Source organism: Bos indicus x Bos taurus, chromosome 5 (genome assembly GCF_003369695.1).
Source record: "Bos indicus x Bos taurus breed Angus x Brahman F1 hybrid chromosome 5, Bos_hybrid_MaternalHap_v2.0, whole genome shotgun sequence".
NCBI classification, from domain to species: domain Eukaryota; kingdom Metazoa; phylum Chordata; class Mammalia; order Artiodactyla; family Bovidae; genus Bos; species Bos indicus x Bos taurus.
The window spans coordinates 45,859,905-45,930,116 of record NC_040080.1 but is presented as its reverse complement, the minus strand read 5'-3'; the positions used below and the strand labels follow the sequence as shown (position 1 = coordinate 45,930,116).

At 48.1% G+C, this 70,212-nt stretch overlaps 2 protein-coding genes across 4 annotated transcripts; both read left to right on the top strand.

Moving 5' to 3' along the window:
• Positions 1 to 12,767: 12,767 nt before the first annotated feature.
• On the top strand, positions 12,768 to 26,565 carry LOC113892666 (apolipoprotein L3-like). 3 transcript variants are annotated; one of them, XM_027541797.1, is made up of 5 exons: positions 12,768 to 12,880; positions 20,138 to 20,178; positions 20,352 to 20,460; positions 21,706 to 21,817; positions 24,317 to 26,565. In XM_027541797.1, exons 3-5 carry the CDS (start codon positions 20,385 to 20,387, stop codon positions 25,203 to 25,205), a joined length of 1,077 nt encoding a protein of 358 aa, XP_027397598.1. In that variant the 5' UTR covers positions 12,768 to 12,880; positions 20,138 to 20,178; positions 20,352 to 20,384; the 3' UTR covers positions 25,206 to 26,565. The 3 variants fall into 3 exon arrangements, with proteins under 3 accessions (XP_027397598.1, XP_027397599.1, XP_027397600.1); XM_027541798.1 differs by having other exon boundaries at positions 20,094 to 20,178; XM_027541799.1 differs by lacking the exon at positions 20,138 to 20,178.
• Positions 26,566 to 49,275: 22,710 nt separating this feature from the next.
• LOC113892667 (apolipoprotein L3-like) lies at positions 49,276 to 64,943 on the top strand. The gene is made up of 5 exons (XM_027541800.1): positions 49,276 to 49,384; positions 56,628 to 56,668; positions 56,851 to 56,956; positions 58,759 to 58,879; positions 61,825 to 64,943. The coding sequence occupies exons 3-5, from the start codon at positions 56,878 to 56,880 to the stop codon at positions 62,681 to 62,683; spliced, it is 1,059 nt and encodes a 352-aa protein (XP_027397601.1). The 5' UTR covers positions 49,276 to 49,384; positions 56,628 to 56,668; positions 56,851 to 56,877; the 3' UTR covers positions 62,684 to 64,943.
• The last annotated feature ends 5,269 nt before the right edge of the window (positions 64,944 to 70,212 follow it).

The following is a 70,212-nucleotide window of genomic DNA, read 5'->3' as shown; positions in this document are numbered from 1 at the left end:
TGGGCAGGGTTCCAAGCACTGGATACAAAACCATTCAGTGTCCATCCGCACGTCCCCCTGAACCCTTAGAGCTGGACCCTATTCAGCTCAATGTGCAGATGATGCAATTCCACAGTGACCCCTGTGTCAGCTGAGATCCCTGTGGTTCTGAGCAACAGAAACTGAGTTTGGTAAGTGAGCACAGAAGAGCGTGCACTGGAGGGATGCAGGCCAGGTCAGAGGATGGAAAGAAGCCCCCAAACCTGCACAGTTCAGGAAGGACGGAAAGTAGGGCAGGTCCCCCTGCAGGAGCTCACAGTCTGTCCCCAGAGGCCCCTTCCAGCAGGGAGCTTAGGGCCAAGGCCCTGGAATCTCAGTGTCAGGTTCCCAGGAGACAGAGGCGCTTGGGTCTGAGGACTATATTCTTGGACCAATAGGTCAGGCTGAAGGATGAGGAAGATGAATGGTTAACAGGGACCCGAACCCTGGGGGGAGAGGCTCAGGAAGAGAGACTCCAGATTGAGTGCTTCCTGGATGCACACGTGCCCTCTTCTCAGACCAATGGAAACGACTCTCCTCATGCTGTTCTGGGTCCAACATCCCACACACAACAGTAAGTGCACCGGCCACTTCCCCAGCTGGAGACAAACATGAACCTCCTCTCCCTGCTGCGTGTTGCAGGGATGTCAGGGGTGAAGGGCCCCAGCGCGACGCCAGTGCTTCTGCTCTGTGGGCTCCTTTCCCAGTACTCTTCATGTATGTTAAACATGTGCAGCAACAGGGAGGTGCAGTAACCCCAGGACCTCAGGAGCACTGCTCCCCTGATACCAATCTTCACTGGGATCCCACTTCCTGTTCCTCTTTCCTGCGGGGAAATCACCCCTGTGGAGCCTGGGCTGGACCATTGCTGTGTCAGCACTGTCACCTGGGTCCTTATCAAGACCTCACTGCCCCTCTGAGAGCACGTGCTTGTCACCCCAACAGAGAACAGGAGGAAGCTGGGCCCAGGGTCCAGGAATGTGGCCACAGCCCCCACCTGGGAAGCACCATCCTGGGTGGGGCCTCTGGGTGCCTGAAGCCTCTTCCCTGGATCCATGTTGAGCTGATTGGTCAGGAGGATACAGGGTGTCCTGTTTCAGGAGGAATTGAAGCAAGCATGTGGTGTTTCTGTAATAGCTCATCCTGGGCCCAGGGTGGTGGACCCACCTCCTTGGAGCCCAGACCACGGGGCTGTCTGTCATCACTTGCTGTGCTTCCCAATGTGGGGAGAGATGGGCACAGGTCTGTCCCGCCACCCAGGACCTGAGTCCCTTCTGGCAGGGCCTGTTTTGGAGGCTTCTAGCTCCTCGCTTGGCCCTGAGTTTGCTGGTTTTAAGCTGCTGCTCCTAGTTCTCACAAATGCCTTGAAGTTCACAGAGCTGCCTTCATAACAAGCGGCACAAGGCCTCCAGCTGCCTTGTTCCTGGGGCTTAGACCGAAGAGAACAGGGGTGTCTTGAGTCTGCAGGGTCCATACTTAGAATCCACCGGTTATCTCAGGAAGTTGTGCTGCTGACGCAGAATATCTAACAACTGGTTACATTCAGATGCCTGTGGAGCTGGTCTGGACCCAGCCTCTGTGACAAGGACAATTGGTGAGGAGCACCTTGTACTGTCCCAGTGAGGCTCTCAAGCCACCTGTGGTGTTGCCCGTCACCCGGCACATGGCCCCACACTGCTCAGCCACCCCTGCTTAGCTCCTGTGCTTCTGAAGGACGTTGAAGCCAGGCTTGACTTTACAGTACCTTTTTCAAAAGAAACCTTTTGGGACTTCCCTGGTACAGTGGTAAAGAAGCCGCCTGCCAATGCAGGGGACACGGGATTGTTCCCTGGTCCAGGAAGATCCAACATGCTGGGAGCAACTAAGCCTGTGCACCACAACCACTGAGCCTGCTCCCTAGAGCCCGTGCTCTGCAAAAAGAGAAGCCACTGCAATGAGAAGCCCATGTACTCAACGAAGAGTAGCGCACTCGCTGAAACTAGAGAAAGCAGCCCCTGTCCCCACAGCAACGAAGACCCAGGGACGTCAAATAAACAAACAAGGACACTGTTTCCATAGTTACCTAAGGTAATGCCTCCTAAGTCCTAGTATCTACTGCCACCTTTGTTAGAAATGCATGTGGGCACAGACTCCAGCATGTAGGTCCCTAAAGGGCCGAGGTTCTGTATTTCTCTGCGGCTTTTACTCATTACCTGTCCCCTGCTCACTCCCACATGCCCTCTCCTATGTCCCCACAGCCCCACTCTCCCTGCACCAGGAGGAGGCTGCCCACAGAGCAGCAGGGCCAACCCAGGCTCCAGGCCCCTTCCCTGGCCTTGGCCTTGCTCCACAGCTCTGTGGTGGATGGGGTGCCCCATGGTCAGCAGCCAGCTCTCCTCCTCTGGATCGAAGCCCTGAAGCTTGAGAGCAACCTGTACCGCATGGGCCAGAGCAAGGTCTTCTTCCGGGCTGGCGTGCTGGCCCACCTGGAGGAGGAGCAGGACCTGAAGATCACAGATGTCATCATCGGCTTCCAGGCCTGCTGCTGGGGCTACCTGGCCAGGAGGTGAGTCCCGGGACACCCAGCCCACCCACCCTGATCCTCACTCAGGGTCCCTAGCTATTATGTAGTGGAGGGCACTTTTTTCACACTATGAACTTTCTATTTGTATTGAGGATTAGTTGATTAACAGTGCTGTGATAGTTACAGGTGAACAGTGAAGGAACTCAGCCATACACATACATGTATCCATTCTCCCCCTAACTCCCTTCCCATCAGAAACCACTTCAGTCAGTTCAGTCGCTCAGTCACGTGTGACTCTTTATAACCCCATTGCAGCAAGCCAGGCTTCCGTGTCTATCACCAACTCCCAGAGTTCACCCAAACCCATGTCCATCGAGTCAGTGATGCCATCCAGCCATCTCATCCTCTGTCGTTCCCTTCTCCTCCTGCCCCCAATCCTCCCAGCATCAGAGTCTTTTCCAATGAGTCAACTCATTGCATGAGGTGGCCAAAGTACTGGAGTTTCAGCTTCAGCATCATTCCCTCCAAAGAAATCCCAGGGCTGATCTCCTTCAGAATGGACTGGTTGGATCTCCTTGCAGTCCAAGGGACTCTCAAGAGTGTTCTCCAACACCACAGTTCAAAAACATCAATTCTTTGGCGCTCAGCTGTCTTCACAGTCCAACTCACGCATCCATACATGACCACTAGAAAAACCGTAGCCTTGATTAGACGGACCTTTGTTGGCAAAGCAATGTCTCTGATTTTGAATATGCTATCTGGGTTGGTCATAACTTTCCTTCCAAGGAGTAAGCGTCTTTAATTTCATGGCTGCAATCACCATTTGCAGTGGTTTTGGAGCCCCCCAAAATAAAGTCTGACACTGTTTCCACTGTTTCCCCATCTACTTCCCATGAAGTGATGGGATCAGATGCCATGATCTTCATTTTCTGAATGTTGAGCTTTAAGCCAACTTTTTCACTCTCCTCTTTCACTTTCTTGAAGAGGCTTTTTAGTTCTTCTTCACTTTCTGCTATAAGGGTAGTGTCATCTGGGTATCTGAGGTTATTAATATTTCTCCCGGCAGTCTTGATTCCAGCTTATGCTTCTTCCAGCCCAGCATTTCTCATGGTGTACTCTGCGTATAAGTTAAATAAGCAGGGTGACAATATACAGACTTGACGTACTCCTTTTCCTATTTGGAACCAGTCTGTTGTCCAGTTTTAACTGTTGCTTCCTGACCAGCATATAGGTTTCTCAAGAGGCAGGTCAGGTGGTCTGGTATACCCATCTCTTTCAGAATTTTCCACAGTTTCTTGTGATCCACACAGTCAAAGGCTTTGGCATAGTCAATAAAGCAGAAATAGATGTTTTTCTGGAACTCTCTTCCTTTTTTGATGATCCAGCAGATATTGGCAATTTGATCTCTGGTTCCTCTGCCTTTTTAAAACCAGCTTTAACATCTGGAAGTTCATGGTTCACGTATTGCTGAAGCCTGGCTTGGAGAATTTTGAGCATTACTTTACTAGCATGTGAGATGAGTGCAATTGTGTGGGTAGTTTGAGCATTCTTTAGCATTGCCTTTCTTTGGGATTGGAACGAAAATCAACCTTTTGCAGTCCTGTGGCCACTGCTGAGTTTTCCAAATGTGCTGGCATATTGAGTGCAGCACTTTCACAGCATCATCTTCCAGGATTTGAAGTAGCTCAACTGGAATTCCATCACCTCCACTAGCTTTGTTCATAGTGATGCTTTCTAAGGCCCACTTGACTTCACATTCGAGGATGTCTGGCTCTAGGTGAGCGATCACACCATCGTGATTATCTGGGTCGTGAAGATCTTTCTTCTACAGTTCTTCTGTGTATTCTTGTCACCTCTTCTTACTATCTTCTGCTTCTGTTAGGTCCATACCATTTCTGTCCTTTATTGAGCCCATCTTTGCATGAAATGTTTCCTTGGTATCTCTAATTTTCTTGAAGAGATCTCTAGTCTATCCCATTCTGTTGTTTTCCTCTATTTCTTTGCATTGATCCCTGAGGAAGGCTTTCTTATCTCTCCTTGGCTGTCTGGGGACTTACAAATAGCTGTGAAAAGAAGAGAAGTGAAAAGCAAAGAAGAAAAGGAAAGATAGAAGCATCTGAATGCAGAGTTCCAAAGAACAGCAAGGAGGGATAAGAAAGCCTTGCTCAGAAACCACTTACTTTGAACTAATGACGACACTGGGTGCAGAATACAGGGAGAGGCAGAGGAACTAGCAACAAGACACAGAAAGACAAAAGGGCTGAAAATGGGGGATAGTCAGAGGCGCAGGATTGTTGGGATCCAGGGGAAGTAGCAGGGGCTGCTCTATTGCCCTTGCCGGGGTCTGATGTCCCAGCAAGAAGAGTCTCCCCCTGGTGGTGGCCTCTAGCCCGACTTCTCCAACAACTCGCCTTTGATCCCAGCATTTTATCTTAATTAGGCTGTGACTTCTTTTGTCTGCTTGTTTCTTTAATTGAAGTAGAGTTGATTCACAATATTCTGTTAGTTCAGGTGAACATCAAAGTGATTCAATTATACATAATCTATGTATATACCTATATTCTTTTTAATTTTTTTCATTATAGATTATTATAAAATACTATTATTCCCTGTGGTATACATAAAGTCCTTGTTTTTTAAATCTATTTTATGTATGGTAGTGTGCATTTGTTAATCCCATACTCCTAGTTTACCTCTCTCTCTCTTTAGTAACAACAAATTATATTTTCTATGACTATGAGTCTGTTTTGGTTTGTTTATAAGTTCATTTGGACTCTTTTTTTTGGCCATGCCAAGTAGTTTGTGGGATCTCAGATCTCTGATGTGGGATAAATGTGGCCATAGCAGCAAAACCACCAAATTTGAACCACTAGAGCACCAGGGAACCACCTAAACTATTTCTTAGTTCTCCGTATAATTGATATTATGTACCTGTCTTTTCTGCCAGACTTACTTCACTTAGTATGATCACCTCTAGATCCATACATGTTACTACAAAAGGCATTGTTTCATTTTTTTTATGGCTGAGTCATATTCCATTGTTTGTATGTGCCACATTGTCTTTATCCCTTCATCTGTTGACGGACGTTTAGGTTGCTTCCATGTCTTGTCTATTGTAAATAGTGCTGCTATGAACATGGGGTGCATGTATCTTTTCGAATTGGAACTTTTTCTTTTCCAAATATATGCCCTGAAGTGGGATAACTGGATCACATGATAGCTTGATTTTTAGTTTTTAAGGAACTTCTTTACTGTTTTCCATAACAGCCACACCAACTTATATTCCGAGCAAGAGTGTAGGAGGCTTGCCTTTTCTCCACATCATCTCCAATACTGATTGTCTGTAGACTTTGACTTGGTGGCCCTTCTGGTTGGTAAGGGGTGATCTCTTATTGTAGTTTAGATTAGCATCCACAGAGGATGAGATGGCTGGATGGCATCACTGACTCAATGGAGATGAGTTTGAGTGGACTCCGGGAGATGGTGATGGACAGGGAGGCCTGGCGTGCTGTGGTCCATGGGGTTGTGAACTGAGCGACTGAACTGAACTGAAATGAATAATTAGCAGTGTTCAGCCTCTTTGCATATGCTGGATAGCCATCTGTATATCTTCTTTGAAGGATGGTCTATGTAGAACTTCAGGCAGTGGCTCCTTGGTGACAGGGGTGGTGATGATGGTGGCGGCAGCAGTGGTGATGACAACTCAGTGGATGGAGCATCTGACAAGTATTCAGGTGCCCTTTGAGTTCAGGGTGCACCGAGAGACCAGTGAAGTTCCCATGAAATTCCCAGTGTTGTGTAGGAACAGAGATTGATTTGGGAAAAAGAGAAAGAAAGATGAAGCAGAAGGCATCAACAGGCCAAGGAACTATGCAGTGTGTCAAGGAGATCAACCAGCCTGGGGTCAACAGACAAGGCCTCTCTGACCCTCAATTTCCTCCTCAGTTGGGGATGAAGCAGAACAAGATATTCTAGGACCATCTGCCTCTCTCCACATTGTGTTCTACAGACTTTAATTCAATAAATATGAACTGATTGGCTGAGGCTTCCTTGCATTGATTGATGAGCTCAGTTGGGCTCCGGATGCCTGACCTCCTTCCCCATGAACCTGTCTCCCAGGGTCTCAGGAAGCATGTCCTCCATGGCTCCTCCTGCCTGCTCACTGGGCTCCCATAAAGTTGTTTCAGTTAGACCCTGGAGCCCCACAGGCCCCATGGGACACCCGGGGGAGCCCATGTCCTCTGACTTGGGCTGAGCATGGGGATGTTCCTCCTCCAGCCCCGGGGACAAGGATGGACATGGGGCACCCGAGGGTAATTGAGAGCAGAGGGCTTGTGTGCAGTTGTGAGGAGGGCGTTCAGCCGTAAACAGAGGGGCAGAGAGAGAGCACAAACCTCACCCAGGTGCCTTCATGTTTCACCAAGACTCCTGTAGGAACTTCCAGAATGGTCTTCCTGTGTTTACCTTGGGGCACTGCCCTGCCTCACCTGTCTATTCCCCACATGGGGCTAGAATGACTCTTAAGAATATTGATCTTAGCTCTACCTGCTTCCCCTCCTCCACAGCTGCCTATGACTTTGAGCACAGATGCTCAAAGCCTCGCTGCAGCCTAGCCTGCTGCAGCCTGTGGTCCTCCCTAGGGCAGAGCTGGATGCCAGGCTCACTCCATCCCCAGGATCAGGACTGAGGGGCTTGGGGAAATGGGCAGGAAGCAGGGAAAGTCCATCCAAGGCCATGTTCTGACCTTGCCACACAACTGGGATTGCACCTGCCTGGACTTTGTGAGGAGGCTTCATGGGATGCCTCATGCTCCTCCTCTCCAGGGAGGAAAGGGGAGCATCTGGGTGTGTCTCTCACCCCCATGGGCCTGCTCCACATGGGCACAACTCTCTGTGTTTCCACGTGTGGAGCATGTGAGCACCTAACAGTTTCACGCCTGGAGCCCAGGGCAGGAAGCCAGAGACCTGGGACCTGGAAATGATCCCAGGACATATTCTAAGTCCCTCCCCACGTGCTGCAGAGCCTTCTCCACACTTTTCTCCAAACCTCCCTCGGAAGACTTTCCTCACTGCCTCGGACTCCCTCTCACCCGTGTTTTCTTGAGGCTTCAACCAGTCCTCTCATTCCTTCTTGAAGATGTCAGCAGTCATGGCCATCGCCTGCCTGACCTTCAGAAATGTGAGTTCATTCCTTCATCGGTTCTTCATCAGTTCCTGGAGAATTCCCTTCCTGCACAGATTTCTCTGGGCAGCGTTTCAGGCACTGGGTAGAGACCAGTGTCCAACCCCATGTCCCCCTGAACCCTTAGAGCTGGACTGCATTGAGCTCAATGTGTAGCTGATGTAACTCCACGGTGACCCATATCAGGTAAGATCCTTGTAGTTCTGAGCAACAGAAACTGCATCTGGCTAAGGGAGCACAGAAGAGGGTGCACGGAGAGGGAATAAGTCCAGGTCAGAGGATAGAAAGAAGTCCCAAACGTGCACAGCTCAGGGAGGACAGGAAGCAGGACATGTCTCCCTCCAGGATCCCACAGTCTGTCCCCTGAGGTCCCGTCAGCAGGGGGCTTACGTCCAAACACCTGGAATCTCAGTGTCAAGTATCCAAGAGACAGAATAACTTGGGCCTGGGGACAGTCTCCTTGGACTAATAGTTCAGGCTGAAGGATGAGGAAGATGAATGAGTAACAGGGACCTGAACCCTGTGGGAAAGTCTCAGGTAGAGAGGCTCCAGATTGAGTGCTTCCTGGATGTACACGTGCCCTCTGCCCAGACCAACAGACATGACTCTCCTCATGCTGTTCTCACTCACACCACACACGACAGTAAGTGCACCGCCCACTTCCCCAGCTGCAGACAAACACAAATCACCTCCCCCTGCTGCATCTTGCAGTGATGTCAAGGGTGAAGGGCCCCAGCATGATGCTAGTGCATCTCCTGGTCCATCCGGCTCCTTTCTCAGTCTTCTGCATGTATATTATATATGTGCAGGCAACAGGGAGGTGCAGTGAGACCCCGACCCCAGGAACTATGCTCTCCTGATACCATTCTTCACTGGGATCCCACTCCCTGTTCTTCTTTCCTGCGGGGAAATTCACCCCTGTGGAGCCTGGGCTGGGCCATCGCTGTGTCAGCACTGTCACCTGGGTCCTAATCAGGACCTCACTGCACCTCTGGGAGCAGGTGCTTGTCACCCCAGTGAAGAGCAAGAGGAAGCAGGGCCCAGGGACCAGGAGAGTGGCTGAGGCCCCTGCCTGGGAAGGCCCATCCTGGGTGGGCCCTCTGGGTGCCTTGAGCCTCCTCCCTGATTCATGTAGAGCTGATTGGTCGGGAGAACGCAGGGTGTTCTGTTCCAGGAGGAAGTGAAACAAGCATGTGATGTTTCTGTAATACAGCTCATCCTGGGTCCAGTGCTGAGTACCCACCCCACTGGGAGCCCAGACCATGCAGCTGTCTGTTCCTACCTGCTGTCCTGTCCCCTGTGGGGAGAGGTGGGCAGGGATGTGTGCTGCACACATGTGTCCGCCACCCAGGGCCTGAGTGCCTCCGGGCAGAGCCTCTGTGGACAATTTCGTGTTTCTCTCATGCCTTGGTGCTGGATATCTCTAAGATCCTGCTCCCATCTCTCAAAAATGCCTGGAAGTTCACATTAAGTTGTTCTTTTTCAAAGGGTGCTGTCCTGGACTTCATACCAGTGATGACCACTGAGTCTGGGCAGAGCCCTCCCTCCAAAGATAGGGACATTGTTTTTGAAAGACAGCAGATGTGTTATGCCCAACCATTCTTTAACCTGATAATTAAAGAAGCTGTATATTTCATTATGAAAACACTACAACTAATGGTTCGGTTTCAGAAAATGGGGTAAAACTTAGAGAAGTGAAATAATTCCCCCAGTAAGATTATTGGCCATCTCCCTACAGTGCAGCTATGTTTTTAGAAGCAAACCTCAAAAATCTTATCATTTCTTCTGTACATACTTCACTTCACCCCTATATTTTTAAAAGGTTTTTTCCTGGTGGCAAGACCCAAAAGAATCTGCCCTCAGTGCGGTAGACTCGAGTTCATATCCCTCGGTCAGGAAGACTTCCTGGAGAAGGGAATGGCAACCCTCTCCAGGATTCTTGCCTGGAGAATTTTATGGACAGAGGAGTCTGCCGAGCTACAGTCCATGGCTTCACAAAGACTTGAACACAACTGAATGACTAACACATCGCAAACATCGAAGTTCACTCTGCCCATATTGTTGGGATTTAGGCTCTTGCAACTTCCTTCCTTTTAAATGACACTGCAGTGAACATATTTGTGTATAAAGTTTCCCGCTCATCTTTGAGGCTGTTTTTCTGGGGGTGGGCCCTGCAGATGACATTGCTGGGGTAAAGGGAATGAGCGCTTAAAGGCTCCCTGTGTCTGACCCATCCCCCACAGCCCTCACCCCGTCCCCCCCCCCGGGTGTCCCTGCAGGCTGACTTCGCCATCGAGGTGTGGCCAAGGCCACCTATGAGCACATGTTCACACCACCTGGCGCACAGCCCCCAGTGGATGGATCCCAGGGCGCAGACCTAATTGAACAGGGGTGTCCTCAGTCTGTGGGGGTCCGGCTTAGACGAAAGCTGGTTCTTCTCAGCAAATTGTGTTGCTTGCACAGAGTATCTAACAATTGGTTTCACTCGGATGCTGGATTACACCCAGTCTGGGCCCAGCCTCCTCGTCAATGACAGTTGTTGATGAGAGACTTGCCCTGTCACAGCGCTGCTCCCAAGCCACTTGTGGCCCTTGAGCGCCACCCTGCACCTGGCCCCACTTTCTCGGCTTCCCCTGCTTCGCTCCTTAGGTTCCTAAGTATGTCGAAGCCCCTCTAGACTTTAAACTACCTGTTTAAAGAAACACTCTTTCTCTAATTACCTAGGGTAATGTACCAGAGCCCCGATATCCACTGCCACCTTTGTTAGAAATGCACGGGGCAGAGACGGAAGCAGGTAAAATCCCTTCAGGGCCCAGGTTCTGTGTTTCTCTGCAAGTCTGACTCCTTACCTGTCCCGTGCTGGCCCCCACGTGCCCCCTTCTTGGGGTCCCTCCACCCCACTTTCCCTGCACCAGGAGAAGTCTGTGCACAGAGCAATAACATTGATCCAGGGCCTTGGTCTTTCTCTAGGACTCCGTGGTGGCTGGGGTGGCATGTGGTCAGCGGTCAGCTCTCCTCTTCTACATCAGGGTCCTGGAGATCGAGAGCAACCTGTACCGCATGGGCCAGAGCGGTACAGGTTTTCTTTGGGCTACTGTGCTGGCCCACCTGGAGGAGGAGTGGGACCTGAAGATCACCGACGTCATCATCGGCTTCCAGGCCTGATGCAGGGGCTACCTGGCTGGGAAGTGAGTCCCGGGACGCCCACCAGCAGCTCAGGCCCCCAGCTGTCCTGTGTGGACGCACTGAGGAAGCAGGGCCTGGCCGCCCTCACCCAAGCAGGTGTCCCCGGGGAGGCCCACATGGCGTTCCCGCCCCCCTGCTTCCTGGATTTCTGCCTGAGGTTTAAAGTGAGCAGGTGGGAGTGGTGACTGTGCTCCGATTTTCCCTGCAGAAAAACCCCTGCCTCCCTCTCTTCCTCCCTGTGTCCCTTCTGTAGGTGTGACACCCAGATCTGGCTGTCCCCAGAGGACACCGAGCTCTGGGGAAGAGGCATTCTTGAGCTCTAGCAGCTCCCGTGGGGTCAGAGGCAGACTTGTGCAGGTCAGTGGGCCGGGCAGCTGCCCGTTTGCCCCTTGACTCCTCTGTGTCTGGGCTCTGGGGCTTGTGTCCTGGCCTGAGCCTGGAGCTCTGGGAACAGGGTGTCAAATGAATGTTTGCAGGATGTGAGCTGCTGACATTCTCCCACCAAACACAAGTCCCTGAGTTGCTGGAACAAAGTGCCCACCTCTCCCTTCCTCTCAGCTCCCTTATATGCAAAACACGTCAGATACATAACAGTTGGCTTTAAGAACAAACTATGGTTGGCTATCCTCATGGAATAATCTCCTGTCCCTCCCTCAAAACCTGGGAGGAGGGGACCATAATGGCCCTGGGACATTTCCAGGGGTGAAGCAGCCCTGAGGGAAGGGCAGGCGGGCCTCCATGGGGCATCCAGGTCCACTGCAGTCACTTCTGCTTGAGGCAAACCGAGAAGTTCACCAGCAGTCCAGCTGTAGGACTCTCAGACTGTGGGAACTTGACCTGCATTTCTTCATCTGTGAAACGGAGCCAGCACTCTTAGAGCTGATGTGAGATTCAGTAGGAAAGGCGTGGACGTTGCGAGCACAGCGCCTGCCACATGCTGAGCCCCCGTCTACAGAGGCTCTTTGCTCAGGAACCAAACGGAGACAGGGCCAGCTCTCCGTTGCAGACTTCTCTGAGTCGCCAGGACACTGGTTTTCTGATAAAAGTCTTCCATTTGGAGAGAAAAAAATCTGTTGTCAGGTGGAGATAAGCGGAGGTAGCAAAGGGCAGCGTGCTCTCAGCCCTTCCCACGAACTTCTGCATCCACCTCATGGCAGTGACCACCAAGGCTGGACCTCCTCCTGTGGGCCACTGGGACTAAAGGCACTAGTTCCGTCCCTGCCAGCAGGGCTAAGTCTAGACGGATCTGATCAAAAGGGATGGGGGGAAGCGCATGGACAGAGTGGCTGAGGGGTGGCCTTAGGCCCCTCTTCTAGATACCATGGGAGGAGAATAGGAAACTGTGGCCTCTACAGGCGAGGTCATGGAGGGCTTCTCAGAGGAGGTGATGCCAGATTTGGGCTTTGCAGAAAACATTTCTCCCGATTGGATGCAGCAGGTGTCCCTGGCAGAAGAACCTAGAAGTGTGAGTGAATCCTAGAAGCCACCAGGACGTCCCTCTCAGCAACAGAGTATGACCAGTATGCACTGAGCAGCTGGTCTGTTCTAGGACTGCACCTCATGCTGGTGGCACGAAGGTGAACGAGGCAGCAGGCTGGTGAGTGTGGGGTTGGAGGGGTGAGAAGATGGAATGGAGGAGGTGGGAGTGATTTGCCAAGGGACTCACGGTGCATTGGTGGCAGGTCTTCCTTCATGGAGCCTGAGACAGAGTGGCCTGTGTGAAGAAGGATGTGGAATGTCAGGACTGGGCTTCTTTCTCTAAGCAGGTCAGCTGGAGGTGGAAACAGTCCCAGGATGGGGCCTGGTGGGCAGGGTGTTTGTTTGACTTGAACCACTCAGAAGTGAGGGTTTTGCTTTCACTTTTGCTTCCCAAAGTATATCTAGGCACAGAGGGTGTGTGTGGTCATTGCAGAGATGCACAGCTGGTGGCTGCCTCTGCACAGCTGAGAACGTCTGGATCTTGTTCACACTCAGCCAGAGGAAAACCCCTGGGTAAGCAGAGGGGAGGGACCCTGCCCATCTCCCCACCCTCAGGATGAATGTCTGAGAAAGGATGGTGTCACTAGTTGACAGAAGAAGGGAACTGGAAGCGCAGAGAGGTGAGGTCATGGCCAAGGCAGCAGGTTAAGCAGGGGCAGAGCCTGGATGTGGAGGCAGGTGTGTGTGAGGGCTTCCTCCCAGCCGAGGGCCCCTAAACAGAGCAGAGGGAGGGCCACAGCTGCTCAGGTGGGCTCAGCTCAGGATGTGGTCTCCTGAGACATGAGTGGCGACCCCAGAAGGAAGGTGGGTGTTGGGTGTGCTTAGTACTTTGGGAGATTGGAGGAAGCAGAGAGGGTAGAGGAGGACAGGGGAGTCAGAGCCTCCCCTCCTATGGCCTGGCCACCTTAAAGCTGTCCCCAGGCTGCTAGGCTAGGGCTGATGGGGGAAAGGGGATTTTTTTTCAGTGACAAGGAATCAAGGTTTGTTGAAAAACCTTGCTTCTGAGAGCCAGGCTATGCCAGGCCCTGGGGGACATTGCGGCCTGGAAATAGACAGGAAACCAAGTGGGGAGTCGAAGGGCGTTGGCTTCCTGTGTTTGCCAGGCCCTCTGCTCAGGATGTGGGTGATGGGAGGTCCTGTGTGGGGAAGGTGGCCCTGCTGGAAGAAGTGAGAAGGGCTCACTGCACAAGGTCCATATACATCCTGGTGTTGCAATGTTAAGATAAAAAGCCGAACTCTACAGACATCAGTATAACAGGAGAGGCATGAGCTTAGATCTATGTCTTTTACCGGCAGAGACAACCCTAGAAACGTTCGGTTATTAAAACCACATTCCCACCCTGCCCTTGTACCCATGTCCAAAGGCCTGGTCTTGGCCTCCTCTCTGCCCACAGCGAGCTGTGTGACCCTGGGCAAGCTACCTCCTGGGGAATTGTTTGTTCTATTCTCTTACTAAGTTTTTAAAAGCTGATTTCCACTTTTCCCTGTGGGTACAGATGTTTTTTCTGACCTGGTTTATGGGATCCTTGGCAATTTTTATTTCCATTAGTTCAGTAGGTTCGAATTTCCATTATATCTTGTGGAATGTGTGTATTTAGAAAGGCTTTCTCAAATCAATGTTATTTTAATGCTTCTTTCAGTCCCTTCAGTTTTTTCTCTCTGGTGTATTGGATCCCTTTGAATGATTGATTGATTGCATCTTTAGTTTCTTCTCCATTTTCTTCCTCCCTCTCCCCTTCTCCCCTCCCTCCTTTTCTAATTTTAACAGGAGAACTGGGGTTGTGCTGTGTCATCGAGAAGCTGCTTGTTTCATGTCCCCATAAAGGGTCCCACCCCTCATATTTTGGCCAGGCTGTGCCCAGGAGGGTGGAGGGTGCCCAGAGGCCCTGGACAGGAGGAGCAGCAGAGAAGAGACAGGGCCCCTGATGATGTGGGAGGGTTCTCAGACCTGGAGAAACTGAGCAAAAAGGGACCACGACCAGGAGTAAAGTGCGGCCTTCAAGAGGAGCTGGAGAGCAACTGGGGGAAGGTGGCAGAGGGAGGCTTGGAGCTGGGCCTCCAGGCACAAGTAACCCGTCACGCGAGAGGCCAGTGTGGAAGCACATGTCTTGGGGAGGGACAGCTAGTGCCAAGTGAGGTGTCAGTCTCGTGCAGCAGGCTTTGTGGAGACAGAGAGTGTGAGGAAGACAGAAGCTGGGGCAGTCGGGAGGGTCTGGGTGCTCGCCCAGGGACTTTTCCATTCCCAGGGAGGGTGACTGCAGGCACAGGAGGGAGATATTTGGGGAGAATCTGTCTGCCCATGAGGAGGGAAGGGATGCATGACTGGCCATGCAGCTGGGCAGGGTCAGGCTTCTCCAGGGTCCTCCTCTCTCCCACCAACAGCCTTTCCAGAAAGGGGCCAATCAGAGGCTAACAGAGGAGGAAGCCTGGATAGGAATCCAGCAGAGGAAGCACTATCAGCATCCACACCCATTTGAGGCCCCAGACAAGGCTCAGGAAGAGGCCAAGAATGGGAGGGAAGGATGAAGGATGAGGTCGATGGTTCAGATGCGTTTACAAAGTTTTGGCATCACCCAGGATCCAGCCCTTTCTGTCCAAGCCCTCCTCTTCTCTCTGCTTTGGCTCTTGGTCCTTGTGTTTCATGATGTCAGTTGGCTGCCCTGGCTCCTGGGTCATGCAGCTTCCAGGCAGAGAGGGCGGCGCGGGACCAGCCAGCTCTCTTCTCCCACTTGCTTCAAGGTAGACCTGCCTGTGTGAATTCTCTCCCATCCACACAATCAGTGCCTCCAGCCTCCACCAACAGGCACACTCCCTAGCGAACAAGCTGATGGTTACTCTTCCTGAGGGACAACCCCAGGCATCACAGAAAGAAGGTGATAGAAAGATTCTAGGATGGGAGCTCAGGTGAGGGGATTTGGGGGAGGCTCTAAGGAAATGGGGGCTTCCTTGATAGCTCAGGTGCTAAAGAATCTGCCTGCAATGCAGGAGACCCCGGTTTGATTCCTGGTTTGGAGGATCCCCTGGAGAAGAGAAAGGCTACCCACTGCAGTACTCTGGCCTAGAGAATGCCATGGATTCTATAGTCCATGGAGTTGCAAAGAGTTGGACATGACTGAGAGACTTTCTCTTACTCACCAAGGAAATGGGTCCACTCTAGATTAGGTGACACAGAAAATGAGGGGCACTTCTATCAGTGGGGGTCTCAGTAACTCATCTATGGAGAGGGGAGACCAGAGTGAGCATAAAGGTGTGACTGGTAAAGAAGCAGTCCTGCTTTTCAGCCAAGGGACGGGGTGTGGTGTTGGTGGGGGTGCAGTGATGGGTGTTTGCTGTCTCCTTTGCTCCTTCTCTCAGGGTGACCCTGTGTAAGGCTGGAGTTCTGTGAGAGCCTTTACATCCAACGGGAGAAGAGCATCACCCTATTGTGATACCAGGCCGGCCTTGGGATGTCGGGGGTATTCTTTCCTTCTCAGTCCTTTATAATGGTCACATAAACAGACAGAAGGGAATATGCCCATTGATTTTAAGACTCCTCTTATTATTAAATTCAATTAACAGTGAAATATTTCCCACTACACTTACTCCTCTTTGCAGCATAGCTACCTTTTGTAAGCTTTATGTCTCCCTTCTTAGCCACACTTGATATAAACTCTTCTCATTGAATTGTTATGAACTCATGGCCTTTCTCAGACTCAACTTGGCCCAATGAAACATGATCATAGTATTCACTTTCCATCGTCAGCAGCATTATTATATGTGAGTTACATTAAAGTTGCTCAGTCGGGTCCGACTCTTTGTGATCCCATGGCCTGTCAGAGGAGCCTGGCTTCTCTGTCCATGGAATTTTCTAGACCAGAATACTGGAGTGGGTAGCCATTCCTTCTCCAGGGGATCTTCCCAGGGTTCGAACCCAGGTCTCTCACATTGTAAGCAGATTCTTTACCATCTGAGCCACCAGGGAAGCTCATTTTATGTGGGTGCCCTTTCTAAACGCTGCTCTGAACATTTCCAAGAGAATCTTTGTGTTTGGGGGTGTATAGTTGCCAACCTGTGGATATAGATGCCGACCTGTGGAACTGACCTCCCCTTCAAGGAGTCTTGCTTCCTTTGAGTGGACAGAAGCCCATGGGTGCACATGTTTGTGGGCAAGGTGCTGCCAGATGATGGCTCTGTTTAAGGCCACAGGTCACTGTGATTGTCCTGGTTTACATGTATTATCATCCCTCCTTTTCCTAGAGAGCTTGGCTTCATCATCACAAACATGTCTGCTACACTGACAGTTGTCACATCGGGTGTCAGCTTACTTCTTATTGTCTCTTAATCCAATTGCTTCCACCAGCTTTATGTGGTGGCGCCAGAAATCAACCCATTCTCATAGGTTACTAACTACTATGAAGTGACTTCTGCTTTTATAAAATTTTAAAAATCCAAAATAATAAATGCATATGTTTAAAACAAATCAGTTTATACAGAGGGTTCTGCACACTGTTTGTAGTAAAAAGCACTTTTATTTGTTTGCTTTAGGAATATCCTTAGATAATTTCCTTACTTACAGGGTCATTGAGAGAAGTAAAAATAAGTAAATGCTTTGGAAGCACTTAGAATGCTGCCTGGTGCAAAGTGGGACGTCGTCAACCACAATAGCTAATAAACATTAAGTATCATATTTTTCTTTTCCTAATTTAAAAAGTTTGATGCTATTAACTTAGTTCTTACCAGGGAAGATAATGATTTCAGTTATTTTTATACTTTTTATTAGATCCCTCCTTATCTTCTCCTAATATTGTTATATCATTAACCTTACATCTTCTATTAGAAAAATTTGTGGTTATATGCACTTTATTTGTGCCGTTTATTTCTTAGGCCTTCAGGTTCAACTGGTGTTTCTTGATTCCCCACTTTGTAAAATGAGACTAATTCTCTTTCTCCCTTCAGTGCTTCAGCTTCCAACTTCTAGAAGTGTGATTTAATGTTTATATTGATTGACAGCAAATAAATTAAGTTCTCATATTTAAATGCTTTGTTCTAAAACTTAAAAGTCAAAGAAGAGAATTTACATTTTGTGATGTTTTAAATGTTTTCTCTTGAGTAACTTGTATTAATACTATGTATTTGCACATACATTTTGGCACAGCTTCAGTTTTTCCTGATGTTTGGAATTGCCTTTGTTTTCACCTCTTGCACTGTCTATCTTCAAATTTCCTCCATTTCTTTGCACAAGTGCCTCATATGATACCGAGTCCCCTGTCCCCACAGACTCTGGACTTTTGACGCCATTTTGAACTGGTTTCTCTCTAGATCTGCTGTGTGCCCAGCTGTGATCCTTGGATTCCCTTCTCTCTGGGTTGATGTTCCTGATTCCTGGATCACATTCAGGAATCTTTCTTTCTCTTGGTTATCCTTTGCATCATCATCACACACACACATCTTTTCTTTCCCTCTGCACCTCACTCTCAAGTAACTTGCTAAGGAAGGATTGTGAATAGCAACGTTTCTATTCTCCACTTAGCTCCATTTCTTCTGTCATTTAAAAAAGATTTTCTGGAAGCTTTTTTTGGCCTTCTTTTCCAATCTTTCTTTAGACTTATTTGGTAAACAGTTATTAATTCCAAATATTTTTTTTCTCTGTTTCATTTTTTTCCGACTTCTCAGTGCATCTCATTTTATGAATAAAAATCCTTTCTAATTGACTTTTTGACCTGGGTTCAAGTTTATAAATTATTTTCTTCCTTCAGAATTGTCCATCCATCTCTTCTGGTGTCATTTCTCATCTGTTTGTCTTAGTCACCCTTTTCCACATTGTCATAGTTTCCATGTATCTAATCCTGGATGACCCATTCGTATTTAAGAGGGAGTAGAGTTGACTAGTAAGCTGCCCTGTAGAGTGCTTGCCTGAGGACCCCTAAATTCCAGAATATAGAAATATTTTTTCTGGAGTCTCTGAATTAAGATTTTCCTCCATCTGCTGTGGATTTGGGTGAATATTTGATGGGATGTTGGAGAAGGCATTGGCACCCCACTCCAGTACTCTTGCCCGGAAAATCCCATGGATGGGTAGCCTGGTAAGCGGTAGTCCATGGGGTCGCTAAGAATCAGACACGACTGAGCGACTTCACTTTCACTTTTCACTTTCATGCATTGGAGGAGAAAATGGCAACCCACTCCAATATTCTTGCCTGGAGAATCCCAGGGACGGGGGAGCCTGGTGGGCTGCCGTCTATGGGGTCGCACACAGTCGGACACGACTGAAGCGACTTAGCAGCAGCAGTGATGGGATGTGGGTTGCTGGGACTATCCCCTGTTTTCTCCTTCTGTGTAACTCTCATTTTGCTCTAAGCAAGCATTCCTCTAGCCTGTACACCTTCTCTCCGTTTCTTCCCTCCACTCCTCTTTATTCAGCAGTCACTTCTTCATCCAGTCAGTCTTCAAACTATTGCTGAAGACTCTGGGCTCCTGTTGCCCACATTCCTGGCTTTATATTAGCAGCAGAGTACCGAGAGGCAAGGTATGGGCTCTTGAGCCCAGTAAGTGGGTTGAAACCCAGTCTGTCATGGACAAGATTTCTGACCTTGGGCAAGTCACATAACATCTATGAAAAAAGGAGGGGAGTTGGCACACATATCTCAAGAGTTATTGGAATTATTTGGATAATTATTATAATTATCCAAATTATATTCGGTAAAGTCTTAGATCAACTATCAGTACAGAACGAAGACCAGAAGCACAGAGACGCCTCCTATCAGTAGCAATTATTACAACTGTAAGCATGTTTCCTATCATTTCAATCAGCTCTCAGGAGGGGGAGCTGATAAATGCACTTTTGTCTTCTTACAATACTGCTGAATGTAATCAACGTTAGCTTCCTTTCATCATCTACCAAGGCAATGTAATCCCAAACAGAATTTAAAAATTCTCTCTCAATAAAGATCTGTTTTAAAGTAGAGACTTCTGAGAATTGGCAAGATTAAAAGAATTGACACCCTCATATATGAATATAACTGTAATAAATTGGTGCAATTTTTTGGCACAACAGAGCGACTCTAGGTATGAAAACATTTAAAATGTTTAGAGCCCTGACCAAATCATTCTACTTCCAGAAACAGCTTAAGGACACGGTCTCAAGTACAGGCAAAGTTTCATACAAGAAGAGTGTTCTTTACACTATTATTTACACAAACAATTAGAAACACCCCAAAGTGCCACAGTCAGGGGAGGACCGCAGAGAGGACTGGGCACCATCCAGGTCCTCAGCTGCCCAGGGCAGGGCTGCAGGGAGGGGGCTTGTGGGAGAAAGGCTCCTGTGGAAGGAAGGAAGATGTGGGCTGTGGGAGCTGCAGCACCAGAAACTTTATCAAGGCAGAGATTCAGGCACAGGGAGCAAGACATCATTTTGGAATAAAAAGAGTCATTTACCAATTAACATATATCCCCAGGTAAGTATTTTTGAATATTGTTGAGAGTAGAGCATAGTTATCATTAACCTGCTATTTGAATCAGAAAGACTTGGGTTCAAGTCCAGACTCTGGCACCAGCATGAAGTCTTGGGCTGACCCATGTTTAAGGTGAGTTTCAGGAGCCTACACATAACAGACACTGAATCAGTATTAGTTATTACCAATTAGTGACACAGGTGTCCCAACCTCACATAATTCCCAGAGTATTCCCTTCTATGCTCCTTTCTATGTGTTCTTCTGTCCCTGGTTTTACTGCTCCTATAACTTCAGAGATGGCTGTCTCCTGTCTGATTACCTTCTCCCTGTGCCCCAACAGGAGAGCAGGACTCTGACTCAACTTGGAAGGAGCTGTAGGAGGTGAGTGACTTTTCTTAACTAACAGCCAGCAGAGCCCAGGGGACAGGGAAACGCAGAGGGTCAAGTCCATGGTGGCTGTCCCAGGGGAACCCACCAGAGGCCTCCCCCTCGCTGCTCCCTGCAGCCACTGCTCACTCGTGATCTAGCCCGCAGTCTGTTTTCTCTTCCCCAAGGGTGAAGCCACACCTCCTTCCAGCCTGACTTGGATGGGTGAGCCGAAGAGACATCTCCAAGATCCTGCTGCCTCCATCATGAACTCAACAGAACTCTTATACTGCTCAGGTAGTCAGCTGTCTCTTGTCTGGCTGGTTTCCACTTGTGATCCAGAATTGAGGGTGGTGCCTCCAGGCTGAGACAACCCACAAAGGAATCAAAAACCAAGAAGGGAGTGGCTAAGCATTCCGGAGTCCTCCAGAGAGGCCAGGGGAGCCCCCCACATTCGGGGTTCTATCCGTACAGCCTCAATCCCAGCCCTCTCCTCAGGGCACCAGAGCACGCTGTCTACTTCCTCTTCTACTGCCATCCAGCAAGGGACTCAGAAGTGAGGCCAAGACAGCCCGCGGTGAGGGGGACAGCTGATGGGGATCCCCAAGATCAGGCAGAAGAGGGAGAGGAGGTCCCCCAACATCCCTGGAGCTTCTCCTGCCCTCTCCCTTGCTCCAAGCCTCCTTGTGCTCCCAGACCCTGCGGTGTCACCACAGAGGCTGTTTCCTCCAGTTCTTGCCCTGCCACCCCTTCCACCTCAGCCACTCTGCAAGGGTTAGGGGACCCTGAACTGAACTCAGGTCCGGACTGTGCCACCTCAGTCCTCAGGGAAGGGTGGTCAGAGCTTCAGGATATGAATTGGGGCAGAGGGGCACATATGTCCCTGCTCATAAATCCAGGGACCTTTGGTCAGAAAGATGGACCTTAAACACATTTTCAGTTCAGTTCAGTTCAGTCTCTCAGTCATGTCCAACTCTTTGCAACCCATGGACTGCAGCACGCCAGGCCTCCCTGTCCATCACCAACTCACAGAGTTTACTCAAACTCATGCCCATTGAGTTGGTGATGCCATCCAACCATCTCATCCTCTGTTTTCCCCTTTTCCTCTCACCTTCAATCTTTCCCAGCATCAGGGTCTTTTCAAATGAGTCAGTTCTTCGCATCAGGTGGCCAAATTATTGGAGATTCAGCCTCAGCATCAGACCTTCCAATGAATACTCAGGACTGATCTCCTTTATGATGGACTGGTTGGATCTCCTTGCTGTCCAAGGGACTCTCAACACTCTTCTCCAACACCACAGTTCAAAAGTGTCAATTCTTCAGTGCTCAGCTTTCTTTATCCTCCAACTCTCACATCCATACATGACTACTGGAAAAACCATAGCTTTGACTAGACAGACCTTTGTTGGCAAAGTAGTATCTCTTCTATTTAATATGCTGTCTAGGTTGGTCATCACTTTTCTTCCAAGGAGCAAACTACTCAATGCCATTTCCATTCCACCAAAATTTCTTCTAATTTTAGTCTTTTCTTTTTCCATCTAGAGAGTGAAAATGTTTATCAAGTTGTCACTGAGGATTCCGAGGTCACACAACAGAAACTGAACGTCCTACTCCAAAAATGGGATAAATTTGTGGCTAAGGCCAGTATACCCAGGTAACATGCATGGGTGCACCAGAAATGCCACTCAGATCCCTTTGCCCCAGGCCAGGTTCTTCCTGGCAGGCACACCTCCCCAAGGCAGCATCCTGTAGTTGGAGTCAAGGATGTTCCTTCTCAAGATCCCAATAGCAGTGTTTCCTTTATGGCATTTGGTGGCAGTGAATGGCCTTGTGTGATGAAGAGATGAAACCTGCTACAGGGGCAGGTTATGTGACCTTGGACATGTGACTGAACTACTCTCTGCCTTAGTTTCTTCATCTGTTCAGTTTTATTGTGCAGACACTGAGATCATGCATGCAAAGTGCTTTGCATGATGGCTGACACAGAGTAGGTACTCAATTAATATTAACTTTGAAAAAACTTCTTGGGAAGAGACAGGGGCTAAAGATCTTTTTCCTAGAGAGGAGGACAAAGCAGGGCTCAGTTTTGAACAAGTCAGTAAATCCTTCCAACATCCTTTTGTGTTCCTGGGGATTCTGACTAGAGCCCTTTCCTTCCCCATCTTAGGAACTGTACCAACCCTGCAAGATCCAGCTGGTCCATATGGCAGAGGGGCTGGAGAAGAACTGGGTGGAGCTGGTGGGGTCCTGGCTCTAGTCCTGCCCAGCTGTGGGGCTCTGGGCTTATGTCTTGGAGCCCCAGATCTGTCCTGTGTCCAATGGGAATAGCGATTCAATCTGATGGACTATAGTGATGGCCTAAGAGTGAACTGCAGATCAGAAGTGGGGAAGCAAATGCAATCATCTCATCCAAAGTCCCAGTGAAGGCTAGACCAGGGTCAGCCCCAGGTGTCAGGGCAGAGCAGAGGGTCCAGGTTGGAGGACAAGTAGGCATGCTTAAGCAGGACCAGGATTAGAGTGAGGAGAGTGGGCCCTGAGGATACAGAAGTGAAGAGGCTGTGATGCTAACAGAGGTTCCGGGAGTGGGAGGCAGGACATTTCTTTCTTCCCTAATGGGATCCCCTCATGCTGGGCTAGAGGGCCTTGGGTGATCATGTCCTCCACACCCTGCCTGGGACCTGGGTTCTCTCTCTATCTGGGACCCTCTTCTAGTCTACGTGGAGAGGCCCTCACAGTGGGAATGCAGTGTGGCTCAGTGAGCCTCCAGACTCACAGTGAGTGGCTGTGATTGCATGTCATTTGAGGGATTCTTAGGAGCCTCATGCATCCCCACTGAACAGGAGAACACTTCCTCCACCAGCTGTGCAAGTGCCGATCTCTTCAGGGTTAACAATTCAGATGGGTGTTTCCTCAAGTCTCTTAAGTCTTGGAGAGGGTGTATGAAGTTGCACATGGCCTTGGGGTGCAGGCACGTTTACCAGCTAACATGTAACATCCAAGAGGTCAAGGATGCTGGGTGATGGGTCAGGAGTCAGTGAGGTAAGCTGGAGAGTCCAAGGGAACCAGGGCTCACAGCACATCTCCTGCTTCCCTGTTAGGTGGGGAAGTGGATGGACCCAGTGACTATTCAATGGAAAGATCAAGGGCACAAGCCTTGGAAGAGAGCAGATGCCAGGCAAAATGATCTTTCTGGTGCCTTCTACCTCTGAATTTTGGTGGTTTTTTTCCCCTAAGTATGCAGAGTTAGCCAACCAAGATCTGAGCACACAGTCCCCAGGACTGTCTTTACATTTAACACCAGTAGCACGTTTGGGGGTTCCCATAATCACCCTCAGGTTTGAGAATTTCCTAGAAGGATTCTCAGAGCTCACTGAAGATGTCGTCATCCCGGTTATGGTTTATTATGGGAAAGGATGCAGTTTCAGCCACGGGGAAAGTCTGGTGGGTTTCACACACAAAGCTTCCGTTGTCCCCAGGATGCTTTCCAGCCTTGGATTCAGTGTGTGGCAGGACACACAGGGCACTGTCTTTCTGGGAATCTCACCCACTTAAAAACAAATTATCCTAACTTGTGGTCTCCAGGTCCTCCCGGTGGTCAGACTAATGCCCTGGAGTCCAGCTCCTCCAGAGGTCAGAACTGATACCACGTGACCCAGAGGCCCCATCATGAATTACACATTTTCTGTTTGTCCAGTGGCCAAAGGCCTGAGGAGATGAGGACACTCCTATCAGCCAGAATATTCTAGGGGCTTAGTGACCACTTCCCAGGATCAAGGGCTAGGAGTGGATTGACTCCTCACTACACATTAAGGTCCATGAGTGAAGGGTTTTCTGCCCCAATAAAACTTCTCTTTGTTTCTCTGTGGAGTTCCCACCCCACCAACTCATGGCGAGTGATGGTTTTGACCTGCCCCTGAGTGTCTTTACCAAATGCCTACCTTAATTATATCCTAATATGACTTTTGCTTATGTTTTCCACCATTGAATAAGTCTATAGAGCATCTACAATACCCAAATATGTGCTTGATGTAAAAAGAAAACACTTATAAACATTTAATTAAACAATTTCTGTAATTTATGCAGAATAGATCCTGTCCAGCCTATTTTTGCAGACAAACAAATTTTCTTAATTCCTTGACCTTCATTATTACAGAGAGGAGGCAAAGGCACTACATGAGTATCTGAACAGGCTGAAAACAAAATTGAGTGCAAAGGACCCAAACACAGTCCAACAAGACCAGCTGGACAGAAAGAAGCTTTTGGAGGAGTTTCCTGTGATGAAACAGGACCTGGAGGAAAACACAGAAAAGATCCATGCTTTTGCAGACAAAATTGAGAAGGTACACAAGGACTGCACGATTTCCAAGGTGGTGGCCCACTCCACTGGCGCTGTGTCTGGCGTCCTAAGCATCATTGGCCTGGCTCTGGCACCTCTGACAGTGGGGGCCACTCTGCCTCTCTTGGCCACTGGGTTAGGGCTGGGCATAGCAGCTGCTGTAACCAATGTGTCCACCAGCTTCGTGGAACAAGTAAGCAAGTCATTAGCAGAAATGAAAACCACTCAACTGCTGTCCCCTGACATGAAGAAATGGAAGGTAATCAAGGATGTACTCCATAAAAGGACACCTCAAATTATTTTTGCAACGAGGTCATTCATCACTTGCCTAGAATACATTGAGAAGCAAGTCCAATTCATCAAGGTGATTAAAGTCAGCCCTGCCTTAGCAGCCAAAGTCAAGATCTTCATAACCAAAGGGAAAACCTTCATCCATGTCAGCGGTCAGGTGCCGAAAACTTTTAGCGGCATGGCTTTAACAATGACCAAAGGAGTCTGTATCCCTAGCCTAGTCATGGCATGTTTCGGCCTTGTGGTAGATGTGGGCTTTCTGGTGAAAGAGTCAATACATTTACATAATGGAGCAAAGGCAAAGTCAGCTGAAAAGCTGAGGCAGCAGGCCCAGGAGTTGGAAAACATATTGGAGTTACTCACTGAGCTCCATGAGAATCTGCAGGAGGGCCCAGTTCCCCCACCCCCAGAGTAGTGCAGGGACTTGGGACATTTGCTGGGTATCTCAGAGGCAGCTTGTTAGAGGAGAAAAGGAGGGGAGACAGCATTGATGGTCCTGGGTGTTAGGAATTTGGCATTTCTGGAGCTGAGCACAGCAAGGGAGGGATGGATGCAGGTGGCAGATGAGGGCAAAGAAAGAGCCTGGAGCCTGGACTAAGGGAGAAGGGGGGCTAAAGAGTGAGGGGAGGGGAGAAACCACTTATTTTGGACTAAAGAACACACTGAGGGTAGAATAAAGGCAAAGGCAGGTGGAAATAGCTGTGGAAAGACAGGAATATGAAAGGGTTGAAAATGAGAGAAAGTCAGAGCGAGGAGTGTTGGGATCCAGGAGAAGTAGCCGGGGCTCCTCTATCGTCCTCCTCAGGGTGTGATGTCCCAGCAAGAAGAGTCTCCCCTGGTGGTGTTCTCAACCCTATGTCTCCAGCATCAACTCACCTTCGATTCCAGAAGGTTTTTATTAATTAGGCAGGGACTTCTTTTGTTTGTTTATTTTTATCAAAGTGTAGTTGACTTACAGTATCGTGTGGGTTTCTGCTGTACAGCCAAATGTATTGATTATACATGTGGTTTTGTGTGCTATACAGTAAATCCCTATTGTTCATCTATTTTATGTAGGGTGATGTGCATCTGTTAATGACGCATTCCTATTTACCCTTCCTCCCCTTTCCTATTTTGTACCAAAAGTTTGTTTTCTTTGTCTGTGAGTTTGTTTCTGTTTTGTAAATAAGTTCATTTGTGCTACTTTTTAGATTCCACACATAATTGAGATCACACAGTATTTGTCTTTCTCTGACTGATTTACTTCATTTATAATAATCTACATGTCAATCCAAGCAGCTGAAAACAGCACAGTTTTATTCTTTTATGGCTGGGTAGTATTCCAGTTATTTCGCATCTTTTTTCTCTGTTGATGGACACTTAGGTTGCTTCCATGCTATTATACATAGTGCTGCTATGAACATTGGAGTGCGTGTTACTTTTTGAATTAGAGCTTTTGTCGTTTCCAGAAGTGCTGACTCATACACTAACTCTATATTTAGTTTTTTAAGGAAACTCCGTGCTTTTCCACGGGCTTCCCAGGTGACTCAGTGGTAAAGAATCCGCCTGCCAATACAGGAGACGTGTGTTCGATTCCTGGGTTGGGAAGATCCCTGGAGAAGGAAATGGCAATCCACTCCAATATTTTTGCCTGGAAATAGTCCATGGAGAAAGGAGTCTGGCAGGCTACAGTCCATAAAGTCAATGAGAGCCTGACACGACTGACGACTAACACCGGATCTCCTCACCTTGTGTTCTCTAGACTTTATTTCAATAAATAGCACTGATTCACTGAGGCTTCCTTGTGTTGACTGATGGGCTCACCTGGGTCCAGATGCCTGAGCTCCTTCCCTGTGAGCCTGTCTCCCAGGGTCTCAGGGAGCATGTCCTCCATGGCTTCTCCTGCCTGCACGCTGGGCTCGCAGCCAGTCATTTCCCTCAGACCCTGGAGCCCCCAGGCCCCATGGGACGCCCGGGGGAGCCCGTGTCGTCTGACTTGGGCTGAGCACGGGGATGCTTCTCCTCCAGCCCCGGGGACCAGGATGGACACGGGGCACCTGAGGGTGACTGAGAGCAGAGGGCTTGTGTGCAGGTGTGAGGGGGCGTCAGCCATAAACAGAGGACCAGGGAGAGACAGCACATGCCTCTCCCAGGCTGCCTTCACATTTCACCAGGACTCCTGCAGGAGCTTCCAGAACCGTGTTCTTGTGTTTGCCTTGGGGCAGTGCCCTGCCTCACCTGTCTATTCCCCACCAGGGCTAGAATGACTCTTAAGAATATTATCTTAGCCCTACCTGCTTCACCTCCTCCACGGATGCCCATGACTCTGGGCACAGACCCTCAAAGCCTCCCTGCAGCCCAGCCTGATGTAGCCTGTGGTCCCCCAAGGGCAGAGATCGTCACCAGGCTGACTCCATCACAAGGGGCAGGACTGAGGGCTATGGAAAGTGGGCAGGAAGGAAGGGAAAGTCCATCCAAGGCCATGTTCTGATCTGGTCACCCATTTGGGATTGTACCTGCCTGGACCTTCTGAGGAGCCATCGTGGGATGCCTCATGCTCCTCATCTCCAGGGAGGAAAGGGGAGCATCTGGGTGTAGCTATTACCACCACGGGCCTGCTCCACGGGGCACCAACTCTCTGTGTTTCCATGTGTGGAGCATGTGAGCACCTAACAGTCTCCCAAACCTGGAGCCCAGGGCATGAAGCCAGAGACCTGGAACCTGGAAATGATTCCAGGACGTCTCCTAAATCCCTCCCCACGTGCTGCAGAGCCTTCTCCACATTTTTGTCCAAACCTCCCTCGGAAGACTTTTCTCAGTGCCTCTGACTCCCTCTCAGCCCGTGTTTTTCTGAGGCTTCAGTCGGCCCTTCCATTCCTTCCTGAAGATGTCAGCAGTCATGGCCAGCATCTGTCTGATCCCCGAATCATGAGTTTCATTCCTTCTTTAATTCTTTGTAAGTTCCTGGGGAATTCAAATCCTACACAGACTTCTCTTGGGCAGGGTTCCAGGCACTGGATGCAGAACCATTCAGTGTCCATTGCCATGACCCCCAAACCCTTAGAGCTGGACCCCATTCAGCTCAATGTGCAGATGATGCAATTCTACAGTGACCCCTGTGTCAGCTGAGATCCCTGTGGTTCTGAATACAGAAACTGAGTTTGGCTAAGTGAGCACAGAGAGCGTGCACTGGAGGGATGCAGGCCAGGTCGGAGAATGGAAAGAAGCCCCCAAAGCTGCACAGTTCAGGAAGGACAGAAAGTAGGACAGGTCCCCCTGCAGGAGCTCACAGTCTGTCCCCAGAGGCCCCTTCCAGCAGGAAGCTTAGGTCCAAGGCCCTGGAATCTCAGTTTCAGGTTCCCAGGAGACAGAGGAGCTTGGGTCTGAGGACTATATTCTTGGACCAATAGGTCAGGCTGAAGGATGAGGAAGATGAATGGTTAACAGGGACCGGAACCCTGGGGGGGAGTCTCAGGAAGAGAGACTCCAGATTGAGTGCTTCCTGGATGCACATGTGCCCTCTTCTCAGACCAATGGAAACGACTCTCCTCACGCTGTTCTGGGTCCAACATACCACACACAACAGTAAGTGCACCGGCCACTTCCCCAGCTGGAGACAAACACGAACCTCCTCTCCCTGCTGGGTGTTGCAGGGATGTCAGGGGTGAAGGGCCCCAGCGCGACGCCAGTGCTTCTCCTGCTCTGTGGGCGCCTTTCCCAGTACTCTTCATGTATGTTAAACATGTGCAGCAACAGGGAGGTGCAGTAACCCCAGGACCTCAGGAGCACTGCTCCCCTGATACCAATCTTCACTGCGATCCCACTTCCAGTCCCTCTTTCCTGAGGGGAAATTCACCCCTGTGGAGCCTGGAGTGGGCCATTGCTGTGTCAGCACTGTCACCTGGGTCCTAATCAAGACCTCACTGACCCTCTGAGAGCACGTGCTTGTCACCCCAACAGAGAACAGGAGGAAGCTGGGCCCAGGGTCCAGGAGTGTGGCCACAGCCCCGACCTGGAAGGGCCATCCTGGGTGGGGCCTCCGGGAGCTGGAGCCTCTTCCCTGGATCCATGTTGAGCTGATTGGTCAGGAGGATGCAGGGTGTCCTGTTTCAGGAGGAAGTGAAGCAAGCATGTGGTGTTTCTGGAACACAGCTCATCCTGGGCCCAGGGTGTTGGACCCACCTCCTTGGAGCCCAGACCACAGGGCTATCTGTCGCCACTTGCTGTGCTTCCCAATGTGGGGAGAGATGGGCACAGGTCTGTCCCACCACCCAGGACCTGAGTCCCTTCTGGCAGGGCCTGTTTTGGAGGCTTCTAGCTCCTCGCTTGGCCCCGAGTTTGCTGGTTTTAAGCTGCAGCTCCTAGTTCTCACAAAGGCCTTGAATTTCACAGAGCTGCCTTCATACCAACCAGCACACAGCCTCCAGCTGCCTTGTTCCCGGAGCTTAGACCTAAGAGAACAGTGTTGTCTTGAGTCTGCAGAGGTCCGTACTTAGAATCCACGGGTTTTCTCAGGAAGTTGTGCTGCTGACACAGAATATCTAACAACTGGTTACACTCAGATGCCTGTGAAGCTAGTCTGGATCCAGCCTCTGCGAGAAGGACAATTGGTAGGAGCATCTTACACTGTCCCAGTGAGGCTCTCAAGCCACCTGTGGTGTTGCCCGTCACCCTGCACATGGCCCCATACTGCTCAGCCACCCCTGCTTAGCTCCTGTGCTTCTGAAGGACGTTGAAGCCAGGCTTGACTTTACAGTACCTTTTCAAAAGAAACCTTTTGGGACTTCCCTGGTGGTCCAGTGGTAAAGAAGCCGCCTGCCAATGCAGGGGACAAGGCTTTGATCCCTGGTCCGGGAAGATCCGACATGCTGGGAGCAACTAAGCCCATGCACCGCAACCACTGAGCCCGCTCCCTAGAGCCCGTGCTCTGCAAAAAGAGAAGCCACTGCAATGAGAAGCCCATGTACTCAACCAAGAGTAGCGCACTCGCTGAAACTAGAGAAAGCAGCCCCTGCCCGCACAGCAGTGAGGACCCAGGGCAGTCAAGTAAACAAACAAGGACACTGTTTCCCTAGTTACCTAAGGTAATGCCTCCTAAGTCCCAGTATCTACTGCCATCTTTGTTAGAAATGCATGTGTGCAGAGACTCCAGAAGGTAAGGTCCCTACAGGGCCGAGGTTCTGTATTTCTCTGTAGTTTTACTCGTTACCTGTCCCGTTCTAACCCCTACCTCCCCCTCCTGCGACCCCTCAGCCCCACTCTCCCTGCACCAGGAGGAGGCTGCCCACAGAGCAGCAGGGCCAACCCAGGCTCCAGTCCCCTTCCCTGGCCTTGACCTTGCTCCAGGGCTCTGTGGTGGATGGGGTGCCCCGTGGTCAGCAGCCGGCTTTCCTCCTCTGGATCGAAGCCCTGGAGCTCGAGAGCAACCTGTACCGAATGGGTCAGAGCAAGGTCTTCTTCCGGGCCGGTGTGCTGGCCCACCTGGAGGAGGAGCAGGACCTGAAGATCACGGATGTCATCATCGGCTTCCAGGCCTGCTGCTGGGGCTACCTGGCCAGGAGGTGAGTCCCGGGACACCTACCTCACCCAGCTTGATCCTCACTCGGGGTCCTTAGCTATCCTGTAGTGGAAGGCACTTTTTTCACACTATGAACTTTCTATTTGTATTGAGGATTAGTTGATTAACAGTGCTGTGATAGTTTCAGGTGAACAGTGAAGGGACTCAGCCATACACATACATGTATCCATTCTCCCCCTAACTCCCTTCCCATCAGAAACCACTTCAGTCAGTTCAGTTCAGTCGCTCAGTCGTGTCTGACTCTTTGTAACCCCATTGCAGCAGGCCAGGCCTCCCTGTCTATCACCAGCTCTCAGAGTTCACCCAAACCCATGTCCATCGAGTTGGTGATGCCATCCAGCCATCTCATCCCCTGTCGTCCCCTTCTCCTCCTGCCCCAATCCCTCCCAGCATCAGAGTCTTTTCCAATGAGTCAACTCATCGCATGAGGTGGCCAAAGTACTGGAGTTTCAGCTTTAGCATCATTCCTTCCAGAGAAATCCCAGGGCTGATCTCCTTCAGAATGGACTGGTTGGATCTCCTTGCAGTCCAGGGGACTCTCAAGAGTCTTCTCCAACACCACAGTTCAAAAACATTAATTCTTTGGTGCTCAGCTTTTTCGCAGTCCAACTCTCACATCCATACATGACCACTGGAAAAACCATAGCCTTGATTAGATGGACCTTTGTTGGCAAAGCAATGTCTCTGATTTTGAATATGCTATATAGGTTGGTCATAACTTTCCTTCCAAGGAGTAAGCGTCTTTAATTTCATGGCTGCAATCACCATCTGTAGTGGTTTTGGAGCCCCCCAAAACAAAGTCTGACACTGTTTCCACTGTTTCCCCATCTATTTCCATGAAGTGATGGGACCAGAGGCTATGATCTTCGTTTTCTGAATGTTGAGCTTTAAGCCAACTTTTTCACTCTCCTCTTTCACTTTCTTGAAGAGGCTTTTTAGTTCCTCTTCACTTTCTGCTATAAGGGTGGTGTCATCTGCATATCTGAGGTTATTGATATTTCTCCCGGCAGTCTTGATTCCAACTTGTGCTTCTTCTAGCCCAGCATTTCTCAAGATGTACTCTGCATATAAGTTAAATAAGCAGGGTGACAATATACAGACTTGACGTACTCCTTTTCCTATTTGGAACCAGTCTGTTGTCCAGTTCTAACTGTTGCTTCCTGACCTGCATATAGGTTTCTCAAGAGGCAGGTCAGGTGGTCTGGTATTCCCATCTCTTTCAGAATTTTCCACAGTTTCTTGTGATCCACACAGTCAAAGGCTTTGGCATAGTCAATAAAGCAGAAATAGATGTTTTTCTGGAACTCTCTTCCTTTTTTGATGATCCAGCAGATATTGGCAATTTGATCTCTGGTTCCTCTGCCTTTTCTAAAACCAGCTTGAACATCTGGAAGTTCATGGTTCATGTATTGCTGAAGCCTGGCTTGGAGAATTTTGAGCATCACTTTACTAGCATGTGAGATGAGTGCAATTGTGCGGTAGTTTGAGAATTCTTTGGCATTGCCTTTCTTTGGGACTGGAATGAAAACTGACCTTTTTCAGTCCTGTGGCCACTGCTGAGTTTTCCAAATGTGCTGGCATATTGAGTGCAGCACTTTCACAGCATCATCTTTCAGGATTTGAAATAGCTCAACTGGAATTCCATCACCTCCACTAACTTTGTTCGTAGTGATGCTTTCTAAGGCCCGCTTGACTTCACATTCCAGGATGTCTGGCTCTAGGTGAGCAATCACACCATTGTGATTATCTGGGTCGTGAAGATCTTTTTTGTACAGTTCTTCTGTGTATTCTTGCCACCTCTTCTTAATACCTACTGCTTCTCTTAGGTCATACCATTTCTGTCCTTTATCGAGCCCATCTTTGCATGAAATGTTTCCTTGGTATCTCTAATTTTCTTGAAGAGATCTCTAGTCATTCCCATTCTGTTGTTTTCCTCTATTTCTTTGCATTGATCACTGAGGAAGGCTTTCTTATCTCTCCTTGGCTGTCTGGGGAGGCCTTACAAACAGCTGTGAAAAGAAGAGAAGCGAAAAGCAAAGAAGAAAAGGAAAGATATAAGCATCTGAATGCAGAGTTCCAAAGAACAGCAAGGAGAGATAAGAAAGCCTTGCTCAGAAACCACTTACTTTGAACTAAAGACGACACTGGGTGCAGAATACAGGGAGAGGCAGGGGAACTAGCAACGAGACACAGAAAGACAAAAGGGCTGAAAATGGGGGATAGTCAGAGAGGCAGGATTGTTGGGATCCAGGGGAAGTAGCAGGGGCTGCTCTTTCACCCTTCCTGCGGTCTGTTGCCCCAGCAAAAAGAGTCTCCCCCTGGTGGTGGCCTCTAGCTCTACTTCTCCAACAACTCGCCTTTGATCCCAGCATTTTATCTTAATTAGGCTGTGAGTTCTTTTGTCTGCTTTTTTCTTTAATTGAAGTAGAGTTGATTCACAATATTCTGTTAGTTCAGGTGAACATCGAAGTGATTCAGTTATACATAATCTATGTATATACGTATATTCTTTTTAATTTTTTCCTTACAGATTATTATAAGATACTGACTATTATTCCCTGAGGTATACATAAAGTCCTTGTTTTTTTTAATCTATTTTAAGTATGGTAGTGTGCATCTGTTAATCCCACACTCCTAGTTTACCCCTCTCTCTCTTTAGTAACAACAAGTTATGTTTTCTATGACTATGAGTCTGTTTTGGTTCGTTCATAAGTTCATTTGGACTCTTTTCTTTTGGCCATGCCAAGCAGTTTGTGGGATCTCAGATGCCCGACGTGGGATAAACGTGGCCATAGCAGCAAAACCACCAAATGCTAACCACTAGAGCACCAAGGAACCACCTAGACTATTTCTTAGATTCTCCATATAAGTGATATTATGTATCTGTCTCTTCTGCCAGACTTACTTCACTTAGTATGATCACCTCTAGATCCATACATGTTACTACAAAAGACATTGTTTCATTCTTTTTATGGCTGAGTCATATTCCATTGTTTGTATGTGCCACATTGTCTTTATCCCTTCATCTGTTGACGGACATTTAGGTTGCTTCCATGTCTTGTCTATTGTAAATAGTGCTGCTATGAACATGGGGTGCATGTATCTTTTCGAATTGGAACTTTTTCTTTTCCAAATATATGCCCTGAAGTGGGATCGCTGGATCACCTGATAGCTTGATTTTTAGTTTTTAAGGAACTTCTTTACTGTTTTCCATAACGGCCACACCAATTTATATTCCCAGCAACAGTGTAGGAGGCTTGCCTTTTCTCCACATCATCTCCAATACTGCTTGTCTGTAGACTTTGACTTGGTGGCCCTTCTGGTTGGTAAGGGGTGATCTCTTATTGTAGTTTTGATTAGCATCCACAGAGGATGAGATGGTTGGATGGCATCACTGACTCAATGGAGATGAGTTTGAGTGGACTCCGGGAGTTGGTGATGGACAGGGAGGCCTGGCGTGCTGTGGTCCATGGGGTCGCGAAGAGTCGGACACGACTGAGCGCCTGACTGAACTGAACTGAATAATTAGCAGTGTTCAGCCTCTTTGCATATGCTGGCTAGCCATCTGTATATCTTCTTTGAAGAATGGTCTATGTAGAACTTCAGGCAGTGGCTCCTTGGTGACGGTGGTGGTGATGATGGTGGCGGCAGCAGTGGTGATGACAACTCAGTGGATGGAGCATCTGACAAGTATCCAGGTGCCCTTTGAGTTCAGGTGCACCGAAAGACCAGTGAAGTTCCCATGAAATTCCCAGTGTTGTGTAGGAACAGACTGATTTGGGAAAAACAGAAAGAAAGATGAAGCAGAAGGCATCAACAGGCCAAGGAACTATGCGGTGTGTCAAGGAGATCAACCAGCCTGGGGTCAACAGACAAGGCCTCTCTGACCCTCAATTTCCTGCTCAGTTGGGGATGAAGCAGAACAAGATATTCTAGGACCATCTGCCTCTCTCCACATTGTGTTCTACAGACTTTAGTTCAATAAATATGAACTGATTGACTGAGGCTTCCTTTCACTGACTGATGAGCTCAGCTGGGCTCCGGATGCCTGACTTCCTTGCCCATGAGCCTGTCTCCCAGGGTCTCAGGAAGTACATCCTCCATGGCTCCTCCTGCCTGCCCGCTGGGCTCCCATAAAGTTGTTTCCCTCAGACCCTGGAGCCCCGCGGGCCCCATTCGACACCAGGGGGAGCCCATGTCGTCTGACTTGGGCTGAGCACGGGAATGCCCCTCCTCCAGCCCCGGGGACAAGGATGGACACGGGGCACCCGAGGGTAATTGAGAGCAGAGGGCTTGTGTGCAGATGTGAGGAGTGGGGTCAGCCGTAAACAGTGGGGCAGAGAGAGAGCACACGCCTCACCCAGGCTGCCTTCACGTTTCACCAGGACTCCTGTAGGAACTTCCAAAACGGTCTTCCTGTGTTTACCTTGGGACACTGCCCTGCCTCACCTATCTATTCCCCACATGGGGCTAGAATGACTCTTAAGAATATTGATCTTAGCCCTACCTGCTTCCCCTCCTCCACAGCTGCCTATGACTCTGAGCACAGACGCTCAAAGCCTCGCTGCAGCCTAGCCTGCTGGAGCCTGTGGTCCCCCCTAGGGCAGAGCTGGATGCCAGGCTCGCTCCATCCCTAGGAGCAGGACTGAGTGGCTTGGGGAAGTGGGCAGGAAGGAGGGAAAGTCCATCCAAGGCCATGTTCTGACCTTGCCACCCAACTGGGATTGCACCTGCCTGGACTTTGTGAGGAGCCTTCATGGGATGCCTCATGCTCCTCCTCTCCAGGGAGGAAAGGGGAGCATCTGGGTGTGTCTCTCACCCCCATGGGCCTGCTCCACATGGGCACCAACTCTCTGTGCTTCCACGTGTGGGGCATGTGAGCACCTAACAGTTTCCCATGCCTGGAGCCCAGGGCAGGAAGCCAGAGACCTGGGACCTGGAAATGATCGCAGAATGTCACCTAAGTCCTTCCCCACGTGCTGCAGAGCCTTCTCCCCACTTTTCTCCAAACCTCCGTCGGAAGACTTTCCTCACTGCCTCGGACACCCTCTCAGCCTGTATTTTCCTGAGGCTTCAACCAGTCCTCTCATTCCTTCTTGAAGATGTCAGCAGTCATTGGCCATCGCCTGCCTGACCTTCAGAAATGTGAGTTCATTCCTTCATCGGTTCTTCATCAGTTCCTGGAGAATTCCCATCCTGCACAGACTTCTCTGGGCAGGGTTTCAGGCACTGGGTACAGAACCATTCTGTGTCCACCCCCATCTCCCCCTAACCCTTAGAGCTGGACTCCACTGAGCTCAGTGTGCAGCTGATGCAACTCCACGGTGACCCGTGTCACATGAGATCCTTGTAGTTCTGAGCAACAGAAACTGCATCTGGCTAAGTGAGCACAGAAGAGGGTGCACTGAGAGGGAAGAAGTCCAGGTCAGAGGATACAAAGAAGTCCCAAATGTGCACAGTTCAGGGAGGACAGGAAGCAGGACATGTCCCCCTCCAGGATCCCACAGTCTGTCCCCTGAGGTCCTGTCAGCAGGGGGCTTAGGTCCAGATACCTGAAATCTCAGTGTCAAGTTCCCAAGAGACAGAATAACTTGGGCCTGGGGATGGTATCCTTGGACTAATGTTTCAGGCTGAAGGATGAGGAAGATGAATGAGTAAAAGGGACCTGAACCCTGTGGGAAAGTCTCAGGTAGAGAGGCTCCAGATGAGTGCTTCCTGGATGCACACGTGCCCTCTGTCCAGACCAACAGACATGACTCTCCTCATGCTGTTCTGGGTCCAAGCACCCCACACACGACAGTAAGTGCACCGCCCACTTCCCAGCTGGAGACAAACACGAATCACCTCCCCCGCTGCATCTTGCAGTGATGTCAAGGGTGAAGGGCCCCAGCACAATGCCAGTGCATCTCCTGGTCCATCGGGCTCCTTTCTCAGTCTTCTGCATGTATATTATATATGTGCAGGCAACAGGGAAGTGCAGTAGAGACCCCGGCCCCCAGGAACATTGCTCTCCTGATACCAGTCTTCACTGGAATCCCACTCCCTGTTCCTCTTTCCTGTGGGGAAATTCACCCCTGTGGAGCCTGGGCTGGGCCATTGCTGTGTCAGCACTGTCACCTGGGTCCTAATCAAGACCTCACTGCACCTCTGAGAGCAGGTGCTTGTCACCCCAGTGAAGAGCAGGAGGAAGAAGAGCCCAGGGACCAGGAGAGTGGCTGAGGCCCCTGCCTGGGGAAGGCCATCCTGGGTGGGCCCTCTGGGTGCCTTGAGCCTCCTCCCTGATCCATGTTGAGCTGATTGGTCGGTAAAATACTGGGTGTACTGTTCCAGGGGGAAGTGAAGTACCTATCCCCCTGGGAGCCCAGACCATGCAGTTGTGTGTCCCCACCCGCTGTCCTGTCCCCTGTGGGGAGCCATGGGCAGGGATGTGTGCTGCACACATGTGCCCGCCACCCGGGACCTGAATGCCTCCGGGCAGAGCCTCTGTGGACAATTTCGTGTTTCTCTCATGCCTTGGTGCTGGACATCTTTAAGATCCTGCTCCCATCTCTCAAGAATGCCTGGAAGTTCACATTAAGTTGTTCTTTTTCAAAGGGTGCTGTCCTGGACCTCATACTGGTGATGACCGCTGAGTCTGGGCAGAGCCCTCCCTCCAAAGATAGGGACATTGTTTTTGAAAGACAGCAGACGTGTTATGCCCAACCATTCTTTAACCTGATAACTAAAAAGCTGTATATTTCATTATGAAAACACTACAACTAACGGTTCAGATTCAGGAAATGGGGTAAAACCTAGAGAAGTAAAATAATTCGCCCAGTAAGATTATTGGGTCATCTCTCTACAGTGCAGCTATGTTTTTAGAAGCAAACCTAAAAAATCTTATCGTTTCTTCTGTACATACTTCAGTTCATCCCTATATTTTATTTTTTTTTAATTTTTTTTCTTTTTCTAATTTTATTTTATTTTTAAACTTTACATAAATGTATTAGTTTTGCCAAATATCAAAATGAATCCGCCACAGGTATTCATGTGTTCTCCATCCCGAACCCTCCTCCCTCCCCCCTCCCCATACCATCCCTCTGGGCCGTCCCAGTGCACCAGCCCCAAGCATCCAGCATCGTGCATCGAACCTGGACTGGCAACTCGTTTCATACATGATATTTTACATGTTTCAATGCCACTCTCCCAAATCTTCCCACCCTCTCCCTCTCCCACAGAGTCCATAAGACTTCTATACATCAGTGTCTCTTTTGCTGTCTCGTACACTGGGTTATTGTTACCATCTTTCTAAATTCCATATATATGTGTTAGTATACTGTATTTATGTTTTTCCTTCTGGCTTACTTCACTCTGTATAATAGGCTCCAGTTTCATCCACCTCATTAGAACTGATTCAAATGTATTCTTTTTAATGGCTGAGTAATACTCCATTGTGTATATGTACCATAGCTTTCTTATCCATTCATCTGCTGATGGACATCTAGGTTGCTTCCATGTCTTGGCTATTATAAACAGTGCTGCGATGAACATTGGGGTACACATGTCTCTTTCCCTTCTGGTTTCCTCAGTGTGTATGCCCAGCAGTGGGATTGCTGGGTCATAAGGCAGTTCTATTTCCAGTTTTTTAAGGAATCTCCACACTGTTCTCCATAGTGGCTGTACTAGTTTGCATTCCCACCAACAGTGTAACAGGGTTCCCTTTTCTCCACACCCTCTCCAGCATTTATTATTTGTAGACTTTTGGATCGCAGCCATTCTGACTGGTGTGAAATGGTACCTCATAGTGGTTTTGATTTGCATTTCTCTGGTAATGAGTGATGTTGAGCATCTTTTCATGTGTTTGTTAGCCATCTGTATGTCTTCTTTGGAGAAATGTCTATTTAGTTCTTTGGCCCATTTTTTGATTGGGTCGTTTATTTTTCTGGAGTTGAGCTGTAGGAGTTGCTTGTATATTTTTGAGATTGGTTGTTTGTCGGTTGCTTCATTTGCTATTATTTTCTCCCATTCTGAAGGCTGTCTTTTCACCTTGCTAATAGTTTCCTTTGATGTGCAGAAGCTTTTAAGGTTAATTAGGTCCCATTTGTTTATTTTTGCTTTTATTTCCAATATTCTGGGAGGTGGGTCATAGAGGATCCTGCTGTGATGTATGTCGGAGAGTGTTTTGCCTATGTTCTCCTCTAGGAGTTTTATAGTTTCTGGTCTTACGTTTAGATCTTTAATCCATTTTGAGTTTATTTTTGTGTATGGTGTTAGAAAGTGTTCTAGTTTCATTCTTTTACAAGTGGTTGACCAGATTTCCCAGCACCACTTGTTAAAGAGATTGTCTTTAATCCATTGTATATTCTTGCCTCCTTTGTCAAAGATAAGGTGTCCATATGTGCGTGGATTTATCTCTGAGCTTTCTATTTTATTCCATTGATCAATATTTCTGTCTTTGTGCCAGTACCATACTGTCTTGATAACTGTGGCTTTGTAGTAGAGCCTGAAGTCAGGTAGGTTGATTCCTCCAGTTCCATTCTTCTTTCTCAAGATCGCTTTGGCTATTTGAGGTTTTTTGTTTTTCCATACAAATTGTGAAGTTATTTGTTCTAGCTCTGTGAAGAATACTGTTGGTAGCTTGATAGGGATTGCATTGAATCTATAAATTGCTTTGGGTAGTATACTCATTGTCACTATATTGATTCTTCCAATCCATGAACATGGTATATTTCTCCATCTATTAGTGTCCTCTTTGATTTCTTTCACCAATGTTTTATAGTTTTCTATATATAGGTCTTTAGTTTCTTTAGGTAAATATATTCCTAAGTATTTTATTCTTTCCGTTGCAATGGTGAATGGAATTGTTTCCTTAATTTCTCTTTCTGTTTTCTCATTATTAGTGTATAGGAATGCAAGGGATTTCTGTGTGTTGATTTTATATCCTGCAACTTTACTATAGTCATTGATTAGTTCTAGTAATTTTCTGGTGGAGTCTTTAGGGTTTTCTATGTAGAGGATCATGTCATCTGCAAATAGTGAGAGTTTTACTTCTTCTTTTCCAATTTGGATTCCTTTTATTTCTTTTTCTGCTCTGATTGCTGTGGCCAAAACTTCCAAAACTATGTTGAATAGTAATGGTGAAAGTGGGCACCCTTGTCTTGTTCCTGACTTTAGAGGAAATGCTTTCAATTTTTCACCATTGAGGATAATGTTTGCTGTGGGTTTGTCATATATAGCTTTTATTATGTTGAGGTATGTTCCTTCTATTCCTGCTTTCTGGAGAGTTTTTATCATAAATGGATGTTGAATTTTGTCAAAGGCTTTCTCTGCATCTATTGAGATAATCATATGGTTTTTATTTTTCAATTTGTTAATGTGGTGTATTACATTGATTGATTTGCGGATATTGAAGAATCCTTGCATCCCTGGGATAAAGCCCACTTGATCATGGTGTATGATCTTTTTAATGTGTTGTTGGATTCTGATTGCTAGAATTTTGTTAAGGATTTTTGCATCTATGTTCATCAGTGATATTGGCCTGTAGTTTTCTTTTTTTGTGGGATCTTTGTCAGGTTTTGGTATTAGGGTGATGGTGGCCTCATAGAATGAGTTTGGAAGTTTACCTTCCTCTGCAATTTTCTGGAAGAGTTTGAGCAGGATAGGTGTTAGCTCTTCTCTAAATTTTTGGTAGAATTCAGCTGTGAAGCCATCTGGACCTGGGCTTTTGTTTGCTGGAAGGTTTTTTATTACAGTTTCAATTTCCGTGCTTGTGATGGGTCTGTTAAGATTTTCTGTTTCTTCCTGGTCCAGTTTTGGAAAGTTGTACTTTTCTAAGAATTTGTCCATTTCTTCCACGTTGTCCATTTTATTGGCATATAATTGTTGATAGTAGTCTCTTATGATCCTTTGTATTTCTGTGTTGTCTGTTGTGATCTCTCCATTTTCGTTTCTAATTTTGTTGATTTGATTTTTCTCCTTTTGTTTCTTGATGAGTCTGGCTAATGGTTTGTCAATTTTATTTATCCTTTCAAAGAACCAGCTTTTGGTTTTGTTGATTTTTGCTATGGTCTCTTTTGTTTCTTTTGCATTTATTTCTGCTCTAATTTTTAAGATTTCTTTCCTTCTACTAACCCTGGGGTTCTTCATTTCTTCCTTTTCTAGTTGCTTTACGTGTAGAGTTAGGTTATTTATTTGACTTTTTTCTTGTTTCTTGAGGTGTGCCTGTATTGCTATGAACTTTCCCCTTAGGACTGCTTTTACCGTGTCCCACAGGTTTTGGGTTGTTGTGTTTTCATTTTCATTCGTTTCTATGCAAATTTTGATTTCTTTTTTGATTTCTTCTGTGATTTGTTGGTTATTCAGCAGGGTGTTGTTCAGCCTCCATATGTTGGAATTTTTAATAGTTTTTCTCCTGTAATTGAGATCTAATCTTACTGCATTGTGGTCAGGAAAAATGCTTGGAATGATTTCTATTTTTTTGAATTTACCAAGGCTAGCTTTATGGCCCAGGATGTGATCTATCCTGGAGAAGGTTCCGTGTGCGCTTGAGAAAAAGGTGAAATTCATTGTTTTGGGGTGAAATGTCCTATAGATATCAATTAGGTCTAACTGGTCTATTGTATCATTTAAAGTTTGTGTTTCCTTGTTAATTTTCTGTTTAGTTGATCTATCCATAGGTGTAAGTGGGGTATTAAAGTCTCCCACTATTATTGTGTTATTGTTAATTTCTCCTTTCATACTTGTTAGCATTTGTCTTACATACTGTGGTGCTCCCGTGTTGGGTGCATATATATTTATAATTGTTATATCTTCTTCTTGGATTGATCCTTTGATCATTATGTAGTGACCTTCTTTGTCTCTTTTCACAGCCTTTGTTTTAAAGTCTATTTTATCTGATATGAGTATTGCTACTCCTGCTTTCTTTTGGTCCCTATTTGCATGGAAAATCTTTTTCCAGCCCTTCACTTTCAGTCTGTATGTGTCCCCTGTTTTGAGGTGGGTTTCTTGTAGACAACATATGTAGGGGTCTTGTTTTTGTATCCATTCAGCCAGTCTTTGTCTTTTGGTTGGGGCATTCAACCCATTTACGTTTAAGGTAATTACTGATAAGTATGATCCCGTTGCCATTTACTTTATTGTTTTGGGTTCGAGTTTATACACCGTTTTTGTGTTTCCTGTCTAGAGAATATCCTTTAGTATTTGTTGGAGAGCTGGTTTGGTGGTGCAGAATTCTCTCAGCTTTTGCTTGTCTGAAAAGCTTTTGATTTCTTCTTCATACTTGAATGAGATCCTTGCTGGGTACAATAATCTGGGCTGTAGGTTATTTTCTTTCATCATTTTAAGTATGTCTTGCCATTCCCTCCTGGCTTGAAGAGTTTCTATTGAAAGATCAGCTGTTATCCTTATGGGGATTCCCTTGTGTGTTATTTGTTGTTTTTCCCTTGCTGCTTTTAATATTTGTTCTTTGTGTTTGATCTTTGTTAATTTGATTAATATGTGTCTTGGGGTGTTGCTCCTTGGGTTTATCCTGTTTGGGACTCTCTGGGTTTCTTGTACTTGGGTGATTATTTCCTTCCCCATTTTAGGGAAGTTTTCCACTATTATCTCCTCAAGTATTTTCTCATGGTCTTTCTTTTTGTCTTCTTCTTCTGGAACCCCTATGATTCGAATGTTGTAGCGTTTAATATTGTCCTGGAGGTCTCTGAGATTGTCCTCATTTCTTTTAATTCGTTTTTCTTTTATCCTCTCTGATTCATTTATTTCTACCATTCTATCTTCTAATTCACTAATCCTATTTTCTGCCTCTGTTATTCTACTATTTGTTGCCTCCAGAGTGTTTTTAATTTCATTTATTGCATTATTCATTATATATTGACTCTTTTTTATTTCTTCTAGGTCCTTGTTAAACCTTTCTTGCATCTTCTCAATCCTTGTCTCCAGGCTATTTATCTGTGATTCCATTTTAGTTTCAAGATTTTGGATCAATTTCACTATCATTATTCGGAATTCTTTATTAGGTAGATTCCCTATCTCTTCCTCTTTTGTTTGGTTTGGTAGGCATTTATCCTGTTCCTTTATCTGCTGAGTATTCCTCTGTCTCTTCATCTTGTTTAAATTGCTGAGTTTGGGGTGTCCTTTCTGTATTCTGGCAGTTTGTGGAGTTCTCTTTATTGTGGCATTTCCTCACTGTGTGTGGGTTTGTACAGGTGGCTTGTCAAGGTTTCCTGGTTAGGGAAGCTTGTGTCGGTGTTCTGGTGGGTGGAGCTGTATTTCTTCTCTCTGGAGTGCAATGAAATGTCCAGTAATGAGTTATGAGATGTCTATAGTTTTGGGGTGACTTTGGGCAGCCTGTATCTTGAAGCTCAGGGCTGTGTTCCTGTGTTGCTGGAGAATTTGCTTGGTATGTCTTGCCCTGGAACTTATTGGCCCTTGTGTGGTGCTTGGTTTCAGTGTCGGTATGGAGGCATTTGATGAGCTCCTGTCAATTAATGTTCCTTGGAGTCAGGAGTTCCCTGGAGTCAGGGTTTGGACTTAAGTCTCCTGCTTCCGGTTATCGGTCTTATTTTTACAGTAGTTTCAAAACTTCTCCTTCTATACAGCACCATTGATAAAACATCTACATTAAAGATGAAAAGTTTCTCTACAGTGAGGGTCACTCAGAGAGGTTCACAGGGTTACATGGAGAAGAGAAGAGGGAGGAGGGAGTTAGAGGTGACCCAAATGAGATGAGGTGAATCAATAGTGGAGAGAATGGGCTAGCCAGTAGTCACTTCCTTATGTGCACTCCACAACTGGACCACTCAGAGATGTTCACGGGGTTATACAGAGAAGAGAAGAAGGAGGAAGGTAACAGAGGTGGCCAGAAGGATAAAAGAGGGGAATGAAAAGGAGGGAGACAGATCCAGCCAGTAATCAGTTCCCTAAGTGTTCTCCACCGTCTGGAACACACAGAAATTCACAGAGTTGGGTAGAGTAGAGAGGGGTTAGGGAGGAGACACAGGCGACCTGGTGGAGAAAAAGGAGAGTCCAAAGGGAGAGAGAGCAGTCAAGCCAGTAATCTCGCTCCCTAGTGAAAAATGGGTCCTGAAGATTGGGTCCTTAAAGGTACAAAATTGGTAACAAATACATAAAAGCAAAAATTAAAAATCTAGAGTAGAGTTTGGAATTTCAAAAATACGATGTTAAAGAAAAGAAGAAGGAAAAGAACGAGAGAAAAAACGAACAAACAAAAACAAACAAGGTCGCGAAAATTATAAAGAAAGTACAGGCACAAAATTGATAACTAATACCAGAAAGCAAAAATTAAAAATCTAGAGTAGAGTTTGGAATTTCAAAAATACGATGTTAAAGAAAAGAAGAAGGAAAAGAACGAGAGAAAAAACGAAGAAACAAAAACAAACAAGGTCACGAAAATTATAAAGAAAGTACAGGTACAAAATTGATAACTAATACCAGAAAGCAAAAATTAAAGATCTAGAGTAGAGTTTGGAATTTCAAAAATACAATGTTAAAAAAAAAAGAAGAAAAATAAAGAGAGAAAACAAACAAACAAATACAAACAATGTCACAAAAATTATAAAGAAAATACAGGTACAAAATTGATATCAAATACCAAAAAGCATAAATTAAAAATCTAGAGTAAAGTTTGGAATTTCAGATATACAATGTTATATAAAAGAAGAAGAGAAAGAAACAGAGAAGAAGAAAAAAAAAAAAAGTCACAGAAATTATATAAAAAAAAAAACTATAGGTACAAAATTGATAACATATACCAAAAAGCGAAAATTAAAAATCTAGAGTTTGGAATTTCAAAAATACAATGTTAAAGAAAAGAAGAAAAAAACAAAAACAAAAAAAAAACAAGGTCAAAAAATTATAAAATATATATATATGAAGTTTGCTGAAGAAGAAAAAAAATAGGGTCTTTTTTTTTTTTTTTTTGCAAAGTAATAGGTTATAAAAGTGAAAATTAAAGGAACAATAGAGGACTTAAAAAAAATTTTTTTTAATTAAAAAAAAAGAAAGAATGATCGTAAAAATAATAAAAATATATCTAGGACTTTTTTTTTTTTTTTTTTTTTGTGGGTGTTGTGGGTTCAGTTCATTTTTGGCTAGTTCCTTGGTCAGATTTATATTTCTCAAGATCTATAGGCCCCTTCCTATGTAGTCCGTAGTAACCACAGGGTTTTGATCTATTGCCTGTAGCTTCCAAGGCGTTTCCCTCTGTTATATCTTCTTCTGTTTGCTAGTCTCTTCAGTATCTGGTTTCCGCCCTGACACAAGGGGCACGGTGGAGGACCCTTTTTTTTTTTTTTTTTTAGGCTTACTTGTTCAGTCGCGCTGTGGGGAGGGAGGGAGGGATGCTGCAAACAAATAACTCTGGCGTGGGCTCGCAGTGCCTCAGCCACCCTGGGTCTGCCCCCGCTCACGGCGCGTGTAGCCTCCCTGTCCACACTGCTCGGACTCTAGGTTGTTCCACCGGGAACAATCCGAGGCCGGCCCTGGGCTGCATGCACCTCCCAGGTCCAAGCCGCTCAGGTTCAGGCACTCGAGTAGTCCTCAGAGGCACAGACTCAGTTGGGCCTGTGTTTTGTGCTCTTCCCAGGTCCGAGCAGCACAGGTGATGAGATGTTTGGCGAGCGCCAATGCTGTGACTTATCGCCTCCCCGCCACTCGGTTATCTGGGTGTAAAACCGGCGCACCTTCTCAGGCAGATGTTGACCGTCCAGACCCCCAAGAAGTTTTAGTTAGCAAAGAAGCCTGCTTACAGTTTTATAGATAATGTCTCTCTGGGGCTGCGATTGCCCCCTTCCGGCTCTGGCTGCCTGTCACCGGAGGGGGAAGGTCTGCAGCCGGCTATCTCTGTTCAGTCCTTTGTTCCGTGCGCGGGCCTGGCGGTTTTAGGTTAGGGCTGGCTTTTCGCGTGGTAGATATCCCACAGTCTGGTTTGATAGCCCAAATTCTTTCACTCAGATAGCGCTCAGGGTATTCAGGCCAGATTCTTACTCTCAGCGATGCAGCCCACGCCGCGCCTCCCTGCCCAGCCCCCGCTTGCTAATGGCGGATGCAGGCGTCTGCGCTGCTTCTCCACTGGGGGAGTTACCGTAGGGCTCGCAATCAGCGAGTTTTAATTGTTTATTTATTTTTTCTCCCTGTTATGTTGCCCTCTGTGCTTCCAAAGCTCGGCACAGATTCGGCAGTGAGAAGGTTTCCTGGTGTTTGGAAACTTCTCTCTTTTTAAGATTCCCTTCCCGGGACAGAACTCCGTCCCTCCCTCTTTTGTCTCTTTTTTTTGTCTTTAATATTTTTTCCTACCTCCTTTCGAAGAGTTGGGTTGCATTTCTGGGTGCCTGATGTCCTCTGCCGGCATTCAGAAGTTGTTTTGTGGAATTTACTCGACGTTTAAATGCTCTTTTGATGAATTTGTGGGGGAGAAAGTGTTCTCCCCGTCCTACTCCTCTGCCATCTTAGCTCCTCCCTCCATCCCTATATTTTAAAAAGGTCTTTGCCTGGTAACTCTACTGGTGGCTCAGAGGTTAAAGCATCTGCCTCCAATGCAGGAGACCCGGGTTCGGTCCCTGGGTTGGGAAGATTCCCTGGAGAAGGAGATGGCAACCCACTCCAGTATTCTTGCCTGGAGAATCTCATGGACGGAGGAGCCTGGTAGACTACAGTCCAAGGGGTCCCAAAGAGTCGGACTCCACTGGGCGACTTCACTTCACTTGCCTGGTGGCCAGACCCTAAAGAATCTGCCCCCAATGCGGGAGACCCGAGTTCATATCCCTGGGTCGGGAAGACTTCCTGGAGAAGGGAATGGCAACCCACTCCAGGATTCTTGCCTGGAGAATTTCATGGACAGAGGAGTCTGCCGAGCTACAGTCCATGGCTTCACAAAGACTTGAACACAACTGAATGACTAACACATCGCAAACATCTAAGTTCGCTCTGCCCATATTGTTGGAATTTAGGCTCTTGGAACTTCCTTCCTTTTAAATAACACTGCAGTGAACATATTTGTGTATGAAGTTTCCCGCTCATCTTTGAGGCTGTTTTTCCGGGGGTGGGCCCTGCAGATGACATTGCTGGGGTAAAGGGAATGAGCGCTTAAAGGCTCCCTGTGTCTGACCCATTCCCCACCGCCACCCTCCCCCTCCCCGGGTGTCCCTGCAGGCTGACTTCGCCATCGAGGTGTGGCCAAGGCCACCTATGAGCGCATGTTCACACCACCTGGCGCACAGCCTCCAGTGGCTGGATCCCAGGGCGTGGACCTAATTGAACGGGGGTGTCCTCAGTCTGTGGAGGTCCTGGCTTTCACAAAACCTGATTCTTCTCAGCAAATTGTGTTGCTTGCACAGAGTAGCTAACAACTGGTTTCACTCGGATGCTGGGTTACACCCAGTCTGGGCCCAGCCTCCTCGTCAATGACAGTTGTTGATGAGAGACTTGCCCTGTCACAGCGCTGCTCCCAAGCCACTTGTGGCCCTTGAGCGCCATCCTGCACCTGGCCCCACTTTATTGGCTTCCGCTGCTTCGCTCCTTAGGTTCCTAAGTATGCTGAAGCCCCTCTAGACTTCACCTGTTTCAAGAAACACTCTTTCCCTAATCACCTAGGGTAATGTACCAGAGCCCCGATATCCACTGCCCCCTTGGTTAGAAATGCACGGGGCAGAGATGCCAGCAGGTGAAATCCCTTCAGGGCCCAGGTTCTGTGTTTCTCTGCAAGTCTGACTCCTTACCTGTCCCGTGCTGGCCCCCACGTGCCCCCTTCCTGGGGTCCCCCCACCCCGCCTTCCCTGCACCAGGAGAAGTCTGTGCGCAGAGCGTTAAGACCGATCCAGGGCCTTGGTCTTTCTCTAGGACTCCGTGGTGGATGGGGTGGCATGTGGTCAGCGGTCAGCTCTCCTCTTCTACCTCAGGGTACTGGAGATCGAGAGCAACCTGTACCGCATGGGCCAGAGCGGTACAGGTTTTCTTTGGGCTACTGTGCTGGCCCACCTGGAGGAGGAGTGGGACCTGAAGGTCATCGATGTCATCATCGGCTTCCAGGCCTGATGCAGGGGCTCATGGCCGGGAAGTGAGTCCCGGGACACCCATCAGCAGCTCAGGGCCCCCAGCTGTCCTGTGTGGAGGCACTGAGGAAGTAGGGACTGGCCGCCCTCATGGAGGCAGGTGTCCCCCGGGGAGGCCCACGTGGCTTTCCCGCCCCCCTGCTTCCTGGATTTCTGCCTGAGGTTTAAAGTGAGCAGTTGGGAGTGGTGACTGTGCTCCGATTTTCCCTGCAGAAAAACCCCTGCCTCACACTCTTCCTCCCTGTGTCCCTTCTGTAGGTGTGACACCCAGATCTGGCTGTCCCCAGAGGACACCGAGCTCTGGGGAAGAGGCATTCTTGAGCTCCAGCAGCTCCCGTGGGGTCAGAGGCAGACTTGTGCAGGTCAGTGGGCAGGGCAGCTGCCCATTTGCCCCTTGACTCCTCTGTGTCTGGGCTCTGGGGCTTGTGTCCTGGCCTGAGCCTTGATCTCTGAACAGGGTGTCAAATGAATGTTTGCAGGATGTGAGCTGCTGACATTCTCCTACCAAACACAAGTGCCTGAGTTGCTGGAACAAAGTGCCCACCTCTCCCCTCCTCTCAGCTCCCTTATCTGCAAAACACGTCAGATACATAACAGTTGGCTTTAAAAACAAACTATGGCTGGCTATCCTCAGGAAATAATCTCCTGTCTCTTCCTCAAAACCTGGGGTGAGGGGACCATAATGGCCCAGGGACATTTCCTGGGGTGAAGCAGCCCTGAGGGAAGGGCAGGCGGGCCTCCATGGGGCATCCAGGTCCACTGCAGTCACTTCTGCTTGAGGCAAACCGAGAAGATCACCAGCAGTCCAGCTGCAGGACTCTCAGACTGTGGGAACTTCACCTGCATTTCTTCATCTATGAAACGGAGCTGGCCCTCCTAGAGCTGGTGTGATATTCAACAGGAAAGGCATGGACAGTGTGAGCACAGTCCCTGCCACACACTCAGCCCCGTCCACAGAGGCTCTTTGCTCAGGAACCAAAGAGAGACAAGGGCCAGCGCTCCATTGCAGACTTCTCTGAGTCGCCAGGACACTGATTTTCTGATAAATGTCTTCCATTTGGAGAGAAAAACATGTGCTGTCAGGTGGAGATAAGCTGAGGTAGTAAAAGGCAGCATGCTCTCAGCCCTTCCCACGAACTTCTGCATCCACCTTATGGCAGTGACCACCAAGGCTGGGCCTCCTCCTGTGGACTAAATGCACGAGTTCTGTCTCTGCCAGCAGGGCTAAGTCTAGAGGGATCTGATCAAAAGGGATGGGGGGAAGGTCATGGACAGAGTGGCTGAGGGGTGGCCTTAGGCCCCTCTTCTAGATACCATGGGAGGAGAACAGGAAACAGTGGGCTCAACAGGCGAGGTCACGGAGGCCTTCTTAGAGGAGGTGATGCCAGATTTGGGCTTTGCAGAAAGCATTTCTCCTGGTTGGATGCAGCAGGTGTCCCTGGCAGAAGAACCTAGAAGTGTGAGTGAATCCTAGAAGCCACCTGCATGTGGTCCTCAACAGCAGAGTATGACCAGTATGCACTGAGCAGCTGGTCTGTTCTAGGACTGTACCTCATGCTGGTGGCACGAAGGTGAATGAGTCAGGCAGGCTGGTGAGTGTGGGGTTGGAGGGGTGAGAAGATGGAATGGGGAGGGGTGGGGAGTGATTTGCCAAGGGACTCACAGTGTGTTGGTGGCAGGTCTTCCTTCATGGAGCCTGAGACGGAGTGGACTGTGTCAAGAAGGACGTGGGAAGTCAGGACTGGGCTTCTTTCTCTAAGTAAGTCAGTCTGAGGTGGAAATAGTCCCAGGGCGGGGCCTGGTGGGCAGGGTGTTTGTTTGACTTGAACCACTCAGAAGTGAGGGTTTTGCTTTCACTTTTGCTTCCCAGAGTATATCTAGGCACAGAGGGTGTGTGTGGTCATTGCAGAGATGCACAGCTGGCGGCTGCCTCTGCACAGCTGAAAACGTCTGGATCTTGTTCACACTCAGCCAGAGGAAAACCCCTGGGTAAACAGAGGGGAGGGACCCTGCCCATCTCCCCATCCTCAGGATGAATGTCTGAGAAAGGATGATGTCACTAGTTGACAGAAGAAGGGAACTGGAAGTGCAGAGAGGTGAGGTCATGGCTGAGGCAGCAGGTTAAGCAGGGGCAGAGCCTGGATGTGGAGGCAGGTGTGTGTGAGGGCTTCCTCCCAGCCGAGGGCCCCTAAACAGAGCAGAGGGAGGGCCACAGCTGCTCAGGTGGGCTCAGCTCAGGATGTGGACTCCTGAGACATGAGCGGCGACCCCAGAAGGAAGGTGGGTGTTGGGTGTGCTTAGTACTTTGGGAAATTGGAGGAAGCAGAGAGGGTAGAGGAGGACAGGGGAGTCAGAGCCTCCCCTCCTATAGCCTGGCCACTTTAAAGCTGTCCCCAGGGTGCTAGGCTGGGGCTGATGGGGGAAAGGGGATTTTTTTCAGTTACAATATATCAAGGTTTGTTGAAAAACCTTGCCTCTGAGAGCCAGGCTCAGTGCCAGGCCCTGGGGGACATTGCAGCCTGGAAATAGACAGGAAACCAAGTGGGGAGTCGAAGGGCATTGGCTTCCTGTGTTTGCCAGGCCCTCTGCTCAGGATGTGGGTGATGGGAGGTCCTGTGTGGGGAAGGTGGCGCTGCTGGAAGAAGTGAGAAGGGCTCACTGCACAAGGTCCACATACATCCCGGTGTTGCAATCTTAAGATAAAAAGCCGAACTCTACAGACATCAGTATAACAGGAGGGGCATGAGCTTAGATCTATGTTTTTTACCGGCAGAGACAATCCTAGAAATGTTGGGTTATTAAAACCACATTCCCACCCTGCCCTTGTACCCATGTCCAAACGCCTGGCCTTGGCCTCCTCTCTGCCCACAGCGAGCTGTGTGACCCTGGGCAAGCTACCTCCTGGGGAATTGTTTGTTCTATTCCCTTACTAAGTTTTTAAAAGCTGATTTCCACTTTTTCCTGTGGGTGCAGATATTTTTTCTGACCTGGTTTATGGGATCCCTGGCAATTTTCATTTCCAAGAGTTCAGTAGGTCAGAATTTCCACTATGTCTTGTGGAATGTGTGCATTTAGAAAGGCTTTCTCAAATCAATGTTATTTTTAATGCTTCCTTCAGTCCCCTCAGTTTTTTCTCTCTGGTTATGTTGGATCCTTTGAATGACTGATTGATTAAGATCTTTAGTTTCTTCTCCATTGTCTTCCTCTTTCTCCCCTTCTCCCCTCCCTCCCTTTCTAATTTTAACAGGAGAACTAGGATTGTGCTGTGTCATTGAGAAGCTGCTTGTTTCATGTCCCCATAAGGGGTCCCACCCCTCATATTTTGGCCCTACTGTGCCCAGGAGGGTGGAGGGTGCCCAGAGGCCCTGGACAGGAGGTGTAGCAGAGAAGAGACAGGGGCCCTGATGATGTGGGAGGTTTCTCAGACCTGGAGAAACTGAGCAAAAAGGACCATGACCAGGAAAGTGCAGCCTTCAAGAGGAGCTGGAGAGCAACTGGGGAAAGGTGGCAGAGGGAGGCTTGGAGCTGGGCCTCCAGGGACAAGCAACCCGTCACACGGTGAGGCCAGTGGGGAAGCACATGTCTTGGGGAGGGACAGCCTGTGCCAAGTGAGGTGTCATTCTCGTGCAGCAGGCCCTGTGGAGACAGAGAGCGTGAGGAACACAGGAGCTGGGGCAGTCGGGCGGGTCCGGGTGCTCAGCCAGGGACTTTCTTAACGCCCCTTTCCCTTCCCAGGGAGGGTGACTGCAGGCACAGGAGGGAGATGGTTGGGGAGAATTTGTCTGCCCACGAAAAGAGAAGGGATGCATGACTGGCCATGCAGCTGGGCAGGGCCAGGCTTCTCCAGGGTCTTCCCCTCTCCCACCAACAGCCTTTCCAAAAAGGGACCAATCAGAGGCTAACAGAGGAGGAAGCCTGGATAGGAATCCAGCAGAGGAAGCACTATCAGCATCCACATGCATCTGAGGCCCCAGACAAGGGTCAGGGCCAGGCCAAGAACGGGAGGAAAGGATGAAGGATGAGGTTCATGGTTCAGATGTGTTTACAAAGTTTTGGCATCACTCAGGATCCAGCCCTTTCTGCCCAAGCCCTCCTCTTCTCTCTGCCTTGGCTCTTGGTCCTCGTGTTTCATGATGTCAGTTGGCTGCCCTGGCTCCTGGGTCATGCAGCTTCCAGGCAGAGAGGGTGGAGCAGGACCAGCCAGCGCTCTTCTCCCACCTGCTTCAAGGTAGACCTGCCTGTGTGAATTCTCTCCCATCCACATAATCAGTGACTCCAGCCTCCACCACCAGGCACACTCCCTAGTGAACAAGTTACTCTTCCTGAGGGACAACCCCAGGCATCACAGAGAGAAGGTGATAGAAAGATTCTAGGATGGGGGCTCAGGTGAGGGGATTTGGGGGAGGCTCTAAGGAAATGGGAGCTTCCCTGATAGCTCAATTGGTAAAGAATCTGCCTGCAATGCAGGAGACCCCAGTTTGATTCCTGGGTAGGAAAGATCCCCTGGAGAAGAGAAAGGCTACCCACTGCAGTACTCTGGCCTAGAGAATGCCATGGACTCTATAGTCCATGGGGTTTCAGAGAATTGGACATGACTGAGAGACTTTCACTCACTCACTAAGGAAATGGGTCCACTCTAGTTTAGGTGACACAGAAAATGAGGGGCACTTCTATCAGTGGGGGTCTCGGTAACTCATCTATGGAGAGGGGAGACCAGAGTGAGCAAAAAGGTGTGACTGTTAAAGAAGGAGTAGTCCCGCTTTTCAGCCAAGGGAGGGGGTGTGGTGTGGTGGGGGCACAGTGATGGGTGTTTGCTGTCTCCTTTGCCCCTGCTTTCAGGGTGACCCTGTGTGAGGCTGGAGTTCTGTGAGAGCCTTTACATCCAACAGGAGAAGAGCATCACCCTGTTGTGATACCAGGCCAGCCTTGGGATGTCAGGGGTATTCTTTCCTTCTCAGTCCTTTATAATGGTCACATAAATAGACAGAAGGGAATATACCCATCGATTTTAAGACTCTTCTTATTATTATATTCAATTAACAGTGAAATATTTCCCACTACACTTACTCCTCTTTGCAGCATAGCTACCTTTTGTAAGTTTTATGTCTCCCTTCTTGGCCACTTTTGATATAAACTCTTCTCATTGAATTGTTATGAACTCATGGCCTTTCTCAGACTCAACTTGGCCCAATGAAACATGATCATAGTATTCACTTTCCATTGTCAGCAGCATTAGTATATGTGAGTTACATTAAAGTTGCTCAGTAGGGTGCGACTCTTTGTGATCCCATGGCCTGTCAGAGGAGCCTGGCTCCTCTGTCCATGGAATTCTCTAGACCGGAATACTGGAATGGGTAACCATTCCTTCCCCAGGGGATGTTCCCAGGGTTCGAACCCAGGTCTCTCACATTGCAAGCAGATTGTTTACCATCTGAGCCACCAGGGAAGCTCATTTTATGTGGGTGCCCCTTCTAAATGCTGCTCTGAACATTTCCAAGAGAATCTTTGCCTTTTGGGGGTGTATAGATGCCAACCTGTGGATATAGATGCCAACCTGTGGAACTGACCTCCCCTTCAAGGAGTCTTGCTTCCTTTGAGTGGACAGAAGCCCATGGGTGCACATGTTTGTGGGCAAGGTGCTGCTAGATGATGGATCTGTTTAAGGCCACTGCTACTGCTAAGTCACTTCAGTCGTGTCTGACTCTGTGCGACCCCATAGACAGCAGCCCAACAGGCTCCTCCGTCCCTGGGATTCTCCAGGCAAGAACACTGGAGTGGGTTGCCATTTCCTTCTCCAATGCATGAAAGTGAAAAATGAAAGTGAAGTCGCTCAGTCATGTCCGACTCTGTGCCACCCCTCGGACTGCAGGCTCTTACATCCATGGGATTTTCCAGGCAAGAGTACTGGAGTGGGGTGCCACTGCCTTCTCCTAGTTTAAGGCCACAGGCCACTGTGATTGTCCTGGTTTACGTGTATTATCATCCCTCCTTTTCCTAGAGAGCTTGGCTTCATCATCACAAACATGTCTCCTACACTGACAGTTGTCACATCGGGTGTCAGGCTTACTTCTTATTGTCTCTTAATCCAATTGCTTCCACCAGTTTTATGTAGTGGCGCCAGAAATCAACCCATTCTCATGGGTTACTAACTACTATGAAGTGACTTCTGCTTTTATAAAATTAAAAAACTCCAAAATACTAAACGCATATGTTTAAAACAAATCAATTTATACACAGGGTTCTGTACACCCCTTCGTAGTAAAAAGCACTTTCGGTTGTTTGCTTTTTCTTTAGGTAATTAAGCAATATCCTTAGATAATTTCCTTACTTACAGGGTCATTGAGAGAAGTGAAAATAAGTGAAGGCTTGAGAAGCACTTAAAATGCTGCCTGGTGCAGAGTGGGAAGTCGTCAACCAGGATAGCTAATAAACATTAAGTATCATATTTTTCTTTTCCTAATTTAAAAAGTTTGATACTCTTTACTTACTCCTTACCAGGGAAGATAATGTTTTCAGGTATTTTTATACTTTTTCTTATATCCGTCCCGATCTTCTCCTAATATCATTATACCACTAATCTTACATCTTCTGTTACAAAACTTTGTGGTTATATGTACTTTATTTGTGCCATTATTTCTTAGGCCCTCAGGTTCAACTGGTGTTTCTTGATTCCCCACTTTGTAAAACGAGACTTTCTCTTTCTCTCTTCAGTGCTTCAGTTCCCAACTTCTAGAAGTGTGATTTAATGTTTATATTGATTGACAGCAAATAAATTTAGTTCTCATTTTTAAATGCCTTATTCTAAAAGTTAAAAGTCAAAGAAGAGAATTTACATTTTGTGATGTTTTAAATGTTTTCTCTTGAGTAACTTGTATTAACACTATCTATTTGCACATACATTTTGGCACAGCTTCAGTTTTTCCTGATGTTTGGAATTGCCTTTGTTTTCACCCCGTGCACTGTCTGTCTTCAAATTTCCTCCATTTCTTTGCTCCTGTGCCTCATATGATACCGAGTCCCCTGTCCCCACAGACTCTGGACTTTTTACCCCATTCTGAACTGGTTTCTCTCTAGATCTGTTGTGTGCCCAGCTGTGATCCTTGGATTCCCTTCTCTCTGGGTTGATGTTCCTGATTCCTGGATCACATTCAGGAATCTTTCTTTCTCTTGGTTATCCTTTGCATCATCATCACACACACACATCTTTTCTTTCCCTCTGCACCTCACTCTCAAGTAACTTGCTCAGGAACGATTGTGAATAGCAACATTTCTATTCTCCATTTAGCTCCATTTCTTCTGTCATTTAAAAAAATTTCTGGAAGCTTTTTTTGACCTTCTTTTCCAATCTTTCTTTAGACTTATTTGGTAAACACTTATTAATTCCCAAGATTTTTTTGTCTGTTTCAATTTTTCCCACTTTTCAGTGCATCTCATTTTATGACAAAAATCCTTTCTAATTGACTTAATGACCTGGGTTCAAGTTTTAAAAATTATTTTCTTCCTTCAGAATTGTCCATCTATCTCTTCTGGTGTCATTTCTCATTTGTTTGTCTAAGTCACATTTTCCACATTATCATTGTTTCCATGTATCTAATCCTGGATGACCCATTCATATTTAAGAGGGAGTAGAGTTGATTGGTAAGCTGCCCTGTAGAACGCTTGCCTGACGACCCCTAAATTCCAGAATACAGAAATATTTTTTCTGGAGTCTCTGAATTAAGATTTTCCTCTGTCTGGTGTGGATTTGCGTGAATATGTGATGGGATGTGGGATGCTGGGACTATCCCCTGCTTTCTCCTCTGTGTCACTCTCATTTTGCTCTAAGCAAGCATTCCTCTAGCCTGTACACCTTCTCTCCATTTCTTTCCTCCACTCCTCTTTATTCAGCAGTCACTTCTTCATCCAGTCAGTCTTCAAACTATTGCTGAAGACTCTGGGCTCCTGTTGCCCACATTCCTGGCTTTATATTAGCAGCAGAGCACCTAGAGGCAAGGTATGGGCTCTTGAGCCCAGAAAGTGGGTTGAAACCTCGTCTGTCATGGACAAGATTTCTGACCTTGGGCAAGTCACATAACATCTATGAAAAAAGGAGGGGAGTTGGGGTACATATCTCAAGTGTTACTGGAATGATCCAAATTATATTCGGTAAAGTCTTAGATCAATTATCAGTACAGAACGAAGACCACAAGCACAGAGATGCCTCCTATCAGTAGCCATTATTACAACTGTAAACATGTTTCCTATCATTTCAGTCAGGTCTCAGGAGGAGGAGCTAATAAATGCACTTTTGTCATCTTACAATTTGCTGAATGTAATCGACGTTTGTTTCCTTTCATCATCTACCAAGGCAATGTAATCCCGAACAGAATTTAAAAATTCTCTCTCAATAAAGATCGGTTTTGAAGAGGAGACTTCTGAGAATTGGCAAGATTAAAAGAATTGACACCCTCATATATGAATATAACTGTAATAAATTGGTGCAATTTTTTGGCACAACAGAGCAACTCTAGGTATGAAAACATTTAAAATGTTTAGAGCCCTGACCAAATCATTCTACTTCCAGAAACAGCTTAAGGACACGGTCTCAAGTACAAGCAAAGTTTCATACAAGAAGAGTGTTCTTTACACTATTATTTAGACAAACAATTAGAAACTCCCCGAAGTGCAACAGTCAGGGGAGGACCACAGAGAGGATTGGGCGCCATCCAGGTCCTCAGCTGCCCAGGGCAGGGCTGCAGGGAGGGGGTTGTTGAGAAAGGCTCCTGCAGAAGGCAGGAGGATGTGGGCTGTGGGAGCTGCAGCACCAGAAACTTTGTCAAGGCAGAGATTCAGGCACAGGGAGCAAGACATCATTTTGGAATAAAAAGAGTCATTTACCAATTAACATATATCCCCAGGTAAGTATTTTTGAATATTGTTGGGAGTAGAGCATAGTTATCATTAACCTGCTATTTGAATCAGAAAGACTTGGGTTCAAGTCCAGACTCTGGCACCAGCATGAAGTCTTGGGCTGACCCATGTTTAGGTGAGTTTCAGGAGCCTGCACGTCATAGACACTGAATCAATAGTAGTTATTACCAATTAGTGACACAGGTGTCCCAACCTCACATAATTCCCAGAGTATTCCTTTCTATTCTCCTTTCTATGTGTTCTTCATCTCTGGTTTTACTGCTCCTATAACTTCACAGGTGGCTGTCTCCTGTCTGATTACCTTTTCCCTGTGCCCCAACAGGAGAGCAGGACTCTGACTCAGCTTGGAAGGAGCTGTAGGAGGTGAGTGACTTTTCTTAACTAACAGCCAGCAGAGCCCAGGGGACAGGGAAACGCAGAGGGTCAAGTCCCTGGTGGCACTGGTGGCCTTCCCAGGGGAACCCACCAGAGGGCTCCCCCTCACTGCTCCCTGCAGCCGCTGCTCACTCGTGATCTAGCCCATAGTCTGTTTTCTCTTCCCCAAGGGTGAGGTCACACCTCCTTCCAGCCTGATGCAAACAAGGAGTGAAGGGAGATCTCTGGGAACCCCTGCTGCCACCATGAGCTCAGAAAACTTCAGACACTGCTCAGGTAGTCAGCTCTCTCTTCTCTGGAATGTTCCTACTTGTGACCCAGAATTGAGGTAGGTGTCTCCAGGCTAGTTAAACTACAGAGGAATCAAGAACCATGAAGAGGATGGATAAACATCCTTGAGCTTCCAAGAGAGACCAGGAGATCCCCTCACCCTGGGGTCTGCCCACAGCCTCCTTCCCAGCCGTCTCCTCAGGGAGCCATGATCAAGGTACTCACTTCCTGCCTCTCCCACCACCCAGCAAGTGACTCAGGACAGTGGCCAGGAGAGCACATGCGGAGCATGGACCGCAGATGGCAGTCCCCAAGGCCAGGCAGGCCTGGGAGAGGAGGTCCTCCAGCATCATTGGACTTCTCCTGCTCTCTCCCTTGGCCCAAACCTCCTCCCGCTCCCACACCTTAGGGCATCACCACAGAAGCCGTTTCCTCCGGCTCTTCCCAGCCATAAGCCCAGCCTCTCTGCAAGGGTCAGTGGACCCTGCTCTGAACCTGTCTGGCCTTTGCCATCTCCCACCTGGAGGGGAGGGGTGATGAGGATCACATCTGGCTCCACCCCTCCTCCACCTGGTGGATCCCTCCCCTGCCCATCCTAGAGTCTGTGGTCAGAAGCAGGAATCCTCTCACATGGTAGTTTTACTCAATGGCATGTGGTCCTAAAGTATTTTTTAAAATTAGGGAACATGAGTTTGTAATGTTTTCTAAGTTTCGTGTGTACAACATTATATTTGTACTTCTATATATGCTACTGCATGCTCACCACCAATAATGAATTGCAAAGAATTCCCCTTGTGTGCTATAGAGTAGAATGAACAAATAACAGGAGTTTTAAATGTAAGGAAGATTCAAAGTCTTGTCCAAGAAATGTCTGACACCTGACTTTGGATTCAACCTCAGAGCTTTCAGCTCTGTGGCCTTGGGCTGTCCATTGTCCTGTCTGAGTTTCACTTGCCTCTTCTGTGAGATAAGGATAATGTCTCTTTGTGTGGATTTACCAAGAAAGACATTTGATATCAAGTCCCAGCCCACACACACGTATATAGCCTGGCCACCAATATCTTATCTACAATTCCATAACCTCCAGATCTCTGAAATCACTCAGGGATTTTGATAACTCATTGAGGAGTAGTCTCACCCTGTAGTGATCTGAGGCTATTTGTAGTCATTACATTCTTTATCCCATTTAACGTGAGTATTCAATTGTTTCACTGCCCAAACATGAAAGCATTCATTTATAAGGTGCTGCCCATCTATTCTGGAAGGGGTAACTAACAAATCACACTTGCTCTTTCTTCTCTTTGTGTGTGTGTGTTCAGTCGCTCAGTCGTGTTAAACTCTTTGCAACCACATGGAAGGCAGCCTGCCAGCCTCCTCTATCCATGGGATTCTCCAAACAAGAATACTGGAGTGGCTTGCCATGCCCTCCTTCAAAGGATCTTTCTGACTCAGGGATCAAACCCACCTCTCTTACATCTCCCGCATTGGCGGGCAGGTTCTTTACCACTAGAACTCCCTGGGAATCCCAACTATGGCCTCAATTTACCTGGGAATCCCACATAGGACCTCATTTCACCTAACCTCCTTACAATCCCTATCTTCAAAAACGTCACCAAGAGTTAACTCTTCAACACAAATTGGGGGGTGGGGAGGAGGGGACAGTCCATCCATAACCCTCCTAGGTGACCACACCAAGAGCACCCCAAGTGACTGCTGCTCAGCAAGAGGAATTTTAACTATTTTATACTCAATAACATTTATGTCCCATCACATATTCTTCTAATCTTATTTCCTTTTCTTTCATCTAGATACTGAGATCTTTTTTGAGGATGTCGTTGAATGTCTCTGGGACATACTGAGCACAGAGACACTGCTACTCATGCTGAAAAAATACCTGAAGAGAGTTGAGGCTGAAGACAGTTTGTCCAGGTAACCGGCACAGGTGCACCAGGAAGGTCACCCACGTCCCCCAGCACCACGCCAGCTTCCTCCTGGAGTAACGCCTCCTCCAGGCAGGACCCTACTGTTGGGGCCAGGGGTGTTCCTTCTCAAGATCCCATCAGGAATGTTTCCTCCATGTCATTTGCTGACAGTGAATGATGGTGGGTGGAGAAGAGACGAAACCTGCAAGGAAGGGGCAGGTTATGTGACCTTGGACAAGTTACTGAACTACTCTCTGCTTTAGTTTCTTCATCTTTTCATTTTTACTGTGAGGACACTGAGGTCATGCATGTAAAGTGATTCCCATAATGACTGACAAATAGTAAGTACTCAGTCAATAGAAACATTTTAAAAGCTTGTTGGGAAGAGACAGGGTCAAGGGTCTTCTTTCTGGTGAGGAGAACCAAGCAGAATTTCCTTTGGGACAAGTTGGAAAATCCTGACACCACCATTTGTGTCCTGGGCTTCTGCCTACAGTCTTTCTATTCCTGATGTTAGGAACTGTACGAACCCTGCAGGATCCTGCTGGCCCATAAGGGAGAGAGGCTAGAGAGGAACTGGAGGAGCTGGTGGGATCCTGGATCTAGCTGTGCCCAACTCCTGGGACCGTGGGCTTAAGACTTTGAATCTCAGATCTGTCCTGTGTCCAATGGGAATAGCAATTCAGTCTGATGGATTATGGTGATGGCCTCAGAGTGAACTGCAGGGTCAGCGGTGGGGAACCAAGTGCAATCATCTCGTCCAAAGGACCAAGGAGGCCTGACCAGGGTCAGACCCAAGGGTCAGGGTGAAGCAGCGGATCCAGGTTGGAGGACTAGTAGGCAGGCTTGGGTAGCGGGACCAGGACTAGAGTGAAGACAGTGGGCCCTAAGGACACAGAACTGAAGGGACTGTGACCCTTGAAGAGGTCCCCTGAGTGGGAGAGGGGGACATTTCTTCCCTCCCTGATGGGCTCCCCTCATGCTGGACTAGAGGGCCCTGGGTGACGGTATCTGTACATCTGCCTGGGACCTGGCTTCTCACTCCATCGGGAACCCTCTTCTAATCTACGTGGAGTCCCCCTGACAGTGGGAAGGCCCTATGGCTCAGGGAGCCCTCCAGGGTCACAATGAGTGGATGTGATTGCGTGACATTTGAGGGATTCTGAGGAGCCTCACACATCCCCACCCAAGAGGAAAAGGCTTCCTCCACCAGCCTTGCAAGTGCCGGTCTCCTCAGGCTCAGCCATTCAGATGGATATTTCCTCAAGTCCCTTAAATCTTTAGAGGTTCCACAAACTTGCACACAGCCTTGGGGTGCAGGCAGGTGAAGCTGTCACCAGGTAAATTGTGAGTTAGGTTGGTGACCCCTGAGCGGTTGAGGGTGCTGGGTGATGGGTCAGGAGTCAGTGAGGTGAGCTGGAGAGTCCAAGGGAAGCCAGGGCTCATAGCACATCTCCTGCTCCCCTGTCCACTGGGGCAGTGGGTGGACCCATTGACCTTCTGCTGAGAAGGTCAAGGGCTCAATGCTTAGAAGACAGCAGATGGCAGGCCAAATGATTATAAGGTGTCTTCTAGCTCTGACTTTTGGGGTTTAAAAAATTCTAATTCAGAGACAGCCAATCTTCAAAATATAAGGGCACAGTGCCCTGGACTGCCCTTACTTTGACTTCAATGGCAAATTTAGGGGATCCCCAAAACAACTCTCAGGTTCAAGAATTCCCTATAGAATGGACAGGACTCACTGAAAGCTTCATGATCCCAGGTACAGTTTACTACTGCTACTGCTGCTAGGTCACTTCAGTTGTGTCCGACTCTGTGTGACCCCATAGACAGCAGCCCACCAGGCTCCTCCATCCCTGGGATTCTCCAAGCAAGAACACAGGAGTGGGTTGCCATTTCTTTCTCCAATGCATGAAAGTAAAAAGTGAAAGGGAAGTCGCTCAGTCGTGTCTGACTCTTCGTGACCCAATGGACTGCAGTCTACCAGGCTTCTCCGTCTATGATTTTCCAGGCAAGAGTACTGGAGTGGGGTGCCATCACCTTCTCCTACAGTTTACTACAGGGAAGGATAAAAGTTCCCACCAGCCACAGGGCAGAGTCTGGGCAGGTTTCATATATGAAGTTTCCATTGTCCTCAGGACACGTTACTGACCTGGATTCGGTGTGTGATAAGATGCACGGAGTACTGCCTATCAGGGACACTCACTTGCTTACAAGCCAAATTACCCTGACCTGTCATCTCCAGCCCCTCCTGGAAGTCAGACTTGTGCCCTAGTGTCCAGCTCTACCAGATGGCAGAACTGATACCATGGGACCCAGAGACCTTGGGTCACTTGTCACCTTCTCAGACTGACCAGTGGCCAAAGGCCCAGGCAGGCAAGGACACTCCTATCAGGCAGAATTCTAGGGGCTTAGGGACCACTTCCCAGTAGCCAAGGGCAAAGGGCAGGGAGACTTCTCACTACACACTGAGGCCCTTGAATGAAGGTTTTGTCCTCCAGTCCTACACGTCTTTGTTTATCTGTGGAGTTCCCACTCCAAAAACTCTTTCAAAGTGGTGGTGTTGACCCCCTGTGAGACATCTTTACCACATACCTTTTCTTTGGCTGAGCCATATGGCCTGTGGGGTCCTCATTCCCCAACCAGGTATTGAGTCCAGGCCAGCAGTGGGTGTGCAGAGTTGTATCCTCTGGACTACCTGAGAATTCTCTCTTAAGTTGCCAGTATCCTAAGCTGACTTTCATCTACCTATTCCAAGTTTAGCTATTTCAAGATGGAGCATCTACAAAGTATGAAACGTGTTTAAGGTTGAAAGAGAAAAGTTTACATTTATAAAATTCTTTTCTAATGATTTATAGTAACATATCTGTATTTATGCAGAATAGATATTATGGAGCCAATTTTATAGACAAGCAAACTGCCTTTCTAATCCCTTGACCTTCATCATTACAGGGAAGATGTGGATGAACTACACAAATATCTGAACGAATTGAAAATATCCTTGGTTGAGGAGGACCAAGAAAGACTCTCCAAAGAGCAGCTGGACAGGAGGAGGTTTCTGAATAAGTTTCCTCGGGTGAAACAGCAGCTGGAGGAGTTCATAAGCAAGTTCCGTGAGCTCGCAGACAAGGTTGAGAAAGTCCATAAGGGATGTACCATCTCCAATGTGATGGCCCACAGCACCGGTGCTGTGTCCAGTATTCTGACCATTGTTGGCCTGGCTCTGGCACCCGTGACAATGGGGGCCAGTGTGGTGCTCTTGGCCACTGGGATAGGGCTGGGAGCAGCAGCTACTGTGACCAGTGTGTCCACCAGTATCATTGAACATGTGAATAGGTCATCAGCAGAAACCGAAGCCAGTCACATGATGTCAACTTTCATGAAGAAATGGAAGGTTCTCCTAGAGGTACTCAGGAGCATCCCCGCAACAGAGAAAGTCACAGAAGCTGTAAAATGCATTGAAAATCTAATTCATGCCATGGAGACAGGCAAAGCCATTCCTGGCTGTGCAGCCACTGTAAACATCTGCATGAATGCTGGGAGAATCTCTGGCCCAGCCATCCAACAGATACAGGCAGGTTTCAAAGCCACAGCTTTAACAATTAGCAAAGGAGTCCGGGTGGCGGGTTTGGCCACTTCAGGGGTCTTCCTCTTGATGGATGTGGGCTTCCTGGTGAAGGAGTCAATGCACCTGCACGACGGTGCAAAGACAGCATCAGCTGAAAACCTGCGGCAGCGGGCCAGGGAGCTGGAGAGGAAGCTGGAGGAGCTCACCCAGATCTATGAGGGTCTGCAGGAGGACCTGATTTAGCCACCCCCAGAGCAGTGCGGGGTCCAGGGACATGTGAGGGGCTAAAGTGCAGAGGTACCTTGTTAGAGGGAAGAGCTGGAGACCACATTAATGGAGCTGGAGACCACATTAGTGAAGCTGGGTGTTAGGATTTGGCATTAGTTGAGCACAGCAGGGAAGGGATGGATATAGGTGATAGATGAGAAGAGAGAAGGAAAGGGCCTGGAGCCTGGATTAAGGGAGGAGTGGGGACCAGAGCATGAGAGGTGGGGAGAAACCACTTTTTTTCATACTAAGAACGTTTTATTTTGTATTGGAGTATAGCCGATTAACAATATTGTGATAGTTTCAGGTGAACAGCAAAGGGACTCAGCCATTCATATACATGTACCCATTCTCCCCCAAACTCCCCTCCCATCAGAAACCACTTTGGACTAAAGATGACACTGGAGGCAGAATAAAGGGAGAGGCAGGCGAACTAGCAATGAGAGGCCAGGTGTACGAACGGGTTGGAAATGGCAGAACGTCAGTTAGGATTGTTGGGATCCAGAAGTGGCAGGGGCTCCTCTATTGCCCTCCACAGGCTGTGATGTCCCAGCAGGAAGAGTCTTCCCCTGGTGGTGGTCTCTAGACCTCTCCTCCAACAGCAACTCACCTTTGGTCCTAGCTGATGTGTCTTACTTAGGCAGTGACTTCTTTCGTTTGTTTGTTTAATTGAAGGATAATTGATTTACAATATTCTGTTAATTTCAGGTATATAGCAAAGTGCTTCATTATACAGATATCTATGTATTTATCTGGGCTTCCCAGGTGGCATAGTGCTAAAGAAGCAAGAGACACAGGTTTGATTCCTGGGTAGGGATTCCCTGGAGGCTGAAATGACACCCACTCCAATATTCTTCTCTGGGAAAACCCATAGGCAGTGGAGCCTGGCATGTTACAGTCCATGGGGTTGCACAGAGTCAGACACAACAGAACATCTGAGCATGTGTATATCTATATTCTTTTTTATTCTTTGTTTTTTTTTTTTTACTTGAGTGTGTGTTTTTATTTTTATTTTCATTTTTCAAAAATTTTATTTTATTTTTAAACTTTATTCTTTTACATTATAGTTTATTACAAGATATTGAATACTGTTCCTTTGCTACTACAGTAGGCAGTCCCTACTTTATTGGTGTGTATCTGCTAATCCCATCTCCTAATTTACCTATCCCCCCAAAACTGTGGTAAAAAGTTTGTTTTCTTTGTCTATGAGTCTGTTTCTATTCATTTGGTCATTTGTATTTTTTCTGGATTCTACATATAAGTTAATATCACATATTTGTCTGACTTACTTCACTCAGTATGATAATCTCTAGATCCATACATATTGCTACAGATAATATTATTTCATTCTTCTTTATGGCTGAGTAGGATTCATGGAGTGTATACATGTACCACATTTGCTTTACTCATTAATCTGTCAACAGACATTTAGGTTAATATCGTGTCTTGGCCGTTATGAATAGTACTGCTATGAACATCAGGGTATGTGTATCTTTTCAATTTAGAGCTTTAATTTTTTTTGTAGAAATATGCCCAGAAGTGGGATTGGTAAATCATATGGTAGCTCTATTTTTAGTTGTTTAAGAAAACTCCATATGGCCTTCGATAGTGGCTGCACCAATTTACATTCCCAGCAACAGTGTAGGAGGGTTCCCTTTTCTCCACAGCCTCAGAGCATTGTAGATGTAGGTGATGGCCCCTGTGATCACTGTAGGGGAGATAACTTATTGTAGTTTGATTCTCATTTCTCTAATAATTAGTGACGTTGAGTATGTTTTCACGTACCTGCTGGCCATCTGTACGTCTTCATGAAGAATTGTCTGTGTAGATCTTCAGGCAGTGGCTTCTTGATGACAATGGTGGTGATGAGGTTGGTGGCAGCAGTGGTGTGACAACACAGTGGATGGAACATCTGACATGTTGCCAGGAGCTCTTTGGGTCCAGAGTGCACCAAGAGACCAGTGACGTTTCCATGAAAATCCAAATGTGGAGGAGGAACAGAGGTTGATTAAAAGAAAGAAAGAAAGAAGGATGAAACAAGGAGGCAGAAACAGGTCAAGGAACTTTCGGTGTGTCAGGAGATGAAACAGCCTGGAGCCAACAGACACAATTCTCTGACCCTCGGTTTCTTCTTCAGCTGGGGGATGAGGCTGGATAAGATATTTCAGGTTGCTCTGGTTCTCTCCACCTTGTTTTCCTTAGACTCTGGTTCAATAAATATGAGCTGATTCACTAAGGCTTCCTTGTGTTGACTGATGGGTTAACCTGGGCTCCAGATGGCTGACCTCCTTCCCCGGGAGCCTGTCTCCCAGGGTCTCGGGGAGCACATCCTCCATGGCTCCTCCTGCCTGCCTGCTGGGCTCCCATCCAATCATTTCCCTAAGATCCTGGAGCCCTGCAGGCTTCGTGGGATGCCCGGGGGAGCCCATGTCATCTGAATTGGGCTGAGCACTGAGATGCTCCTCCTCTAGTCCTGGGGACCAGAATGGACACCCAAGGGTGATTGAGAGCAGAGGGCTTGTGTGCAGGTGTGAGAGAAGGTTAGCCGTAAACAGAGGGGAGAGAGAGACAGCACACACCTCACCCAGGCTGCCTTCACGTATCAGTAGGACTCCTGCAGGAGCTTCTAGAACTGCCTTCCTGTGTTTACCTTGGGGCACTTCCCTGCCCCACTCATCTATTCCCCACACAGGCTAGAATGACCCATAAGAAAATCGACCTTAAAACAACTGCTTTCACCTCCTCTACAGCTAACCGTGACTCTGAGCACAGATGCTGAAGCCTAATTGCAGACCTAAGCAGTGTGCAGGAGCTGGGGTCCCCTGAGGGCAGAGCTGGAGGCCAGGCTCACTCAATCTCCAGGAGCAGGACTGAGGGGCTAGGGGATGGGAGCAGGGATGAAGGAAAGTCCATCCAAGGCCATGTTCTGATCTGGTTACCCATCTGGGATTGCACCTGCCTGGACCTTCTGAGGAGCCTTCATGGGATGCCTCAGGCTCCTCCTCTTGCAGGAGGAGAGGGGAGCATCTGGGTGTGGCTCTCACCCTCATGGGCCTGCTCCACAGGGCACCAACTCTCTGTGTTTCCATGTGTGGAGCATGTGAGCACCTAACTGACTCCAATGCCTGGAGCCCAGGGCAGGAAGCCAGAGACCCAGGACCTGGAAATGATCCCAGGACGTCTCCTAAGTCCCTCCTCACGTGCTGCAGGGCCCTCTCCCCATTTTTGTCCAAACCTCCTTCGGAAGACTTTCCTCAGTGCCTCTGACTCTGACTCCCTCTCATCCAGTGTTACCCTGAGGCTTCAATCAGCCCTTCCATTCCTTCCTGAAGATGTCAGCAGTCATGGCCAGCATCTGTCTGATCCCCAAATCATGAGTTTCATTCCTTTTTAATTCTTTGTAAGTTCCTGGGGAAATCAAATCCTGCACAGACTTCTCCTGGGCAGGGTTCCAGGTACTGGATGCAGAACCATTCAGTGTCCATCCCCACGTCCCCCCGAACCCTTAGAGCTGGACCCCATTCAGCTCAATGTGCAGATGATGCAATTCCACAGTGACCCCTGTGTCAGCTGAGATCCCTGTGGTTCTGAATACAGAAACTGAGTTTGGTAAGGAGCACAGAAGAGCGTGCACTGGAGGGATGCAGGCCAGGTCAGAGAATGGAAAGAAGCCCCCAAACCTGCACAGTTCAGGAAGGACAGAAAGTAGGGCAGGTCCCCCTGCAGGAGCTCACAGTCTGTCCCCAGAGGCCCCTTCCAGCAGGGAGCTTAGGTCCAAGGCCCTGGAATCTGTGTCAGGTTCCCAGGAGACAGAGGCGCTTGGGTCTGAGGACTATATTCTTGGACCAATAGGTCAGGCGGAAGGATGAGGAAGATGAATGGTTAACAGGGACCTGAACCCTGGGGGGAGAGTCTCAGGAAGAGAGACTCCAGATTGAGTGCTTCCTGGATGCACACGTGCCCTCTTCTCAGACCAATGGAAATGACTCTCCTCACACTGTTCTTGGTCCAACACCCCACACACAACAGTAAGTGCACTGGCCACTTCCCCAGCTGGAGACAAACACGAATCACCTCCCCCCGCTGAGTGTTGCAGGGATGTCAGGGGTGAAGGGCCCCAGCGCGATGCCAGTGCTTCTCCTGCTCCGTGGGCTCCTTTCCCAGTACTCTGCATGTATGTTATACATGTGCAGCAACAGGGAGGTGCAGTAAACCCCAGGACCTCAGGAGCACTGCTCCCCTGATACCAGTCTTTACTGGGATCCCACTTCCTGTTCCTATTTCCTGAGGGGAAATTCACCCCTGTGGAGCCTGGGCTGGGCCATCGCTGTGTCAGCACTGTCACCTGGGTCCTTATCAAGACCTCACTGCCCCTCTGAGAGCACGTGTTTGTCACCCCAATGGAGAACAGGAGGAAGCTAGGCCCAATGTCCAAGAACGTGGCCACAGTCTCGACCTGGGAAGGGCCATCCTAGGTGGGGCCTCTGGGTGCCTTGAGCCTCTTCCCTGGGTCCCTGTTGAGCTGATTGGTCAGGAGGATGCAGGGTGTCCTGTTTCAGGAGGAAGTGAAGCAAGCATGTGGTGTTTCTGTAACACAACTCAACCTGGGCCCAGGGTGGTGGACCCACCTCCTTGGAGCCCAACCACGGAGCTGTCTGTCGCCACTTGCTGTGCTTCCCAATGTGGGGAGAGATGGGCACAGGTCTGTCCCACCACCCAGGACCTGAGTCCCTTCTGGCAGGGCCTGTTTTGGAGGCTTCTAGCTCCTCACTTGGCCCTGAGTTTGCTGGTTTTAAGCTGCTGCTCCTAGTTCTCACAAATGCCTTGAAGTTCACAGAGCTGCCCTCATACCAAGCGGCACACAGCCTCCAGCTGCTTTGTTCCTGGGGCTTAGACCTAAGAGAACAGGGGTGTTTTGAGTCTGCAGAGGTCCATACTTAGAATCCACGGGATTTCTCAGGAAGTTGTGCTGCTGACACAGAATATCTAACAGCTGGTTGCACTCAGATGTCTGTGGAGCTGGTCTGGACCCAGCCTCCGTGACAAGGACAATTGGTGAGTAGCACCTTGCACTGTCCCAGTGAGGCTCTCAAGCCACCTGTGGTGTTGCCCGTCACCCTGCACATGGCCCCACACTACTCAGCCACCCCTGCTTCGCTCCTGCACTTCTGAAGGACATTGAAGCCAGGCTTGACTTTAAAGTACCTTTTTCAAAAGAAACCTTTTGGGACTTCCCTCGTGGTCCAGTGGTAAAGAAGCTGCCTGCCAATGCAGGGGACAAGGCTTTGATCCCTGGTCCGGGAAGATCCGACATGCTGGGAGCAACTAAGCCCATGCACCGCAACCACTGAGCCCGCTCCCTAGAGCCCGTGCTCTGCAAAAAGAGAAGCCACTGCAATGAGAAGCCCATGTACTCAACCAAGAGTAGTGCACTCGCTGCAACTAGAGAAAGCAGCCCCTGCCTGCACAGCAGTGAAGGCCCAGGGCAGTCAAATAAACAAACAAGGACACTGTTTCCCTAGTTACCTAAGGTAATGCCTCCTGAGCCCCCCTATCTACTGCCACCTTTGTTAGAAATGCACGTGGGCACAGACTCCAGCAGGTAAGGTCCTTCAGGGCCAAGGTTCTGTATTTCTTACCTGTCCTGTGCTAACCCCCACCTGCCCCCTCCTGTGACCCCTCAGCCCCACTCTCCCTGAATCAGGAGGAGGCTGCCCACAGAGCAGCAGAGCCAACCCAGGCTCCAGGCCCCTTCCCTGGCCTTGGCCTTGCTCCCCGGCTCTGTGGTGGATGGGGTGCCCCGTGGTCAGCAGCTGGCTCTCCTCCTCTGGATTGAAGCCCTGGAACTCGAGAGCAACCTGTACCATATGGGCTTGAGCAAGGTCTTCTTCCAGGCTGGCGTGCTGGCCCACCTGGAGGAGGAGCAGGACCTGAAGATCACCAACGTCATCACTGGCTTCCAGGCCTGCTGTTGGGACTACCTGGCCAGGAGGTGAGTCCCAGGACACCTACCTCACCCAGCCTGATCCTCCCTCGGGGTCCCTAGCTATCCTGTAGTGGAGGGCACTTTTTTCACACTATGAACTATCTATTTGTAGTGAGGATTAGTTGATTAACAGTGCTGTGATAGTTTCAGTTGAACAGTGAAGGGACTCAGCCATACACATACATGTATCCATTCTCCCCCTAACTCCCTTCCCATCAGAAAGCACTTCAGTCAATTTAGTTCAGTCGCTCAGTCGTGTCTGACTCTTTGTAACCCCATTGCAGCAGGCCAGGCCTCCCTGTCTATCACCAACTCCCGGAGTTCACCCAAACCCATGTCCATAAGTTGGTGATGCCATCCAGCCATCTCAATCTCTCTCGTTCTCTTCTCCTCCTGCCCCCAATCCCTCCCACCATCAGAGTCTTGTCCAATGAGTCAACTCATCGCATGAGGTGGCCAAAGTACTGGAGTTTCAGCTTTAGCATCAGTCCTTCCAAAGAACACCCAGGACTGATCTCCTTTAGAATGGACTGGTTGGATCTCTTTGCAGACCAAGGGACTCTCAAGAGTCTTCTCCAACACCACAATTCAAAAACATCAATTCTTTGGCGCTCAGCTGTCTTCACAGTCCAACTCTCACATCCATACATGACCACTGGAAAAAGCATAGCCTTGATTAGATGGACCTTTGTTGGCAAAGCAATGTCTCTGATTTTGAATATGCTATCTAGGTTGGTCATAACTTTCCTTCCAAGGAGTAAGCGTCTTTAATTTCATGGCTGCAATCACCATCTGCAGTGGTTCTGGAGCCCTCCAAAATAAAATCTGACACTGTTTCCACTGTTTCCCCATCTACTTTCCATGAAGTGATGGGACCAGATGCCATGATCTCTGTTTTCTGAATGTTGAGCTTTAAGCCAACTTTTTCACTCTCCTCTTTCACTTTTTTTTTTTCAATTTTTTTCTTTTAATTTTATTTCATTTTTTAACTTACAATATTGTATTGGTTTTGCCATATATCAACATGAATCCGTCACAGGTATACATGTGTTCCCCAACCTGAACCCTCCTGCCTCCTCCCTCCCCATACCATCCCTCTCAGTCGTCCCAGCACACCAGCCCCAAGCATCCAGTATCGTGCATCGAACCTGGACTGGCGACTCTTTTCATATATGATATTATATATGTTTCAATGCCATTCTCCCAAATCATCCCACCCTCTCCCTCTCCCACTGAGTCCAAAAGACTGTTTTATACATCAGTGTCTCTTTTGCTGTCTCATATACAGGGTTATTGTTACCATCTTTCTAAATTCCATGTATATGCATTAGTATACTGTATTGGTGTTTTTTTTTTTCTGGCTTACTTCACTCTGTATAAGAGGCTCCAGTTTCATCCACCTCATTAGAACTGATTCAAATGTATTCTTTTAATGGCTGAGTAATACTCCATTGTGTATATGTACCACAGCCTTCTTATCCATTCATCTGCTGATGGACATCTAGATTGCTTCCATGTC

Coding starts and splice junctions, on each gene's coding strand:
- LOC113892667 (XM_027541800.1), top strand. CDS start 56,878: ATGCAAACAAGGAGTGAAGGGAGATCTCTGGGAACCCCTGCTGCCACC. Junction 56,957..58,758: donor AAACTTCAGACACTGCTCAG/GTAGTCAGCTCT, acceptor TCTTTCATCTAG/ATACTGAGATCTTTTTTGAG. Junction 58,880..61,824: donor GCTGAAGACAGTTTGTCCAG/GTAACCGGCACA, acceptor TCATCATTACAG/GGAAGATGTGGATGAACTAC.
- LOC113892666 (XM_027541799.1), top strand. CDS start 20,385: ATGGGTGAGCCGAAGAGACATCTCCAAGATCCTGCTGCCTCCATCATG. Junction 20,461..21,705: donor AGAACTCTTATACTGCTCAG/GTAGTCAGCTGT, acceptor TTTTCCATCTAG/AGAGTGAAAATGTTTATCAA. Junction 21,818..24,316: donor GCTAAGGCCAGTATACCCAG/GTAACATGCATG, acceptor TCATTATTACAG/AGAGGAGGCAAAGGCACTAC.